Genomic DNA, 72,089 nt, shown 5'->3' with positions numbered 1-72,089 from the left:
GTAGATTCTGGGTTTCCAAAAACGACATGATACTCGAGCAAAAAACATGTTCTAAAATTCTACAACAGTCGCTCCATGGAGACTTGCCCCTTCCCGGAGACACACAGTGCTTTAGAGAATGCTGAAGCTCATGACAGTAAGGAGTTTGACGTCACGATGACAGCGGAAAAATTCATTCTGTCTTTGTCCCATAAAGTGGAAAGACTGCACAATTGATGTAATGAATATTAATGTTTACTGTCAGAAGTGCATTCCTGATGTAATATTCTGTTAATATATACGTTGCAGGAAGAAGCTATACAAGGACAAAGGCTTTGCTCAGGCTACCTTTTGTGACTTAAGCAGTGCCTTTGTAGCACACACACAACTACCAGACAAAATGTTTTTCTATGGCATCAGAGATAGCAGCCTTATATTATTAAAACTTTACCTAGAGAACTGTAAGCAACTTTTATGTGTTGGGAAAGAAATGTCCAGTACAGAACAAGTTAAGGTAGCTGTTTCAAGGGCTCCATACTTGGCTCTTTCTTGTTTTTAATAATGATTAATGACTTGCCATCATATATTACAGTGCTGTATGTCGATGATAATACCTTTATTCACACACAGTAGTATTAATTTTAGTAGTCTAAAAACATGTGTTGCAAAGACAGTTTATAAAGCATTCTTCTGATGTGAAGGAAATGAATTCTTGGTGAAAGACAACAAAACACAGAATATGGTTTCTAGTCTAAAACACAAGCTTCTATCTAATTACATAAGTTTTTGGTAGTGTATTTAGATGATAAATTACATTCGGGTCAACATGTACAGTACATTAATGGTAAGTTGTCCAGAGTAATTTATTTGTTAGGGCAACTTAGGGAGTATTTACCTGAAATATTTATAAGAACATGATATTTTTCATTTTTCCAAAAGTGTAATATCCCATGGTATTATTTAATGGGTAACTCTGGTTGTGTGCATGATTGCAGAAGAAAGCTATTAGGGTAATTACTTGTTCTTCATATAAGACACAATGTAAACCTTTGTTTTGTGAACAAAAAATCTGAACAGTAATAAACTTATATACATACTGTGTGTTAAATTATATAGAGAAGAAGTAACTGGAAGCACAACACAGATAAAATATGCATTGTTACAACACAAGAAGTAATCAATGTATTTATACTTCATACCATAGATGTGAAAATCACTTAACAGTTATGAATTCATGGGGTACAGCTTATTTAACAAGCTTCCACAAACTGTACAAGATTTACCAGAACAAGCATTCAAACAAACACAGCATGACGTGTGAGTAGCAAACCGATTCTACGGTATAAAGGAATTTATCAACTGTAACATAAAACTAATGGAATGTTGTCTACTCCTGGGGCCTTGTTTTGACTTAGGTCTTATCCAAAGAAAGCAGGTGTTGACAGTTGTGAAAATTACGAATTATTAGTATAATAAGTCACGGCTGCAAAATACTAACACACATTCTTTACAAATGAGTGGAAAAACCGGTAGAAGCCGGCCTCGAAGAAGATCAGTTTGGATTCCATAGAAATGTTGGAATACACGAGGCAATACTGACCCTACGAATTATCTTAGAAGATAGATTAAGAAAAGGCAAACATACGTTTCCAGCATTTGTGGACTTAGAGAAAGCTTTTGACAATGTTGACTGGAAAACTCTGTATCAAATTCTGAAGGCCTCAGGGGTGAAATACAGTGAGTGATAGGCTATTTAAAATTTTTACAGAAACAGATGACAGTGTAAGAGCCAAGGGGCATGAAAGGGAAGCAGTGGTTCGGTAGGGAGTGAGACAGGGTTGTAGCCTATCCCTGATGTTATTCAATCTGTATATTGAGCAAGCAGTAAAGGAAACAAAAGAAAAATTCAGAGTAGGAATTAAAATTCATGGAGAAGAAATAAAAACTTTGAGGTTCACTGATGACATTGTAATTCTGCCAGAGACACCAAAGGACTTGGAAAAGCAGTTGAATGGCGTGGACAGTGTCTTGAAAGGAGGATACAAGATGAACATCAACAAAAGCAAAATGAGGATAACGGAATGTAGTCGAATTAAGTTGGGTGATGCTGAGGGAATTAGATTAGGAAATGAGACACTTAAAGTAGTAAAGGAGTTTTGCTATTTGGGGAGAAAAATAACAGATGATGGTCGAAGTAGAGAGGATATAAAATGTAGACTGGCAATGGCAAGGAAAGGGTTTCTGAAGAAGAAAAATTTGTTAATATTGAGTATAGATTTAAGTGTCAGGAAGTCGTTTCTGAAAGTATTCGTATGGAGTGTAACCATGTATGGGAATGAAACATGGATGATAAATAGTTTAGGCAAGAAGAGAATAGAAGCTTTCGAAATGTGGTGCTACAGAAGAATGCTGAACATTAGATGGGTAAATCATGTAACTAATGAGGAGTACTGAACAGAATTGAGGAGAAGAGGAATTTGTGGCACAACTTGACTAGAAGGAGGGATCGGTTGGAAGGGCATGTTCTGAGGCATCAAGGGATCACCAATTTAGTATTGGAGGGCAGTGTGGAGGGTAAAAGTTGTAAAGAGAGACCAAGAGATGAATACACTAAGCAGATTCAGAAGGATGTAGGTTGCAGTAGTTACTTGGAGATGAAGAAGCTTGCACAGGTTAGAGTAGCATGGAGAGCTTCATCAAACCAGTCTCTGGACTGAAGACCACAACAACAACATAAAAATATTATAATACAGTTGATAATTTAAAAGAAACAACAGGCTAGTTATTAACATTACAGAGTGTTGTCTGTTGCTGTAATGGGCTAATGTCAATAAAATTATTATTACTACTAGTAGTAGTAGTAGTGGTAGTAGTAGTAGTAGTAGTAGTAGTATCAAGTATCTTTTACTTTGTGGATTTGAGAGATAGTTTAGATTATGTTTTTAGCATCAAAATTTCAGTCCATGGAGATGAAATCGATGACAAGAATAAGCATGGTACTCAAGCACAACAAAGCAAAGGGAGCTCGGATGCTCATGTTACAGTTCCCGTATCCTTTCTGCTCTCACTCTTAATCTAACTACCAATTAGCTGATGGAGAACACAGGTAATATTTTGCACTGAAGACCACAGTGTTGAGTGTCAACACTAGCAATACCACCACCATGAGAAACTTCACGCATGGAGCCTCATCTGGGTGTGCCCATTCAGCTCTGCTGTAAATAATTTTGAAATTTTTGGAACTGCACGACATAAGATAAAGGTTCAAGCTGCTGGCTGTGCATCAGTTGTACACCTGTTCCACCATATGTCATATTTACACTTCTGTTTATTTGCTGTGCATCCAGTCATAATAAACATATCTAATCACCAGTAATGGATACAGCTAGCATCCATTTATTTTTTTTATGGCCTATGGTAGAATGCTGATTCATTTAACTGAGCAGAACTTGTCAACAACTTCTCAGTTTGGCTTTTGTAAGAGATATTCGACCAAGAAAACAATATAAGACCTCAAAAATGAAGTGCTGGCTGACCTAAACAAGAAAAATTATCCATCTCATATATTCCATGACCGTGGGAAAGCCTTTGGTTGCGTGAATCAAAAAATTCTACTCAGTAACCTGAGACCTCATAGTATTAATAGAAAACCTCTCGCATCAATGGAATCGTATCGCCATAACACGAAGCATGTCTGAAAAGTTTGGTGAATGGTCTCAGAAAAGTAAATCAAACAGGGGTTACAAACAAAATACCTTTTACTGGCCTTTGGAGTAATCAACACTAGCTACAACACACTTCTGACATTGATTGTAAACCTGTTGGAAACTATTGGCAAACGCTTCTTGTGGAATTGCTCTAAGCACTGTTGAATATCCACAATGTGTACGAATGCTCGAAACAATAGTGCTTACACTGTCTTTGGTTATCTTCAACTCTTCTGCCCTCATTCTCAAAGACAATCATCTCCAAGCATCCGTCGCACTCATACAGTATTGTCTGGTATTGTGTACCTGTTGACCCAAACATCCTCGACACTGTCCTTTCTGTCTCTAAAGCATTTAAAACAGTCAAACAATCCACGAGCCTCCATTGCCATTTTCTGTAATCTGAACCAAAACTTTGTGCTAAAGTGTTGCTCCACTTTGCAAAGACACGAGTCTGACAGGTGTTTGCATATCATTGGCGACTGTCTTTGAGAATTAGATCAGAAGAACTGAAGGTAAGCAAAGACAGTGTAATCACCATCATTCAGAAACATTTTCAGGTGTTTGTTGGCATGCAGCAACCTGTGACCACAGTGGTTTGAGTGATTCCATGAGAAGTGGTTGCTGAGGGTTTTCAAAAAGTCTTACAACTGATGTCAGAAGTGTGCTGAAGCTAATAATGATGAACTTGAAGGCCAGTAAAGGTATTTCGTTTGCAACTCTGGCTGCCTTAATTTTCTAAGACTGTCCACTGAACTTTCCAGATGCAAATTTTAGAAAAAGTGTATTTTGTTGATGGACTACTTCGGCCATGAAAATAACCAATGAATGGGGAAACATGATATGTGGAATGCCACAGGGACTAGTACTAGGACCACTCTTGTTTCCAACCCACAGAAATGATGTTGCAGTCACTTTAATGGCATTTCCAAAAACTGTAATGTTTGCTAATGACACAAGCATACTAATCAAGGGTACAAACCGAACCCAGGCAGACACAGCTCAGATAACAATTGAAATTGCCTACAACTGGTTGACAGTCTTAGCATAAAAAATTCTCGGTATGCTTGCCACATCGGCTTTGGATAAAATTCTAAGCTTTTGATGATAATACCCTCCAACATCATCATCATCAGGGACTAAAACTGACTGTCATTAACTGGCAAATTTCCCTCTTTTATACGCACAGGACAGCATCCAGTTGGCTGGATTATGTCACGATGGTTCATACAGAGATAGCGCCCTCTATGTCCAAAGATTTTGCTAGTGTTCTCTATCAAGTGTTGCTCACAGTGCCATCCATCGTAAGTATTCTTATATTTAAAGTGACGTTGATGCTCCACGGAATGATTAGCAACTATCCGTACAGACTTGGTCCGCATGACTCCTGCCACACATGCAAGGAATGTCATAAATTCCTGGCACTCTCAGGCCAAGTTGTCTTTAAGTGGTCACAGCATTTCTTTAATTTTTCTATGTGGCTGGAAGACTGGTCTGAATCCTTGCCCATTTAGGATTCTACCTATCTTGCTGGTTGTTGCACCCCAGAATGGAAGCCGTGCTGTGTGTTGGTCCTCTTGGCAATGCATCTTGGTTTTCTCATTAGCATTGATCTAATGTAATGGACAGAATACCCGTCTGCAGATGGTTGATTTCGAAACCGAGATGATCCGTGTCCGAAACAGTTCTGGCCCTGTGTACTAAGGTGTTGAGCTTAGTTCTCCTCTGAGCCGGATAGGTAGAGTCCTAAACAGACGAAGAATCAAACCGGTCTTCTGGCCAACAAGAAAAATTAAAGAAATGTTGTGACTTGTTAAAGATAATCTCGTCTCAAGAGAGTCAGGAATTAATAACATCCTCGTGAGTGTGACAAGAGTTACGTGGGCCGGTGTATACGGACAGTTGCCGATCATCGCGTCAAGCACCAGCGTCACATGAAGCCCAGGAATTTGGATAAATCAGCAGTGGAAGAACACAGTGTGTTGAATAGACACAAGTTTTTGTTTGAATAAATGAGACTCCTTCCTCCCACATCAAACTATTGGGACTCTGTGATCAGAGAAGCAGTTGAATTTAGACTTAGTGTGAACAGCTTAAAAAGAGACACTGGCTGTGAACTTAGCAATACATGGAAGTGTGTGCTTGACAAGGAAAAAACGCAGAGGAATACTTCTTGCGGTTCACCACCTGATGTGATGGCTCTACAAGCAGTGCTAAATAGAGAGTGCAAGCAGAACCTGTGGACGTAGAGGCTACCGTTTTTATATGTGCCATCATGACGTAATCCAGCCAGTCGGATGATGTCGTGTGGCTATAAAAGAGGGAACCTTGCCAGTTCACGTTGGTCAGTTTCTGTACCTAATGATGATGACAAAGGGTATTATCATCAAAAACATGGAATTTTATCTGAATTTGACGTGGCAAGTGTACCGAGAACTTTTTATGCGGGGAAGCTGTTGCGAAAAACTGCGTGGTCAGTTTAAGTCTTAATCTCATAAGGACTAATAGTACGTGATTTCAGACAAGCAGTAACAAAATTTTAGAACTAGAAGCAGATGTTAATGGTGACACACTGAATGAAGCCCATTCCTTGGTATCCAACTGGATAACAGGTTAAAATGGAGTTAACACGTGGATAAGCTAATTGAGAAGCTCTGTTCAGTGTGTTGTGCCCTTAGAAGCATTTGCCACTGTGTTGGCTTATTCTGCATCTTTCCTCTCCATGCTGCCTTACAGGATTGTCTTCTGCAGCAGTGCACCTAAAGTAAGTAAGTAAGTAAGTAAGTAAGTAAGTAAGTAAGGTGTTTAGCCTGCCCGGTTGGCCATGCGGTCTAACGCACGACTTGCCGGGTGGGAAGGAGCGCCTGGTTCCCGGCACGAATCCGCCCGGCGAATTTTTTATCGAGGTCCAGTGAACAGGCCAGTCTGTGGATGGTTTTTAGGCGGTTTTCCATCTGCCTCGGCGAATGCGGGCCGTTTCCCCTTATTCCATTTCAGTTACACTATGTCGGCGATTGCTGTGCAAACAAGTTCTCCACGTACGCGTACACCACCATTACTCTACCACGTAAACACAGGGGTTACACTCGTCTGGTATGAGACGTTCCCTGCGAGGTCCACCGGGGGCCGAACCGCACAATAACCCTGGGTTCGGTGTGGGGCGGCGGAGGGGTGAAGTGGACTGCGGTAGTCGTCGTGGGGTTGTGGGCCACTATGGCTGCAGCAGGGACGGAGCCTCTCCGTCGTTTCTAGGTCTCCGGTTAACGTACAATACAATACAATACGAGTAAGGTGTTTGCTCAGCAGAAGTGAGCGGTAGGAATATTGTGTAAAGTAGATAACTGTGCATCTTGCTGACACCTTTTGAAGGATCTTGGAATTCTTACACTCACTTCCCAATACATTCACATGTCAAGCGGCCTGGTTTCTGAACACAAAGGGAAATCTTGAAGAATTGTCTGTTTTCTAAACAGTGTAGCTCAAAGAATAGGAATTGTAAGACTGTGTAATGCTTACCATCTTTTAACAAATCTTTTGGGGAATATATGATTCATGAACCACAGCTTTTGGTCTCACACTTATTTCTGAATTGTATTTTGTGTTGCAAGTGAAATAAAGCATGTTAATTATTTATGTACAGCATAGGTACAGCATACCTAAAAAAACCAAAGTAGAAGCCTGATTTTTTGTGGAAGATCCTTACACTATTGTGTTCAAACCAGATTCTTAAAAAGATGTTATTGTCATAAATTATGGTTCAAAAATGTTTTTGCTGAAGATTATAAAAACTTTCAGTAATTAACTCTTAGCTTTTCTTCAAAAAAGTCTTTAATTTTCAAATTTAAGTCATGAGAACAGTGTGTTTTTTAGTTAAGAATGTTTTAAGACAGTACACAAAATTTCAGGCCCCTATCTTTAATAGTTTTTAGCTGATGGGTACCAGAACATCAAACAAGTGAGTTTCCAGATAATTCATGTTAGGTCAAAGTTTGTTTCTTTACCTACTCTGCACAAAACTAATGTATCCCAGGTGCATATTCATCTTTCTGTTGTTGTCCTCCTTCCCTTTTTTTTTCAGACTACTTCTTATTCCACCCTCCCAGGGGACACCGCCTTATAGTAGGCACCTTCAGTGCCGGGCGGGAGGGTTTGCGTGCTTCGGTGAAGTCGAGAGCTATGCCGGCGGTAGCATAGCTACTGGCAGGGTCTCCCAAGCTGGACTGGTCTCGACAGAGGAGCCAGACAAAGTGTGTCCCACAACATAGGGCAGGGAGGGCTCTAGAGGCGTAGTGAAGCCAGCTTCCCTAGAGGAGTAAACCTCATACAAATCCTGGTCCTCCAGGTTGGGGGTTGGGCATGGGGCTAATAACCCCATACCGTAAAAAAAGAATATTACGGAAATTCAACAGAAGCCTCGGAAACTGGATGGAAAGCATGTATCACGACCCCGGCAAAGGAAACAGATAAAGGATCTAACAGTAGCATCATGGAATGTGATGAAAGGTATGATCCATTCAGTTAGGCGAAAAGGGAGACCTAGAAGAAGATGGATCGATGAGGTAATAATGGATATCAGCAATATGGGAGTCCGGGGGTGGAAAAGAGCAGCAAATAACCGAGAAGTGTGGAGGAAGATTGTTGAAGAAGCCAAGGCTCACCAAGGGCTGTAGAGCTACTGAAGAAGAAGACTTCTTATTCCAGCTTCTTTAATGGGTTCTAACACTGATTTTTCTCCTTTAAAGAGTCTCCTGCTGTCAATACAAATTAAATTTATTTTCATAATTAGTTCACCAGGCATTCCCATGAATTCCATAAATTAAATTAAGTGTTGAAACTGCACAATCACTGGAATGTAGCAGAGCAGCCAGCAAGTCACAAGTCAAAGTATTTAGTCCTGCCAGAACAGTTTTTGATATCCGTTCCCATGTACAGTGGCTAAAACTCTCATTTGGGTTTTGAGTCCTAGCATGTAATTACTTCTTTAATAAATTCTCTCACCAATACATTAGAGACTAAAAAGTCATAAAAACAAATAAGAGAGATGGAAAGCTGTTTGTGTGTCATGAGGGCATCGTCATGTGTGCAGGCACTTTTAAATTCCTCTGATTTTGATGCTTTCTTTGGTACCGTTTCCTTGAAGTAATCTTTTTCTTGCTCAGAAAACCACAGAGTGGACTTTTTAAGAAAAAATAATAAAAATCAATTTTTTGATATTTATTCACATACTAGTCCCCTTAATGTTTATTGTTGCTGATAATAAAAATCAGTGTCATCTGAACTATAATATAAGGAGTCACAATACAAGACTCAAAAATAATTTTCATGTAGACTTTGCTACATTGTCCAGAGTTGAGAATGGAACTGTGTACTCTGGTGCTAAGATATTCAACAAGCTCACTATCAATTGAGAAGAAAATTGAAAACATACCTCATTAGACACTCATTGTGCAAATTACCTGAATATTTAAATATTGGGACTAAAAGTTTCTGTTAGCGACAAGGCAAGCAGTGGTGTTCCTTATTAAGCTACATGATCAATAATAATGTACTATAAATATTCATGATAAAATATCCTCTTTGAAAAATATCAAGTAAATGTTAAGCTACTAATAGCAGATAGAACTGAGGAGACAGGAGCTTTTTCAAAGTAAAGCTTTTTCACTGATTCACTCAACTAAATTTGGGTGGCGTGAGAGTGAATGTTGTAAACTAAATGTTGTGTCTGGAGGTTAGTGGTGTACAGCAGTGAATCATGCATAGTTAAAAAGAAATAAGAAAAATATTTAGAATGTTATGAAATATTGCTATGTAGAAGAATGCTTAAAATGAAGTGGACTGATATATTAAGAATGAAGAAGTAATAAAAACAAGGGGAAGAAAGATGATTTGGAAGTGATCAGAAAGAGGAAAAAATCTTGGCTGGGACATATACTGCATAGGATTGCCTGCAACAAAGAATTACAGAGGGGAAATGGGGAAGGAATGAAAAGAAGAATTAGGAACAGAACTGGAATGATGGATGTCACCAGAAGAGGATGAACATACAAGCAAATGAAAGAAGCTATTCAGAACAGTATGCAGTGGAAACATGTCATAAGGCAGATACACTGAAGAAGAAGAAGAAGAAGAAGAAAGCACTGGTCCCACTAGTCTACAAGACCGGAAGTAGAATTGACTCATAATAGTACCATCCAATATCCATGATATCAATTTATTGTAGAATCTTAGAACATTTCTGAGCTCAAACATAATGAGGTATTTTGAACAGAATGACCTCCTCAATGCCACCCAGCATGGTTCATGTGAAACATACTGAAAGCTTTGGGTCAAGGCAGTCAGCTAGATGTGGTATTTCTTGATTCCCGAAAAGCATTTTACTCACTGTCACACCTATCCTTATCATCAAAAGTATGATGATATGGGATATCAAGTGAAATTTTTGACTGGATTGAGGACTTTTTGGTAGGGAGGATGCAGCGTGTTATCTTGGCTGGAGAGTCAGATATAGAAGTGACTTTGGATGTGCCCCAGGGTCGGGACCCTTGATGTTTGTGTTGCATATTAATGACCTTGGAGACAACATTAATAGCACACTCAGACTTTCTGCAGATGATGCAGTTATCTATAATGAAGCTCTACCAAAAAGAAGCTGCATAAATATTCAGTCAGATCTTGGTGTAAGATTTCAAAGATTGGCAACTTGCTCTAAATGTTCAGAAATGTAAAACTGTGCACTTCACAAAACAAAAAAGTGTATTATCCTATGACTGTCATATAATGAGTCAATGTTGGAATCAGCCAACTCATACAAATACCTGTGTGTAACACTTTGCAGAGCTATGACATACACTCAGTCATGGCTAAATTAGATGGTAGACTTTGGTTTATAGGTAGAATAGGGGAAGTATGATCAGTCTACAAAGGAGATTGCTTACAAATTACTCGTGTGACCCATCTTACAATGTTACTCAAGTATGTGGGACCCATATTAAATAGGACTAACTGGCGGATATTCAACATGTACAGAGAAGGGCAGCACGAATAGTCACATGTTTATTTAATCCATGAGAGAGTGTAACAGAGGTACTAAAGAAACTCAACTGGCAGATTCTTGAAGACAGGTGTTAATCATCCCAAGAAAGTCTGTTATCAAAGTTTCAAGAACTGGCTTTAAATGATGACTCTAGGAATATACTGCAATCTTTTTTGTATTGCTCACATAGGGATCATGAGGATAAAATTAGAATAATTACTGTGTCATTCAAACAATCATTCTTCCCATGCTCCATATGTGAATGGAACAGGAAGAAGCTCTAATAACTTATACAATGGGATGTACGATCTGCTACTCATTTTATGGTGGTTTGCAGAGTTTAGTTATAGTTGTAGATGTAGATATGAAATGGAATGATCACATAGGCTCAGTAATGGGTAAAACAGGTGGTAGACTTTGGTTTACTGGGAGAGTACTCGGGAAGTGTTATGGGTCTACAAAAGAGGTTGCTTGAAAATCACTCGTGCACCCAGTTCTAGAGTTTTGTTCAAGTATGTGGGATGTATATGAAGTAGGACTAACAGGGGATATTGAACATGTACAGACAAGGGCAGCAGGAATTGCCACAGGTTTGTTTGATCCATGGGAGTGTATAACAAAGATACTGTAGGAACTGAACCGGAAAACTCTTGTAGATAGAAATAAACTATTCTGAGAAAGTTTATTAACATATTGCAACACCCTAAATTTCACTCATGTAGGGATTGTGGAGACAGGATCAGAATAATTACTGCAAGCACAAAGGCATTCAAACAATCATTCTTCCTGGTCTCCATACATGAATGGAACAGGGAGAAACCCTAATAACTGGTACAATGGGACGAACCCTCTGCCATGCACCTCACAATGGTTTGCAGAGAATAGATGTAGGATATTCTTTTTAAAGACATCAAACTGCAGTACTTCCAATCTAAATACAAAGCCTGCAGGGAAGCACTTAAGACATTAAAAGCACAGATGTATGCCGAACGGATGAGGCAATCAAGTAATGTTACCAAAACAGTGTGGAGTGTAGTAAACAAGGAAAGAGGAGGGCGTGACAATGCAATGTGCAATAACATAATAATAAGTGACAATTGCTGAGTGACCGAAAGGAAGTATGTGAGAGATTCATAGACCAGTTTAGTAAGGTGAGTAGGGAGGATGTGATTGAGTCACCACACGTGCTAAATCCCAGTAATGTCAGTAATAAATTCTTCCTGAGGTGTGTTTCAGAATTGGAAATACTGGAAACCATTTCCAACTTAAACGCAAATACATCCAGTGTCTGGGATGACATCCCAGTGAAATTTCAAAGAATGCAGTAATGAATAAAGACACTACAACATTTAATAAACAGCTCTTTCAGTCAGGGGTCATTCCCTGACCTGTTAAATTTCACTGAAATAAGACCGGTGCATAAAAATGGAATTACTACAGATATACAAAATTATAGGCCTATTTCATTGACATCAATACTTAGTAAGCTGTTGGAAAGGCTACTTCTTGATCAACTTCATTTTTCTATAAGTACAATCTATTACAAAACTGTCAGCATGCTTCCAGGAAGGGCCGATCTACAGTAACAGCTGTAGCTACATTTTTGCAAGCGGTATTGAATAAACTTGATGGTGGAAACAAAGTTATTGGCACCTTTTTAGACCTATCCGAGGCTTTTGACTCTGCAAATCATTCTTTTCTTCTACATAAATTAGAAAATCATGGAGTCAGAGGAGTAGCATTATATCTGTTAAGATCCTACCTTGCTGACAGGAGACAATGTGTAAAGCTGTGTCATACAACTGGGAGACGTACACAAACAGTAAAATCATCCTATAAAAGTCTTAACTGTGGAGTTCCTCAGGGAAGCATTATCGGGCCTTTTTTTGTTTTTGTGTACATCATTGATATAATAATTCCACAAAATTCAAACCTATTAAATTACGCTGATGATACCTCCTTCATAAGTTGGGGCTCTACAAAACAGTAACAGTGCAAAATAATGCAGAGAACATTAGCCTCATCACAGAACATCTCACCAAAAATAAATTGCTAGTAAATAAGGACAGGACAATTCTGATGGAGTTTCTGCTAATTTATAAGTCAAGACAAGTGGATGCAGAACCAGAGCTATCAGTTGAAACAATTGATAAACATAACTTGCTGTGTATTATAGAAGACGAACATCATACATGGAAGGAGCACAACAGCTACATGTGTGTGAAAAAAAAAAAAAAAAAAAAGAAGAAGCACTTCCTGTAACAGCTACCTGCTAAAATGCCTTTCCAGCATAACAGCACACCCTATTTTAAGACAAATCTATTTGTGAATTATACACTCCCACCTGCAGTATTGTGTCGAGATTTGGGGTGGGGCACCAACGGTATACATGGATAGGGCTTTTAGAGCCCAGGAAAGAGCAATTAGGATAAATGCCAATATTAGTAAGTGTCAGTCCTGTAGAGAATATTTCATTAAGTATAACATACTAACAGTGTATTTATTGTATGTTCTCAGAACTATACTGTTTGTAAAAGAAAATATATAGTGTAATCAATAGTGAAATCCACAATTACAATACAAGAAAAAGAGAGGATTACCACATAAAATTTAATAAAAGAGCAACAGATCATAGTCCATTTTCTGTTGGAAGAATTTTTATAACAGATTGTCACATAATAACAAACTGTTAAAAGGAAACATATTTAAGACAAAATTAAAGCAACTGTTAATTGATAAATGTTTGAACTCCATCAAGGATTTTAAATGTTGTTGTGTATAATTTATCTTTAGTTCTAAACTTTTTAAAATGTTCTTGTGTTTGTAAACAGGCTATGTCCATGACTGTTAAGTTATTATGGACAAACAAAGCGTTTGTTATTTATTATTATTATTATTTCTTTCCTTTCTCAGACGTTATGTCTGGTTAAAAATGGAAAGTGACGTGGACCTTGATCAAGCATGACTTTCTTTTAACTGTACGGTATATGTTACATTGCAGTTAGGAACTTTCGGGTAATTGAACATGTATCAATAATTACAGATTTCTGCAGTTGTATATATACGTTTGGATGTAGCTGTATTGCGTTGATGTACTGGTGGATATTGTGTGGTATGACTCCTGTAGTTGATAGTATAATTGGTATAATGTCAACTTTATCCTGATGCCACATGTCCTTGACTTCCTCAGCCAGTTGGATGTATTTTTCAATTTTTTCTCCTGTTTTCTTCTGTATATTTGTTGTATTGGGTATGGATATTTCGATTATTTGTGTTAATTTCTTCTTTTTATTGGTGAGTATGATGTCAGGTTTGGTATGTGGTGTTGTTTTATCTGCTATAATGGTTCTGTTCCAGTATAATTTGTATTCATCATTCTCCAGTACATTTTGTGGTGCATTCTTGTATGTGGGAACGTGTTGTTTTATAAGTTTATGTTTATGGCAAGTTGTTGATGTATTATTTTTGCTACATTGTCATGTCTTCTGGGGTATTCTGTACATCCGCTTGTGATGTGATCTACTGTTTCTATTTGTTGTTTGCAAAGTCTGCATTTATCTGTTGTGGTATTGGGATCTTTAATAATACGCTTGCTGTAATATCTGATGTTTATTGTTTGATCCTGTATTGCAGTCATGAATCCTTCCATCTCACTGTATATATTGCCTTTTCTTAGCCACGTGTTGGATGCCTATTGATCGATGTATGGCTGTGTTAGATGATACGGGTGCTTGCCGTGTAGTGTTTTCTTTTTCCAATTTACTTTCTTCGTATCTGTTGATGTTATGTGATCTAAAGGGTTGTAGAAGTGGTTATGAAATTGCAGTGGTGTAGACGATGTATTTATATGAGTGATTGCTTTGTGTATTTTGCTAGTTTCTGCTCGTTCTATAAAGAATTTTCTTAAATTGTCTACCTGTCCATAATGTAGATTTTTTATGTCGATAAATCCTCTTCCTCCTTCCTTTCTGCTTAATGTGAATCTTTCGGTTGCTGAATGTATGTGATGTATTCTATATTTGTAGCATTGTGATCATGTAAGTGTATTGAGTGCTTCTAGGTCTGTGTTACTCCATTTCACTGCTCCAAATGAGTAGGCCAATATTGGTACAGCATAAGTATTTATAGCTTTTGTCTCATTTCTTGCTGTCAATTCTGTTTTCAGTATTTTTGTTAGTCTTTGTCTATATTTTTCTTTTAGTTCTTCTTTAATATTTGTATTATCTATTCCTATTTTTTGTCTGTATCCTAGATATTTATAGGCATCTGTTTTTTCCATCACTTCTATGCAGTCACTGTGCTTATCCAATATGTAATCTTCTTGTTTAGTGTGTTTTCCCTTGACTATACTATTTTTCTTACATTTGTCTGTTCCAAAATCCATATTTATATCATTGCTGAATACTTCTGTTATCTTTAGTAATTGGTTGAGTTGTTGATGTGTTGCTGCCAGTAGTTTTAGATCATCAATGTACAGCAAATGTGTGATTTTGTGTGGGTATGTTCCAGTAATATTGTATCCATAATTTGTACTATTTAGCATGTTGGATAGTGGGTTCAGAGCAAGGCAGAACCAGAAAGGACTTAATGAGTCTCCTTGGTATATTCCACGCTTAATCTGTATTGGCTGTGATGTGATATTATTTGAATTTGTTTGGATATTAAGTGTGGTTTTCCAATTTTTCATTACTATGTTTAGGAACTGTATCAATTTAGGATCTACTTTGTATATTTCCAATATTTGTAGTAACCATGAGTGGGGTACACTATCAAATGCATTTTGGTAATCAATGTATGCATAGTGTAGCGACCTTTGTTTAGTTTTAGCTTGATATGTCACCTCTGCATCTATTATCAGTTGCTCTTTACATCCTCGTGCTCCTTTGCAACAATCTTTTTGTTCTTCATTTATAATTTTGTTCTGTGTTGTATGTGTCATTAATTTCTGTGTGACTGAATTATTATTATTATTATTATTATTATTATATGTAGATGCAGAATAGCACTGGCAGTAGAGTGATAGTTTACTGTGAATACAGCATACAGCTTACATTTCTATGATGTGTTTGTCTCCTGTTAATGTATACCTTGATTCATGTCACATGCCTCAGGGTTCAGGCATATGAAGGATGAATGAAAGAACAGTACAATGTATGTTGTTTGTCCTATGTACCTTTTACCACACTGACGATAAATTTCATAAATACTCACCTTCTGTGCAAGTAGGCTATCTTTCACAGATTCCAGAAGCACCGCTGTTTTGAGTCGTGCTTGTTTATTAATCTGGCAAATTTTGGAGACACGTTTCCCACATACAGAAGAAAGTGTATAGACTTTATATCTTTTTTCTCTCCCTCTGTCTTTGTTTGATCTGATATTTTATCTTCCAGAGCTCTCCTAATCTGAAGTTTTGTATATCCATTTCCCCTGAGTATCCATTCCAGGTGCACCAGTTCACCCTGTAGGCTGTCAATGTCAGACCCTACATAGGGACCATGTACTAAAATTTTCAGTACACTCATAGTTTGTGAAGGACGGTGGCAACTGGACACTCACAAGTAAGAATCAGTACGGGTCAGTTGTGATACACACAACACCCTGAAATCGTATCCTTACATCGATATAATAATCGAGAGAGGGTGGACAGATATTTTATAAACTTTGTTGGCAGTACTGGATGAGAGCCGAGAGCCTATTTCATTCAGATGTAACTGTCCACAGACTGAAACCAGCTACAGGGCTGTCAAACTTTCTGACTAACTACACACATAATAATAATAATAATAATAATAATGTGTGTCCATACTTCCAAGTGCAGATTGAAGTGGTGTTTTCTTAACAGTGCCTTCCATATGTCAGTAAAGAAGAATTCTTGGGCAGAATTCAAAATGTCAACATATAATTGTATAAGGGACATTCAAATGAAACCCAGTCACAAGAGAAAAGTAATCGTAACGATTTTATTAACTAAAAAATGTAGTTATAGACAGTACACATACTCAAAAATAGTCGCCAGAACTGTTGGCACATTTGTTTGGATATTAAGTGTGGTTTTCCAATTTTTCATTTCTATGTTTAGGAACTGTATCAATTTAGGATCTACTTTGTATATTTCCAATATTTGTAGTAACCATGAGTGGGGTACACTATCAAATGCATTTTGGTAATCAATGTATGCATAGTGTAGCGACCTTTGTTTAGTTTTAGCTTGATATGTCACCTCTGCATCTATTATCAGTTGCTATTTACATCCTCGTGCTCCTTTGCAACAATCTTTTTGTTCTTCATTTATAATTTTGTTCTGTGTTGTATGTGTCATTAATTTCTGTGTGACTGAATTATTATTATTATTATTATTATTATATGTAGATGCAGAATAGCACTGGCAGTAGAGTGATAGTTTACTGTGAATACAGCATACAGCTTACATTTCTATGATGTGTTTGTCTCCTGTTAATGTATACCTTGATTCATGTCACATGCCTCAGGGTTCAGGCATATGAAGGATGAATGAAAGAACAGTACAATGTATGTTGTTTGTCCTATGTACCTTTTACCACACTGACGATAAATTTCATAAATACTCACCTTCTGTGCAAGTAGGCTATCTTTCACAGATTCCAGAAGCACCGCTGTTTTGAGTCGTGCTTGTTTATTAATCTGGCAAATTTTGGAGACACGTTTCCCACATACAGAAGAAAGTGTATAGACTTTATATCTTTTTTCTCTCCCTCTGTCTTTGTTTGATCTGATATTTTATCTTCCAGAGCTCTCCTAATCTGAAGTTTTGTATATCCATTTCCCCTGAGTATCCATTCCAGGTGCACCAGTTCACCCTGTAGGCTGTCAATGTCAGACCCTACATAGGGACCATGTACTAAAATTTTCAGTACACTCATAGTTTGTGAAGGACGGTGGCAACTGGACACTCACAAGTAAGAATCAGTACGGGTCAGTTGTGATACACACAACACCCTGAAATCGTATCCTTACATCGATATAATAATCGAGAGAGGGTGGACAGATATTTTATAAACTTTGTTGGCAGTACTGGATGAGAGCCGAGAGCCTATTTCATTCAGATGTAACTGTCCACAGACTGAAACCAGCTACAGGGCTGTCAAACTTTCTGACTAACTACACACATAATAATAATAATAATAATAATAATGTGTGTCCATACTTCCAAGTGCAGATTGAAGTGGTGTTTTCTTAACAGTGCCTTCCATATGTCAGTAAAGAAGAATTCTTGGGCAGAATTCAAAATGTCAACATATAATTGTATAAGGGACATTCAAATGAAACCCAGTCACAAGAGAAAAGTAATCGTAACGATTTTATTAACTAAAAAATGTAGTTATAGACAGTACACATACTCAAAAATAGTCGCCAGAACTGTTGGCACATTTGTTTGGATATTAAGTGTGGTTTTCCAATTTTTCATTTCTATGTTTAGGAACTGTATCAATTTAGGATCTACTTTGTATATTTCCAATATTTGTAGTAACCATGAGTGGGGTACACTATCAAATGCATTTTGGTAATCAATGTATGCATAGTGTAGCGACCTTTGTTTAGTTTTAGCTTGATATGTCACCTCTGCATCTATTATCAGTTGCTATTTACATCCTCGTGCTCCTTTGCAACAATCTTTTTGTTCTTCATTTATAATTTTGTTCTGTGTTGTATGTGTCATTAATTTCTGTGTGACTGAATTATTATTATTATTATTATTATTATATGTAGATGCAGAATAGCACTGGCAGTAGAGTGATAGTTTACTGTGAATACAGCATACAGCTTACATTTCTATGATGTGTTTGTCTCCTGTTAATGTATACCTTGATTCATGTCACATGCCTCAGGGTTCAGGCATATGAAGGATGAATGAAAGAACAGTACAATGTATGTTGTTTGTCCTATGTACCTTTTACCACACTGACGATAAATTTCATAAATACTCACCTTCTGTGCAAGTAGGCTATCTTTCACAGATTCCAGAAGCACCGCTGTTTTGAGTCGTGCTTGTTTATTAATCTGGCAAATTTTGGAGACACGTTTCCCACATACAGAAGAAAGTGTATAGACTTTATATCTTTTTTCTCTCCCTCTGTCTTTGTTTGATCTGATATTTTATCTTCCAGAGCTCTCCTAATCTGAAGTTTTGTATATCCATTTCCCCTGAGTATCCATTCCAGGTGCACCAGTTCACCCTGTAGGCTGTCAATGTCAGACCCTACATAGGGACCATGTACTAAAATTTTCAGTACACTCATAGTTTGTGAAGGACGGTGGCAACTGGACACTCACAAGTATGAATCAGTACGGGTCAGTTGTGATACACACAACACCCTGAAATCGTATCCTTACATCGATATAATAATCGAGAGAGGGTGGACAGATATTTTATAAACTTTGTTGGCAGTACTGGATGAGAGCTGAGAGCCTATTTCATTCAGATCTAAGTGTCCACAGACTGAAACCAGCTACAGGGCTGTCAAACCTTCTGACTAACTACACACATAATAATAATAATAATAATAATAATAATAATAATAACCCCCGTGGAGGCCCGGGAAAAGAATAGGCCTCCGGTATGTTCTGCCAGTCGTAAAAGGCGACGAAAAGAACAAACCACTAATAGGGCTAACCCCCCTTTAGTGTGATTAGTTGGTTCAGGACAGAACTAAAGAAGCCTCGGACAAGCGCCGTCATGGTCGGGGACGACGCTTGAACCCTATGCCCGCCCACAATGGTAACGACACTGCTAGCCAACTGGAAAATGATTTAAATCCAAATAGAGGTGTTTTGCAGGATATGCTTCCTGCAACCACCCTAGAAGGAAAACAAAGACAGAGGATGAGATGGTCAGATGAAGTTAATCGACACCTCATGTTCTGTTATTACCAAGCAACAAACCTAGGAACCAACACAACTGGATACAGATCACAAGTACACACAACATTTATTACCAGATACCCAGAATTAAAATTTTTAACAGAACAACGACTAGCTGATCAGATCCGTGTAATAATCAAAAATAACAGGATACCCCAGTCAGAATTAGAAAACATCAAACAACAAGTACAACAAATACTAGAACAAAATAATGTGCAATCAGAAGAAGAAGAAGAAAATACAGTAATGGACTCAAACATCCCAGAGCAAACAAACAAAGAACAACACACATCAATTAAACAATCAGAGGAAAACGACATCTTAAGACAGCCACCAGAACAAGCACAAATAGAACACGAAGTGACACACATGTTAGATATAGAAGAGAAATTTCAGCTGACATATATAGAATACAAAGACACAAATACAGACATTAGACCATTCTTGCATAGACCACCAAATAACCCACAAGTCGAAACAACAATAACAACTATCAACACAATCATAGACAACAAAATAAATGAAAATACAACAATGGAAGAGTTACAACTACTGGTTTATGTAGGAGCACTCACTACACTAAATATACACACTAGGCAGAGATCAGAACCAACCAACACACAGAAGAAACCCACAAAACCAGCATGGCAACACAGGCTACAGATCAGAATAGAAAAACTGAGAAAAGACATCGGACAGCTAACACAATTTATAAGAAATGAAATATCAGACAAAAAACGAAAAAGGTTAGGTAAAATCTCACAACAAGAAGCAATGGAGCAATTAGATGAAAAGAAGCAGAAGTTACAAGCATTGGCCAAACGACTTAGAAGATACAAAAAAAGTGAAAATAGAAGGAAACAAAACCAAACATTCAACACAAACCAAAAGAAATTTTACCAGACAATAGATAACACACACATTAAAATAGACAATCCACCAAACATAACAGACATGGAACACTTCTGGAGCAACATATGGTCAAACCCGGTACAACATAACAGGCATGCACGGTGGATACAAGCAGAAACAGACTCATACAAGATGATACCACAAATGCCTGAAGTGATAATTTTGCAACATGAAGTCACCCAAGCAAATAATTCTACTCACAATTGGAAAGCCGCTGGAAATGATACAATAGCAAATTTCTGGTTAAAGAAGTTCACCTCAACACATTCACATCTAACTAAATTGTTTAACAGTTACATTGCAGACCCATACACATTCCCTGATACACTTACACATGGAATAACCTATCTGAAACCTAAAGATCAAGCAGACACAGCAAACCCAGCTAAATATCGCCCCATAACATGCCTACCAACAATCTACAAAATATTAACTTCATTCATTACACAGAAATTAATGACACATACAACACAGAACAAAATTATAAATGAACAAAAAGGCTGTTGCAAAGGAGCACGAGGATGTAAAGAGCAACTGATAATAGATGCAGAGGTGACATATCAAGCTAAAACTAAACAAAGGTCGCTACACTACGCATACATTGATTACCAAAAAGCTTTTGATAGTGTACCCCACTCATGGTTACTACAGATATTGGAAATATACAAAGTAGATCCTAAATTGATACAGTTCCTAAACATAGTAATGAAAAATTGGAAAACCACACTTAATATCCAAACAAATTCAGATAATATCACATCACAGCCAATACAGATTAAGCGTGGAATATACCAAGGAGACTCATTAAGTCCTTTCTGGTTCTGCCTTGCTCTGAACCCACTATCCAACATGCTAAACAATACAAATTATGGATACAATATTACTGGAACATACCCACACAAAATCACACATTTGCTATACATGGATGATCTAAAACTACTGGCAGCAACCAATCAACAACTCAACCAATTACTAAAGATAACAGAAGGATTCAGCAATGATATAAGTATGGCTTTTGGAACAGACAAATGTAAGAAAAATAGCATAGTCAAGGGAAAACACACTAAACAAGAAGATTACATATTGGATAACAGCGACTGCATAGAAGCGATGGAAAAAACGGATGCCTATAAATATCTAGGATACAGGCAAAAAATAGGAATAGATAATACAAATATTAAAGAAGAACTAACAGAAAAATATAGACAAAGACTAACAAAAATACTGAAAACAGAACTGACAGCAAGAAACAAGACAAAAGGTATAAATACTTATGCCATACCAATATTGACCTACTCATTTGGAGTAGTGAAATGGAGTAACACAGACCTAGAAGCACTCAATACACTTACACGATCACAATGCCACAAATATAGAATACATCACATACATTCAGCAACAGAAAGATTCACATTAAGCAGAAAGGAAGGAGGAAGGGGATTTATCGACATAAAAAACCTACATTATGGACAGGTAGACAATTTAAGAAAATTCTTTCTAGAACGAGCAGAAACTAGCAAAATACACAAGGCAATCACTCATATAAATACATCGGCTACACCACTGCAATTTCATAACCACTTCTACAACCCTTTAGATCACATAACATCAACAGATACGAAGAAAGCAAATTGGAAAAAGAAAACACTTCATGGCAAGCACCCATATCATCTAACACAGCCACACATCGATCAAGACGCATCCAACACATGGCTAAGAAAAGGCAATATATACAATGAGACAGAAGGATTCATGATTGCAATACAGGATCAAACAATAAACACCAGGTATTTCAGCAAGCATATTATTAAAGATCCCAATACCACAACAGATAAATGCAGACTTTGTAAACAACAAATAGAAACAGTAGATCACATCACAAACGGATGTACAATACTAGCAAATACAGAATACCCCAGAAGACATGACAATGTCGCAAAAATAATACATCAACAGCTTGCCTTACAACATAAACTTATAAAACAACACGTTCCTACATACAAGTATGCACCACAAAATGTACTGGAGAATGATGAATACAAATTATACTGGAACAGAACCATTATAACAGATAAAACAACGCCACATAACAAACCTGACATCATACTCACCAATAAAAAGAAGAAATTAACACAACTAATCGAAATATCCATACCCAATACAACAAATATACAAAAGAAAACAGGAGAAAAAATTGAAAAATACATCCAACTGGCTGAGGAAGTCAAGGACATGTGGCATCAGGATAAAGTCGACATCATACCAATTATACTATCAACTACAGGAGTCATACCACACAATATCCACCAATACATCAATGCAATACAGCTACATCCAAACATATATATACAATTACAGAAATCCGTAATTATTGATACATGTTCAATTACCCGAAAGTTCCTAAATGCAATATAACATATACCGTACAGCAAAAAGGAAGTGACGCTTGATAAAGGTCCGCGTTGCTCCATTCCTCACCAGACTTAATGTCTGAGAAAGTAAAGATAATAATAATAATACCCGTGGAGGCCCGGGAAAAGAATAGGCCTCAGGTATGTTCTGCCAGTCGTAAAAGGCGACGAAAAGAACAAACCACTAATAGGGCTAACCCCCCTTTAGTGTGATTAGTTGGTTCAGGACAGAACTAAAGAAGCCTCGGACAAGCGCCGTCATGGTCGGGGACGACGCTTGAACCCTATGCCCGCCCACAATGGTAACGACACTGCTAGCCAACTGGAAAATGATTTAAATCCAAATAGAGGTGTTTTGCAGGATATGCTTCCTGCAACCACCCTAGAAGGAAAACAAAGACAGAGGATGAGATGGTCAGATGAAGTTAATCGACACCTCATGTTCTGTTATTACCAAGCAACAAACCTAGGAACCAACACAACAGGATACAGATCACAAGTATACACAACATTTATTACCAGATACCCAGAATTAAAATTTTTAACAGAACAACGACTAGCTGATCAGATCCGTGTAATAATCAAAAATAACAGGATACCCCAGTCAGAATTAGAAAACATCAAACAACAAGTACAACAAATACTGGAACAAAATAATGTGCAATCAGAAGAAGAAGAAAATACAGTAATGGACTCAAACATCCCAGAGCAAACAAACAAAGAACAACACGCACCAATTAAACAATCAGAGGAAAACGAAATCTTAAGACAGCCACCAGAACAAGCACAAATAGAACACGAAGTGACACACATGTTAGATATAGAAGAAAAATTTCAGCTGACCTATATAGAATACAAAGACACAAATACAGACATTAGACCATTCTTGCATAGACCACCAAATAACCCACAAGTCGAAACAACAATAAAAACTATCAACACAATCATACACAACAAAATAAATGAAAACACAACTATGGAAGAGTTACAACTACTGGTTTATGTAGGAGCACTCACTACACTAAATATACACACTAGGCAGAGATCAGAACCAACCAACACACAGAAGAAACCCACAAAACCAGCATGGCAACACAGGCTACAGATCAGAATAGAAAAACTGAGAAAAGACATCGGACAGGTAACACAATTTATAAGAAATGAAATCTCGGAAAAAAACGAAAAAGGTTAGGTAAAATCTCACAACAAGAAGCGACAGAGCAATTAGACGAAAAGAAGCAGAAATTACAAGCATTAGCCAAACGACTCAGAAGATACAAAAAAAGTGAAAATAGAAGGAAACAAAACCAAACATTCAACACAAACCAAAAGAAATTTTACCAGACAGTAGATAACACACACATTAAAATAAACAATCCACCAAACATAACAGACATGGAACACTTCTTGAGCAACATATGGTCTAACCCGGTACAACATAACAGGCATGCACGGTGGATACAAGCAGAAACAGACACATACAAGATGATACCACAAATGCCTGAAGTGATAATTTTGCAACATGAAGTCACCCAAGCAATTAATTCTACTCACAATTGGAAAGCCGCTGGAAATGATAAAATAGCAAATTTCTGGTTAAAGAAGTTTACCTCAACACATTCACATCTAACTAAATTGTTTAACAGTTACATTGCAGACCCATACACATTCCCTGATACACTTACACATGGAATAACTTATCTGAAACCTAAAGATCAAGCAGACACAGCAAACCCAGCTAAATATCGCCCCATAACATGCCTACCAACAATATACAAAATATTAACTTCAATCATTAAACAGAAATTAATGACACATACAACACAGAACAAAATTATAAATGAAGAACAAAAAGGCTGTTGCAAAGGAGCACGAGGATGTAAAGAGCAACTGATAATAGATGCAGAGGTGACATATCAAGCTAAAACTAAACAAAGGTCGCTACACTACGCATACATTGATTACCAAAAAGCTTTTGATAGTGTACCCCACTCATGGTTACTACAAATATTGGAAATATACAAAGTAGATCCTAAATTGATACAGTTCCTAAACATAGTAATGAAAAATTGGAAAACCACACTTAATATCCAAACAAATTCAGATAATATCACATCACAGCCAATACAGATTAAGCGTGGAATATACCAAGGAGACTCATTAAGTCCTTTCTGGTTCTGCCTTGCTCTGAACCCACTATCCAACATGCTAAATAATACAAATTATGGATACAATATTACTGGAACATATCCACACAAAATTACACATTTGCTATACATGGATGATCTAAAACTACTGGCAGCAACAAATCAACAACTCAACCAATTACTAAAGATAACAGAAGTATTCAGCAATGATATAAGTATGGCTTTTGGAACAGACAAATGTAAGAAAAATAGCATAGTCAAGGGAAAACACACTAAACAAGAAGATTACATATTGGATAACCACAGCGACTGCATAGAAGCAATGGAAAAAACGGATGCCTATAAATATCTAGGATACAGACAAAAAATAGGAATAGATAATACAAATATTAAAGAAGAACTAAAAGAAAAATATAGACAAAGACTAACAAAAATACTGAAAACAGAATTGACAGCAAGAAACAAGACCAAAGCTATAAATACTTATGCCATACCAATATTGACCTACTCATTTGGAGTAGTGAAATGGAGTAACACAGACCTAGAAGCACTCAATACACTTACACGATCACAATGCCATAAATATAGAATACATCACATACATTCAGCAACAGAAAGATTCACATTAAGCAGAAAGGAAGGAGGAAGAGGATTTATCGACATAAAAAACCTACATTATGGACAGGTAGACAATTTAAGAAAATTCTTCATAGAACGAGCAGAAACTAGCAAAATACACAAAGCAATCACTCATATAAATACATCGGCTACACCACTACAGTTTCATAACCACCTCTACAACCCTTTAGACCACATAACATCAACAGATACGAAGAAAGTAAATTGGAAAAAGAAAACACTTCATGGCAAGCACCCGTATCATCTAACACAGCCACACATCGATCAAGACGCATCCAACACATGGCTAAGAAAAGGCAATATATACAGTGAGACAGAAGGATTCATGATTGCAATACAGGATCAAACAATAAACACCAGGTATTACAGCAAGCATATTATTAAAGATCCCAATACCACAACAGATAAATGCAGACTTTGTAAACAACAAATAGAAACAGTAGATCACATCACAAGCGGATGTACAATACTAGCAAATACAGAATACCCCAGAAGACATGACAATGTCGCAAAAATAATACATCAACAGCTTGCCTTACAACATAAACTTTTAAAACAACAAGTTCCTACATACAAGTATGCACCACAAAATGTACTGGAGAATGATGAATACAAATTATACTGGAACAGAACCATTATAACAGATAAAACAACGCCACATAACAAACCTGACATCATACTCACCAATAAAAAGAAGAAATTAACACAACTAATCGAAATATCCATACCCAATACAACAAATATACAAAAGAAAACAGGAGAAAAAATTGAAAAATACATCCAACTGGCTGAGGAAGTCAAAGACATGTGGCATCAGGATAAAGTCGACATCATACCAATTATAGTATCAACTACAGGAGTCATACCACACAATATCCACCAGTACATCAATGCAATACAGCTACATCCAAACACATATATACAACTACAGAAATCCGTAATTATTGATACATGTTCAATTACCCGAAAGTTCCTAAATGCAATATAACACATACCGTACAGTTAATAGGAAGTGACGCTTGATCAAGGTCCACGTCACTTTCCATTCTCAACCAGACTTAACGTCTGAGAAAGTAAAGAAATAATAATAATAATAAAAAAATAATAATAATAATAATAATGTGTGTCCAATGGCAGCAATACTTCCAAGCGCAGATTCAAATGGTGTTTTCTTAACAGTGCCTTCTATATGTCAGTAAAGAAGAATTCTTGGGCAGAATTCAAAATGTTAACATATAATTGTATAAGGGACATTCAAATGAAACCCAGTCACAAGAGAAAAGTAATCGTAATGATTTTATTAACTAAAAAATGTAGTTATAGACAGTACACGTACTCAAAAATAGTCGCCAGAACTGTTGGCACATTTATCCCATTGTGACACTAGCCAGTTGATTCGATCCTTGAAGAAGCTAGTAGGCTGCTGTCGGATCCAGGCCTGGACCCAGTCACACACTTCATCGTCCGTTGCAAATCGATGTCTGCAAATAGCTTGTTTTAGAGGTCCAAACAAACGAAAGTCACATGTGACTCAAAGACAGCACCATTGGAGTATTGTGCTGTTCGGCGATCAGTTGGTGGGGAACCCACAGCACACAAGTTTTTGGAAGTTCGAGTGTTGATGCATTATGGTGTGGGCGGTGCCTGCACTAATATGCAGTAAGCAATGGATCTCATCAACAGTGATTCTGCGGTTGTCCGAGACTAAAGCATTCACTTCCACAACCATTTCCAGTGTGATGACACGACGAGCCTGTCCGGGACGAGCACCGTCTTCCAGTGACTCACTCCCCTCGAGGAATTGTTTGGGCCATTCCACAACACTTGAAAGACTCAGACTGTACTCACCATTCACAGCGTCCATCCACCGATACATTTCACGGCCTCCGACTCCCTCCGCCAGCCAAAAATTGAATCACTCCTCGTTGTTCCTGCTTACTCACCTGCATGTTCAGTAGTGGACGATAGCTTGTCTGACCACCTTCTCTTCGGCATGAAAGCACACTGGCGCTATGCAACATGAAACGGTGTGCACGCGTCAGTCTCTCTACCAATAGATGTCGCCACCATACCCACAGTTACATGGTGCCACTTTATGTGTAAGGCAAATGTAGACTCACTGGCCAGGTTTCATTTGAATGAACCTCATATATTTGTAAGAGGTGTGTACAGCTTTTCTTTCAATGCTGCAATGCACAGCTTAGTGTTTACAGTGAATATCATATGTATGTCACATATGTAGCTATGGCAAAACCAAGGGATGAGATGTATTTTATTTATTTATTTACTTTTTTTTTTTTTTTTTTTTTTTGGAGGAGTAGACAATATACGCTTCTACTGAAATAAATAATACATTGTTATTTTGATTTTGTTTATGAATATTTATGATTATCTTTCATTCTGTCATACATATTATTTCCAGTCTTTTGAAGTAATTTAATGACCTGCAAAAGACAAAGTCTATCATCTCGTTTGTTATGTACTGTTCTGAAACAAAAATTCAAATTTTGTGTATACATATTCCTGTTCACTCAGTACAATAGTTTCAAACACTGTAAGACAGAAATTTGTTAATTTAATGCAGTTTTTGTGTAAGGTACACAAAATTTTCAAAGATAAGGAGGGCTATGCGAGAGGCGTTCAATGAATTCGAAAGTAAAGTTCTATGTACTGACTTGGCAGAAAATCCTAAGAAATTTTGGTCTTATCTCAAAGCAGTAGGTGGATCAAAACAAAATGTCCAGACACTGTGTGACCAAAATGGTACTGAAACAGAGGATGACAGACTAAAGGCCAAAATACTAAATGTCTTTTTCGAAAGCTGTTTCACAGAGGAAGACTGCACTGTAGTTCCTTCTCTAGATTGTCGCACAGATGACAAAATGGTAGATACCGAAATAGACGACAGAGGGATACAGAAACAATTAAAATCGCTCAAAAGAGGAAAGGCCGCTGGACCTGATGGGATACCAGTTCGATTTTACACAGAGTACGCGAAGGAACTTGCCCCCCTTCTTGCAGCGGTGTACCGTAGGTCTCTAGAAGAGCGTAGCGTTCCAAAGGATTGGAAAAGGCCACAGGTCATCCCCGTTTTCAAGAAGGGACGTCGAACAGATGTGCAGAACTATAGACCTATATCTCTAACGTCGATCAGTTGTAGAATTTTGAAACACGTATTGTGTTCGAGTATAATGACTTTTCTGGAGACTAGAAATTTACTCTGTAGGAATCAGCACGGGTTTCGAAAAAGATGATCGTGTGAAACCCAGCTCGCGCTATTCGTCCACGAGTCTCAGAGGGCCATAGACACGGGTTCCCAGGTAGATGCCGTGTTTCTTGACTTCCGCAAGGCGTTCGATACAGTTCCCCACAGTCGTTTAATGAACAAAGTAAGAGCATATGGACTATCAGACCAATTGTGTGATTGGATTGAAGAGTTCCTAGATAACAGAACGCAGCATGTCATTCTCAATGGAGAGAAGTCTTCCGAAGTAGGAGTGATTTCAGGTGTGCCGCAGGGGAGTGTCGTAGGACCGTTGCTATTCACAATATACATAAATGACCAGGTGGATGACATTGGAAGTTCACTGAGGCTTTTTGCAGGTGATGCTGTGGTGTATCGAGAGGTTGTAACAATGGAAAATTGTACTGAAATGCAGGAGGATCTGCAGCGAATTGACGCATGGTGCAGGGAATGGCAATTGAATCTCAATGTAGACAAGTGTAATGTGCTGCAAATACACAGAAAGATAGATCCCTTATCATTTAGCTGCAAAATAGCAGGTCAGCAAATGGAAGCAGTTAATTCCATAAATTATCTGGGAGTACGCATTAGGAGTGATTTAAAATGGAATGATCATATAAAGTTGATCGTCGGTAAAGCAGATGCCAGACTGAGATTCATTGGAAGAATCCTAAGGAAATGCAATCCGAAAACAAAGGAAGTAGGTTACAGTACGCTTGTTCACCCACTGCTTGAATACTGCTCAGCAGTGTGGGATCCGTACCAGATAGGGTCGATAGAAGAGATAGAGAAGATCCAACGGAGAGCAGCGCGCTTCGTTACAGGATCATTTAGTAATAGCGAAAGCGTTACGGAGATGATAGATAAACTCCAGTGGAAGACTCTGCAGGAGAGACGCTCAGTAGCTCGGTACGGGCTTTTGTTAAAGTTTCGAGAACATACCTTCTCCGAAGAGTCAAGCAGTATATTGCTCCCTCCTACGTATATCTCGCGAAGAGACCATGAGGATAAAATCAGAGATTAGAGGCCACACAGAAGCATACCGACAATCCTTCTTTCCACGAACAATACGAGACTGGAATAGAAGGGAGAACCGATAGAGGTACTCAGGGTACCCTCCACCACACACCGTCAGGTGGCTTGCGGAGTATGGATGTAGATGTAGATGTAGATGTAGAAAGTGTTATGAAGTGTCATAGTCAATCATTCAAAACGTAAACATTTCAGAAATTAACAACCTGTAACTAAAGTTTATCAATATTTCTTTGTATGAATTAATAAAATAGTGACTCGGAAACATTTGTAAATGGAGACAACTAATGTAGTGAAATACTATACTTTGAATATCTCATTTTTAAAAAAGCATGTGGAACATTATTTCAGATTAATTCCACACTTGCGTACAATGTAGAATGATCACCACAAAAATTCCTCTGAGCTTAATATCTCCCACACTTGTCCTGGAAGTGACCTCAGGAGCAACTGGTGAATGACAAGGTAAGTGTGCCTCGGTCGTCTTTCTGTTGATGCCATTTGAAAGTCCATTAAATGAAGGCACCAACAGAGTAATGAAACAAACTGAAAATTTGTTTTTGGCTTGCTATATCAACTGAGCTGTGTGCTGTAATACCAGCCACCAATATGCATCCAACGCTGACGTGCTGACGTACAGGTCTTAGGTCATGTGCCTACTCACTTTCAAGTTTTTCAGTTTCACTTGTTTAATATAGTACATTACATTTATTCATTCATTCATTTATTATCAAGAAGTAAAGTTCCTAAGATGTCAACGAAAGGCACATATGATGCACATCAAATCTTTAGGTTGCATGCCATGCTGTTCACATTAAACAAATGGAAATGCTGAGAAAACATATGGACTACGTACACCGCCTGTATGTTCAGATCAATTCCACACCTGGGTATATTCCTCTTGAGTCTAATATCTCCCATACTCGTTCTGGAAGTGACCTCAGAAGCAAGTGGTGGATGACAAGGTATGTGTGTCTGTCATCTTTCTGTTGATGTCATTTGAATGTTCACTAAATAAAGACTCCAACAGAACAATAAAAAGTAAACTGAAAATCGCTTTTTGGTGACTGTACCAACTGAGCTGTGTGATTTAACATCACCCACCAACATGGCTCCAACACTGATATCAAGGTCATAGCTCGTGTGCGTACTCACTTTACAGTTTCTCAGTTTTATCTATTTTATCAATTTAATACATCATCTTTATTTATTTATTACCATGAAGTAAAGTTTCCAAGATGCCAGATGTTAAGAATCAAAGGCAAACATGTTCACATCAAGTCTTCATTCAGATTGAATGTTGTGCTGTTCACATTAAACAAATGGAAATGCTGGGGAAACATATGGAACACAAGACTTACCTGTTTAAGCTAATGCTAGAAGAATTAAGTAATGCAAAAAAAAAAAAAAAGAAAAAAGTAACTGCCATAGAAACAGTAAGCAAGAACTGTTGCTGGAAGTAGATTAGAAACATAGCTTATTAATTACTGTAGTGATATGGTAAATAATTTTTGGAGTCTCACTAGGAATCGCACATAGCAGATGGCTTTCCAATAAGATATAAGGAAAACTGTCATTCCCACTTTCCAAAGTAAAAGGTTAGCTTTAGTTTTCAATAGAAATCCATCCATTATCAGTCAGAATACCTCAATCTTTCGAAAGCTAGGATCTTAGAATTCACTGCACAAAATGTAACAGTTTATTCGTTCAAAAACATGATTTTTTAAAAAGAAATACAGTCCAACCAAGTTATTTGTTTAATTGTTTTAAATATTTAAACCATTTGTATATTAGGCTTTATAATCTATTCACATCACAGAAAATTTCGCTTTACTATCAGTACATATGCCTAACTCATAATTTGCATAACATATATTCACATTTGGCTAAATAATTTCATACAGGAATGTGTTTGAGGTGAACAGATTCCTGGAAGCTAAAGTTATCTAATTACCTGTAACATTTATTTAGTAGTATAAGTAGGTAAAAAGATGAGGGCTAGTAGGAATCCTTGGGTAACAGAAGAAATATTGAATTTAATTGATGAAAGGAGAAAATATAAAAATGCAGCAAATGAAGCTGGCAAAACGGAATACAAATGTCTCAAAAATGAGATCGACAGGAAGTGCAAAATGGCTAAGCAGGTACCGCTAGAGGACAAATGTAAGGATGTAGAGGCTTACCTCACTAGGGGTAAGATAGATATTACCTACAGAAAAATCAAAGAGACCATTGGAGAAAAGAGAACCACTTGTATCATTATCAAGAGCTCAGATGGAAACCCAATTCTAAGCAAAGAAGGGAAAGCAGAAAGGTGGAAGGAGTATATAGAGGGCCTATACAAGGGCGAAGTAGTTGAGGACAATATTATGGATATGGAAGAGGATGTAGATGAAGATGAAATGGAAGATAGGATACTGCATGAAGAGTTTGACAGAGCACTGAAAGACCTGAGTCGAAACAAGGCCCCGGAAGTAGACAGCATTCCATTAGAACTACTGATAGCCTTGGGAGAGCCAGTACTGACAAAACTCTACCATCTGGTGAGCGAGATGTATGAAACAGGCGGAATTCCCTCAGACTTCAAGAAGAATATAATAATTACAATCCCAAAGAAAGCAGGTGTTGACGGATGTAAAAATTACTGAACTATCAGTTTAATAAGTCACAGCTGCAAAATACTAACGCAAATTCTTTACAGACAAATGGAAAAACTAGTAGAAGCCGACCTTGGGGAAGATCAGTTTGGATTCCGTAGAAATATTGGAACATGTGAGGCAATACTGACCCTACGACTTATCTTAGAAGCTAGATTAAGGAAAGGCAAACCTACATTTCTAGCATTTGTAGACTTAGAGAAAGCTTTTGACAATGTTGACTGAAATACTCTCTTTCAAATTCTGAGGGTGGCAGGGGTAAAATACAAGCAGCGAAAGGCTATTTACAATTTGTACAGAAACCAGATGGCAGTTATAAGAGTCGAAGGACATGAAAGGGAAGCAGTGGTTAGGAAGGAAGTGAGACAGGGTTGTAGCCTCTCCCCAATGTTATTCGATCTGTATATTGAGCAATCAGTAAAGGAAACAGAAGAAAAATTCGGAGTAGGTATTAAAGTCCATGGAGAAGAAATAAAAGCATTGAGGTTTGCCGATGACATTGTGATTCTGTCAGAGATAGCAAAGGACTTGGAAGGGCAGTTGAAAGGAATGAACAGTGTCTTGAAAGGAGGATATAAGATGAACATCAACGAAAGCAAAATGAGGATAATGGAATGTAGTCAAATTAAGTCGGGTGATGCTGAGGGAATTAAATTAGGAAATGTGACACTTAAAGTAGTAAAGGAGTTTTGCTATTTGGGGAGCACAATAATGGATGATGGTCAAAGTAGAGAGGATGTAAAATGTAGACTGGCGTTTCTGAAGAAGAGAAATTTGTTAACATTGAGTATAGATTTAAGTGTCAGGAAGTCGTTTATGAAAGTATTTGTTTGGAGTGTAGCCATGTATGGAAGTGAAACATGGACAATAAATAGTTTGGACAAGAAGAGAATAGAAGCTTTCAAAATGTAGTGCTACAGAAGAATGCTGAAGATTAGATGGGTAGATCAGATAACTAATCAGGAGGTATTGAATAGAATTGGGGAGAAGAGGAGTTTGTGGCACAACTTGACTAGAAGAAGGGATCGGTTGGTAGGACACATTCTGAGGCATCAAGGGATCACCAATTTAGTATTGGAGGGCAGTGTGGAGGGTAAAAATCATAGAGGGAGACCAAGAGATGAATACACTAAACAGATTCAGAAGGATGTAGGTTGCAGTAGGTACTGGTAGATGAAGAAGCTTGCACAGGACAGAGTAGCATGGAGAGCTGCATCAAACCAGTCTCAGGACTGATGACCACAACAACAACAACAACAACAACAACATTTATTTAGTTCCAAACTAAATCTGTTATTACAAGAGAGAGAAACACAAGAAAAGTCAGACAGTCATTGTAGTCATTACACACAAGTTTTCAAACATGCAATGACGATCATTTGTTTCATACATCCACAAACATCCTGTATACAGCTGCTGAAACAAGTTGGAAAACTTACAATAGCTTCCAAATGTATTTACTCCATAAACACATTGGTCATTGGCAACTGGTCACCATTGGGAAGCAGTGATACCTCCATTAATTTCACACCATGAATGAACATATTCTCTGTTTTCATCCTATCCTGCCACTAGAACAAGGAGATTCAAATTGCAGAAACATAAAAATATTCTATGACCTTCAAGGTAAGTTAAAGATAGTGGCAGACAAGATTTTTATAACTTATACAGAGAATGTCTACAATGTAAATAATGTAAATATTTACTGCAAACGTGTAATTTTTGTATCAAAGTCGACATATTGCACATCATACCAATAAGTAATGAGCATGACCCATAGAATGTGTAAACAAGTGGTAGCTGAGAGAGTATTTTTAATACGAAGCAAGAATCTACAAAATAATTTTAATCACTTTATTTTTTAAAAATTGACAGTTAATAGATGAAGATACACATTTTTAATACTCGACATAATGGATGTGGAAATGACATGAGCTATAAATCACAGGCCTTAATCACAACTGTTCTTTGTAAATACCAGGTTCTTAACTGCAACAAAATCTTCTACTTGTGTTATTTATTAACTTATGTAGTTTATTATATGTTTTATTGTTCTGGTTGTCGCACTATTCATTTATTAAATATATTTCTATATAATGAACGGTAGTAAATTAACTGTTTCACTTCTTTCACTCGATTGAGTTACACTGAAGACTTATGATGGCCACAAAGAAGACAGGAATTGAGGCCATAATACACAAATGTTGTAGTCTACTACTCAAAAAATATCATTTACGTGCATCAAACTGTTGTTGTTTTTCTAATTTTAACTTGAAATAAATTATCTAATTTCACCTTCTTGAAAGTTATCAGTCATCAGACAAAAAATTGTGTTAAATACTTGCATTTAACAGCATATCACTGTCTATACTTCAGTGTGGAATAGATTAATGTGTAACAGTGTGACATGTAGGAAAATGACAATATCTATAAATTTAATGCAGATTGTTTTGTACCACATAAAATAAAAAGTTATAACTGGTACACTCTTATAGTAAACATACGTTCAAGGAAATGGGGAAGTACTTAAAAACTGGAGGGATGATAAATTCATGACACTCTTTAGATCTTACTGTTTAGTCTTCAGTGTCCTGGAAATGGTAATACTGTCAGCAAAGGACCTGTGATACAGGCAATATGATCATGTACAACACATTCTGGGAAGCCACAGACTCGTTCAGAAGACTGATTGAGACTGTCAGTTAACAGTGTCTTTCTTGCTAGCCACAATCCCACACTTGTACCTTCGGTCAGCACAGTTACTCCAGTCGAGAGACGAGCGAGTAATGCTTTAATACTATTGCGAGCGGCTAGCCACTAAAACACCTCTGGACCTGTCCTGTAATGATATCGGAGACACTAAATTCGATTCCCTGCCCCAAAAACATACGATAAGTGAAAATCCGCAGTCGAGGAATGTTGTCGTTTGTATAATTTTTTGTCGCGATACAGGGGAACAATGAAACTCTTAATAACTGGAGCGAAGGTCAGTCCACCTTCAGTCCACCTTCTTCGTCTCGTGAGGTGGCAGTGTCCTCGGGTAGATGAGGATCAGAGCGAACTGGATTGCCGACAGGATGAGGACGACCACATTCTGGAAGATCATGAAGCCACTGTCGATGATGAACCCGTAGAGCAGCCAGAGAGAGGAGACGACGGTCCCGGTCAGCAGCATGGGCAGCGGGATGCTGGCACTGCTCTTGGTCCTGATTATCTCGCCCACCGAGAACAGTGGCAGAGAGACCATGAAGAAAAAGAGCCCGGTCAGGATGATCCCGAAGCGGTGCTCCACCAGCTCGGGGTCCTCGAGGCGCGCGTAGGCCACGAGGCCGCCGGCGAGCGCGGCGCCTTTCGCCAGTGACCGGTAGAAGCCGGGCCGGTCGTCACTGTAGAACCAGTAGCACAACAGGTACGCCTGGCTGAGCACCATACCCACCCAGTTGGCACGCAGCATAGCCGGGTCGTCCATGATGCGGGCGAACTCGAGCATGACGAAACCGAGCGCCCCACCCATGACGAACATTGTCGCGGGTGTGGGTCGAGTGGTGCCGTTGCGGTGAAACTCCCAGCACATGAGTGAGCCGGACAGCATCTGGGCGATTTGTGCATAGCTGGCCAGTGCGCCCACCAGGTCCTTGTAGTCCGACAGCGGCATCGTGGTAGCTGTGGGCAGACACAGTTTGCTGTTAACAATGAGAACTGCAATTGTCTCTCTCTCTCTCTCTCTCTCTCTCTCTCTCTCTCTCTCTCTCTCTCTCTCCCCTCTCTCCCCCTCTCTCCCCCTCTCTCCCCCCCCCCCTCTCCCCCCCACCTCTTCCTCCTTCTTACTGCTATAACGGGTCCATTGTTTTTCATGATTTCACGAATTTAAGCTTAACTCTATGACTGAATGCCATTACTGTAACCCCAGTTATCACTTAAAGCAGGGCTTAACAACTGGCCGGTTTTGAGCGCGAGTACTCGCGTCTGCTCAGGCACGTGCTCGCGAGCAGGTGCAAGGTCGCGGAGTTGGGCGGGAGGGGAGGGAGGGGAAATGTGCGCGCATGTTTGAATGCGATCTCACGTTCTTAGCAGATTTAACTAGCCATCTCAATGCTTTGAACATTTTACTACAAGGCAAAGATCTGCTAATTACTCATTTCATAGATCGAATATGAGCTTTTAAAATGAAATTGACACTTTGGGTGAGTCAGCTGGAAACAGGAAACCTAGCTCATTTTCCTAAATTATCATCCATGCAAGATGTCCACAAAGACTGTGAACATTACTCACATAGTTTAGTTGTATCAGCGCTTTCAAGATCTGACAGCACTAGACAGTGATTTTGATCTGTTCTCTCCATATTCAGCGAATATTTAAGAGATTCGTCCTGAGCTGCAGCAAGAAATTATTGACCTGCAGTGTAACAGAGAATACAGAGACAAATTTCAGAACAAGAAAAACATTTTGGAATTCTACAGACACTTCCCTCAGGATAGATTTCCTCGTTTGCACAAACTGGCGGCTACAATAATATCGATGTTCGGTTCCACGTATGTTTGTGAACAACTGTTCTCTGCAATGAAATGTAACAAGACGCACCTGAGAAACGCATTGTCTGATCGAAATTTAAACTGCACGCTGCGCCTAAAATGCACAAGAACAGTTACTCCGAACATAGAAGCAATTGTAAAGGGCAAAAAGTACAAGTTAACCGAGAATCCCACACTTCAGTAACACCTTTTATTGTGTAACAGTTCACAAATTAATGCGAATGTAGAGGCATACACTAAGCTAATAAAAGCATGTGGCACGTGTAGATTCTCCTTTATTTGTTTCATTTGTCGCAGTAATAATTCGTGAGTGATATCCCTGCAGGTGGCCGCGGATTTACATTGACTGGCGGCAGCTGTTGTGTGCCCCACGCGACTCTGGTCCGGTAGTGGGGGTAGCGTGCTCGCGCTGCTCCGTGCTCGCGCCTTGCTGCTCACAGCTTGCTCCGCGAGCACGTATGTTGTGAAGCCCTGGTTTAAAGCAATGGGGGGAAGTATAGTGTGCCACCTGTCTGCGAGTGACATCAACTCTTTTTCTGTGTCTTAACGTATTTCGTGTTTGTGTATTGTATTAGGCTGGCACATACGTTCGTAGCGTTTTTCCATAATTTTAATAAACACATCAGATACTCATCAATTATATATTCTCCTTCACTATTTAGAGCAGTCTGGCACTGCTGGGATACCTTTAAGATTCTGAGAATGTAGAACCACGGAGTTTTGAGGCGGAGAGCTTGTCGAGATGTGTTCAGAGCGCATTTTCATCTGGAAAGGAAGTTCCTTGAAGGTTGTTCGATAGAGAGGGAGCCTGCCGGAGTGGCCGAGCGGTTCTAGGCGCTACAGTCTGGAAGCGCGTGACCGCTAGGTCGCAGGTTCGAATCCTGCCTCGGGCATGGATGTGTGTGATGTCCTTAGGCTAGTTAGGTTTAAGTAGTTATAAGTGCTAAGGGACTGATGACCTGAGATGTTAAGTCCAATAGTGCTCACAAGGGAACCTCCCCACCGCACCCCTCTCAGATTTAGTTATAAGTTGGCACAGTGGATAGGTCTTGAAAAACTGAACGCAGATCAATCGAGAAAACAGGAAGAAGTTGTACGGAACTATGAAAAAAATAAGCAAAATATACAAACTGAGTAGTCCATGAAAACATAGGCAACATCAAGGGTAATGTGTGCTCAGGAGAGCCGTGGTCCCGTGGTTAGCGTGAGCATTTGCGGAACCAGAGGTCCTTGGTTCAAGTCTTCCCTCGAATGAAAAGTTTTAATTTTTTATTTTCAGATAATTATTATCTGTCCGTCCGTCCGTCTGATGCGATCAGTTTTTTGGGAGTGATTATCACATCGACAAGAAAACCTAAATCGGGCAAGGTAGAAGAATCTTTTTACCGATTCGCGAAGTGTACAAGTTTGGTGGGTCGACAACATATTCCTGTCATGTGACGCACATGCCGCCACCAGTGTCGTATAGAATATATCAGACATGTTTTCCTGTGGAGGAATCGGTTGACCTATGACCTTGCGATCAAATGTTTCGGTTCCCATTGGAGAGGCACGTGCTTTCGTCTACTAATCGCACGGTTTTGCGGTGCGGGCGCAAAACACAGACACTAAACTTATTACAATGAACAGAGACGTCAATGAACGAACGGACAGATCATAACTTTGAGAAAATAAAGAAAGTAAAATTTTCATTCGAGAGAAGACTTGAACCAAGGACCTCTCGTTCAGCAGCTGTTTACGCTAACCACGGGACCACGGCTCTCCTGAACTAATAACATTATTCTTGTATTGCTTATGTTGCACATGGACTACTCAGTTTGTATATTTTGCCTTTTTTTCATAGTTGCACACAACTTCTTCCTGTTTTCTCGATTGATCTTTGTTCAGTTTTTCAAGGCCTATCCACTGTGCCAACTTATAACTAAATCTGAGGGGGGTGCGATGGGGAGGTTCCCTTGTCAGAGCCATTTGAACCTTTATATATATATATATATATATATATATATATATATATATATATATATATATAGAGAGAGAGAGAGAGAGAGAGAGAGGGCAAAATGTGAGGGCGGAAGATCAGGTGAGGAGTAAGGTGCGTGCTGAATGGCTTTCCAGCCCTCCTGTATGGTGTTTTTTGTCACTCTAGCACAAGTCGGGCAGACATTATCGTGGAGCAGCATCACTTCTCGCAGTCTTACTGGTCGCTGCTTTTAGACTGCGTCGAAGAGACGTCTCAGTTGTTGACAACAAATGTCAATAGTAATGGTTACATCTCAGGGAATCAATTCTTAGTACACGACATCATCGCATTCCACCAGATGCAGACCATTATCTTTGTACAGGGAGTTGCTGCTTTGTTTGGACTTAATCATCCCATTCTTTCCCTTATGTTAGCATAAAAGCAGAATTTCTCAACACTGACGGAGGAGAGGAGTGACCGGGGTTGTTCACGAGCCGATTGATGACGAGCAAGTGGAGACGCACGTGATTTCGGCTCAGACCGTGAGCTACTCACACACCCGATTTTTGAACCTTCCCTATCGCATGAAAATATCGCACGATACAGGAATCATCACAGTTCATCACATGTGCCAATTCTCGAGTGTACTGACACGGATCATTGTGAATGAATACATTTAAATGATACCCGTGAAACCCCGAACGTCTTTCTGGACGTGGAGAGTCACTAATGTCAAAACGATTCTCCTCAAAACGGGAAAACCATTTTCTTGCCGTGCTCTGTCCAGTGGCGTTATCCCTATTCCTAGCACAAATGTTTTTGGCAGCCTCCACAGCTGTCACCCCTCTCTTGAGCTCACACAGAAGATTATATTGGAAATTTCCGGATTTCTTGACCTGGCACTCCGTTTTCTAGCGACCACAGCTGCACTCACTATCTCCAAATGACAAGACGACAATATGTATGCTCAAACAGCGACAGTGACCTAGAAATAAAGAGTGATGATGATGAGGTCCCGTACACAAAGGGGACGAAGCAGGACACCGCACCGCCGACTAGGCAAGGTCGTAGCGGAGGTGGTTTGCCATTGCCTTCCTCCGACCGTAATGGGGATGAATGATGATGATGAAGACGACACAACAACACCCAGTCATTTCGAGGCAGGAAATCGAACCTGGGGCCCCATGCACGGGAAGCGAAAACGCTACTGCAAGACCGCGAGCTGCGGACAAATAAAGAGTAACAATCGATAAATAAACTCATAGCAACCCGAATACCAACATGCAAAACAAAAACTCTATGAACTTATGCACCAGCCTAACATTTTCTGGGGCGAATGAGACATTGCAGGGAAAGCTTTAGAGAGATGTTTTAAATATGGCAGAAGTGCATCACATCGGGTAGGGAGTTATTGTAGATGGCAAAAATGTGAATTTGCAAACTTATAAAATAAAGGTTTCAGAGAATGATTGTTTACTGAAAATTTAGGTATACTAGGTTGAATGGTGACAATCCAGATGTCAACTGATTCGTAGGTGTGCATATGGTCGCAGAGTATAAGTGTACATCCGACAGATAGGTCATGGGGGTTGCGCCCCATACCCCCTCCCAAAACAAAGTATTACACGGCTGGTGTTGTCTGTTGTTCAACCAATGCCTAGACGGTCAATACCGCGGTTCGATCTCGTCCGCATTGTTACTGTGTGCCAGGAAGGGCTCTCAACAAGGGAAGTGCCCAGGCGTCTCGGAGTGAACCAAAGCGATGTTGTTCGGACATGGAGGAGATACAGAGAGACAGGAACTGTCGATGACATGCCTCGCTCAGGCCGCCCAAGGGCTACTACTGCAGTGGATGACCGCTACCTACGGATTACAGCTCGAAGGAACCCTGACAGCAACGCCACCATGTTGAATAACGCCTTTAGTGCAGCCACAGGACGTCGTGTTACGACTCAAACTGTGTGGAATAGGCTGCGTGATGTGCAACTTCACTCCCGACGTCAATGGTTAGGTCCATCTTTGCAACCACAACACCATGCAGTGCAGTACAGATGGGTCCAACAACATGCCGCATGGACCGCTCAGGATTGGCATCACGGTCTCTTCACTGATGTGTGTCTCGTTTGCCTTCAACCAGACAGTCGTCAGAGACATGTTTGGAGGCAACTCGGTCAGGCTGAACGCCTTAGGCACGTCGAGCGAGTGCAGCAAGGTGGAGGTTCCCTGCTGTTTTGGGGTGGCATTATGTGGGGCCGACGTACGCCGCTGGTGGTCATGAAAGACGCCGTAACGGCTCTACGATACGCGAATGCCATCCTCCGACCGGTAGTGCAAATATATCGGCAGCAGATTGGCGAGGCACCCGTCTTCATGGACGACAATTCGCGGCCCCATCGTGCACATCTTGTGTGTCCTTCAGGATAACGACATTGCTCGACTAGAGTGGCCAGCATGTTCTCCATACATGAACCCTATCATACATGCCTGTGATGGATTGAAAAGGTCTGTTTATGGACGACGTGACCCACCAACCACTCTGAGGCACTATGCCGAATCGCCGTTGAGGAGTGGTACAATCTGGACCAACGGTGCATTGATGAACTTGTGGATAGTATGCCACGACGAATACAGGCGTGCATCAATGCAAGAGGATGCGATAAAATTACTACATTTCACCGAGTTACTTACTTAATCGTGAATTACATCGAAAAGAACTGAAGATAAAGAAAATAATTAAGAACAAGAATTTAAAAAAAAATTTCATGTGGGATAATAATTATTCTCGTAATTTTATGCGAGTAGAAAAGCTTAGAGGACCTTTAAATTGCATTGCAGTAAAGCGCATGGTGAACTCAAACTATTATTTTGCTATTAGTTATTGAAGCTAACGGGAGAAGCACAAGAAAGTTGGGGTTTCGGGTGGGGAGAAACTAAAAAGTAACAGAAAAACGGGAAAATGAAGTGCATAACAACAAATACGAAACAGCAGCATGAAACGTGGAGAAATTGACGCGCTAAATTTTAAAATTAAGTCCACAAAAAATGACGAATATTGGAATCGATAACTAGAATTAACCTATACAGGTAAATTCCAGTCACTGATTCCAATCATTCCATGATTCATGTGTAAATTATTTTTGCAAGAGTCGTGTACGCTGAAACGTAATAGCGTTTCCACATTTGTCATTGCTCTCTCAAACTACTGCGGTGAAATAACAGAAATTGGAATTGGTAACTAGGATTAACCTTCTAGAATGGAGCTTCTGATGATTATGATTGGGTTGCATGGCGCTCAACTGCACGGTCATCAGTGCCCAGTTCAGCTTCTGTATAGGACAATTCTACACAGTTCAAAAAATGTTTATCACCTTGGCTCCGAGAGTTCCGGAACCTGTACAGAAAACTGGAATAGAGATCAACGTAAACATCACTCCCGCCCTTTTTATTGCTCATGAAAACCACACATTGTATGTTCTACACCATACAGCGAAAGGTGGTGGTCCAGATTGCTGTACACACTGGTACATCTAATACCCAGTAGAACATCCTCTTGCATTGATGCATACCTGTATTCGTCGTGACATACTATCCACAAGTTCATCAAGGCACCGTTGGTCCAGATTGTCCCACTCCTCAACGGAAATTCGGTTCAGATCTCTCAGAGTGGTTCGTGGGTCACACCGTCCATAAACAGACCTTTTCAATCCATCACAGGCATGTATGATAGGGTTCATGTATGGAGAACATGCTGGCCACTCTAGTCGAGCAATGTCGTTATCCTGAAGGACACACAAGATGTGCACGATGGGGCCGCGAATTGTCGTCCATGAAGACGGGTGCCTCGCCAATCTGCTGCCGATATATTTGCACTACCGGTCGGAGGATGGCATTCGCGTATCGTAGAGCCGTTACGGCGTCTTTCATGACCACCAGCGGCGTACGTCGGCTCCACATAATGCCACCCCAAAACAGCTGGGAACCTCCACCTTGCTGCACTCGCCCGACGTGCCTAAGGCGTTCAGCCTGACCGGGTTGCCTCCAAACACGTCTCTGACGACTGTCTGGTTGAAGGCAAACGAGACACACATCAGTGAAGAGACCGTGATGCCAATCCTGAGCGGTCCATGCGGCATGTTGTTGGACCCATCTGTACTGCACTGCATGGTGTCGTGGTTGCAAAGATGGACCTAACCATGGACGTCGGGAGTGAAGTTGCACATCACGCAGCCTATTCCACACAGTTTGAGTCGTAACACGACGTCCTGTGGCTGCACGAAAAGCGTTATTCAACATGGTGCCGTTGCTGTCAGGGTGCCTCTGAGCCATAATCCGTAGGTAGCGGTCATCCACTGCAGTAGTAGCTCTTGGGCGGCCTGAGCGACGCATGTCGTCGACAGTTCCTGTCTCTCTGTATCTCCTCCAAGTCCGAACAACATCGCTTTGGTTCACTCCGAGACGCCTGGGCACTTCCCTTGTTGAGAGCTCTTCCTGGCACAAAGTAACAATGCGGACACGATCGAACCGCGGTATAGACCGCCTAAGAATGGTTGAACTACAGACAACACGAGCTGTGTACCTCCTTTCTGGTGGAATGATTCGAACTGATCAGTTTTCGAACCCTCTCCGTCTAATAGCTGCTGCTCACGCATGGTTGTTTACATCTTCGGGCGGGTTTAGTGACACATCTGAACTGTCAAAGGGACGGTGTCTGTGATGCAATATCCACATTCAAAGTCTATCTTCAGGAATTCTGGAAACCGAGGTGATCCAAAACTTTTTTTGATGTGTATAATAACCGATTCGAATATTAGTAACTTCTTTGCAGTAGTTCAGAAAAAAACTGCAAGTTCATAAATCCTATTAGCATACATTTTAGTGCATACACCTGCTGTAAAAAAAACGACCTAATTAATGAACCATCGAATGGCTGGTATCGGTAACTAGAACTGTCCTATATAGGAGGTCGATTCTAGTCACCAATTCCAATTTTTTAATGGTTCGTTATTTTGGACTTTTGGCAGTAAATCTTTGGACTATGTTTTTGTAGGATTACTAGATTTCTAATTGATCTCAAACCTATCACAAAAAAGTAACAAGTATTGTAGGTACATCTTCCAAATTTTTCTCTTTTTTATAGTAGCGAAGAGAGTAATACCGATGTAGAAATCCTGTAACACTTTAGTGCACACACTTGTTGTTAAAACGTTGCAAATAACGAACCGTGGGATGACTGGAATCAGTAACTAGAATTAATCTACATGCATCAGCTCTGGTGTGGCCGAGCGATTCTAGGCGCTTCAGTCTGGAACCGCGCGACCGCTACGGTCGCAGGTTCGAATCCTGCCCTGGGCATGGATGTGTGTGACGTCCTTAGGTTAGTTAGGTTTAAGTAGTTCTAAATTCTAGGGGACTGATGACGTCAGGTTTTAAGTCCCATAGTGCTCAGAGACATTTGAACCATACGTCAACTCTAGTTACTGATTCCAGTATTAGTCATTTTTCAGTTCAGAGAGTTCAGAGAGTAATTATAAATGCAGAAGCCCTATTACATTTCAGTGCACACACCTGCTGGAAAAAGGAGCTAACTTATGTACCATGGATTGACTGGAAGCAGTAACTAGAATTGACCTATACAGCCTAATTGTAATTGCCGATTCCAATATTTGTTACACACTACTTTTTGTGAATTTTCGTTACTTGTATATTAGTCCCGTTAGATTTAATAATTATTATAAAAATTAACGAAGTTTCACAATATTATGACTGCATTATGCGCTATACTGTAATGGTTAAACGTTCTCTGTGCTATTGTTACTCTCATAAATCATAATAATCATTTATTCCAGATACGTGTACTAACCCTTCCTTGCTCTTATTTATTTTCGTTACCTTCAGTTCTTTTCCACATAATTTGTGGCTAAGTTACTAATCACTTGAAATGTAATAGTAATTTTATCATATGCTACAATCGTTTGCTTACGAATAAGATCAGTCGCTTTCAAAGATTGCCTCTATGTAGCGTCTCTGCCTTAGGCATGACGTCATTGCTCGTAGCCAGACACTAGAATTGATGAGAAAGTGCTTTAGTGTTGTTAGTGTTTCGTGCAGTAGCCAGATTTGTGGAGCCACTCGATTTGACAGGGGCTGCAACATTCTGCGTAATGCCACATCAGTTGGAGATCAGTGGCAACTGGACTGTGGAGTTCCTACCCGTGCATAGGCTGCTGTTAACACTGCAACACAAACAGCTGAGTTTGGAGTGGTGGCATGACTAACAAGCGAACCTCCCCATCTCCCCCCCCCCCCCCCCCCAAATTTAGTGGTAAGATGGCCCAGTGGGTAGTCCACCAAAAACTAAACACAGATCAACCATGAAATTTATGCACCTTGCCACAGTTTGCGTGGCTTCCCCATTCGGAGGTTCGAGTTCTCCCTCGGGCATGGGTGTGTGTGTTGTCCATAGCGTAAGTTAGTTTAAGCTAGATTAAGTAGTGTGTAAGCCTAGTGACCGATGACCTCGGTAGTTTGGTCCCATAAGAACTTACCAGAAATTGCTAATTTCCAAATAAATCGTTTTCTTCGAGGTAATTCATAATGTCCGAACACAGTATACGAGGTGCGGCTAGAAAAAAAACCGGACTGATGCTGGAAAAAACATTTATTTACAATTATTTACAATTTCATGTTATCTCCTTCAATGTACTCTCGTCCTCGGTCTCTACACCGCTCCATACGAATTTTCCACTGTTCGTAGCAATGCTGCAGATCATTTTCGGTAAGTCCATACATTACTTCCGTCGCTTTTTCTTTTACTGCTTCAACAGTCTCAAATCTAGTTCCTTTCAAAGCTGACTTGACTTTAGGGGAAAGAAAAAAGTCACAGGGGGCCAAATCAGGTGAGTAGGGTGGATGATCTAAGACGGGAATGTTGTGTTTTGCCAAAAACGTCTTCACTGACAACGCACTGTGAGCTGGGGCATTGTCTTGGTGAAGGATCCGTGACTTTTTTCTCCACAAATCGTTCCGTTTTCTCCGTACTCGCTCACGTAGGGTAGCCAGGACGCTAATGTAGTAATGCTGATTCACTGTTTGTCCCTCTGGTACCCAATCAATGTGCACAATCCCTTTGATGTCAAAAAAAAAAACAATCATCATTGACTTGAATTTCGATTTTGACATTCGTGCTTTTTTTTCTCGTGGAGAACCAGGAGTTTTCCAATGCATCGATTGGCGTTTAGTTTCGGGATCGTAAGTAAAAAACCACGATTCATCGCAAGTAATAACATTTTGTAAGAAGGTGGCATCACTTTCAATGTTTTCCAGGATGTCAGAACAAATCATTCTTCGGCGTTCCTTCTGTTCAATTGTGAGACACTTTGGAACCATTTTTGAACACACTTTGTTCATGTTGAAACTTTCATGAATAATCTGCCTAACACTTTCCTTGTCAACTCCTGTTAATTCAGACACTGCTCTGATTGTTAAACGGCGATCTTGTCGAACAAGTTTACCGATTTTTTCAATGTTTGCATCAGTTTTTGCTGACAATGGTCTGCCAGTGCGAGTGTCATCACTGGTGTCTTCGCGGCCATCTTTAAATCGTTTAAACCACTCAAACACTTGTGTTCGCGATAAACAATCATCGCCGTACACTTGTTGTAACATTACAAACGTTTCACTTGCAGATTTTCCTAGTTTGAAACAAAATTTGATGTTAACACGCTGTTCTTTCTGTACACTCAACATTTTCCGACGCACAGACAAAACGTCAACTACTTAAAACAGACGCCACGGGCAGACTGAGTGCAGGAGGCAGATGAAACTCGAGCAGTAGGCGGAGCGAGAGTCACGTGACTGGCCACGCGACTTTCAGCCTTATTGCATTCGTTTTATTGTTTCACCAGTACTAGTCCGGTTTTTTTCTAGCCACACCTCGTATGTTCCAAAACGACGTTAGTGATATGAACCTGTAATAGAGCGGGATTACTCCTATTTCCCCTTTTGGGTATTAGTGTGACTTGAGCGATTTTCCAGTCCTTAGGTACAGAACTTTTAGGTGAATCGTGAATGTGTTCTAGAATCTCGTGTGCATGTTCTGTGCGCCAAATATGAGCGTTACGACGAATTACCTTTCCAGGCACATGAAGTGAGGCTTTATTACTACAATGAAGTTTTTGTGGAAAACCGTCTTCCTCCAGTTGCCGCTGCAAATCATTCGAAAGTCGGAAGGAATGTCACTGTTCCGAGTAGTCGTCGTATGTGACGGCCGCAGCCGCTTGCAGTTCTCCATCCGGATTCCTTCTCGCTCCCGACCAACGATTCTCGCACACGCTCCACCTTCTCTGGTGGAGGTCCCGGCCGGGCTGATCTTTTCGCACCACGTAAGCAGTGAGTTTCATGGAACGTGTTGTACCACCCACGGACTTACTTGTTTCACAAAATTTCGGGCACTCTCCACAGCAGATACATGTTGTTGTTGTGGTCTTCAGTCCAGATACTGGTTTGATGCAGCTCTCCATGCTAATCTACCCTGTGCAAGCTTCATCTCCCATTACCTACTGCAACCTGCATCCTTCTGAATCTGTTTAGTGTATTCATCTCTTGGTCTCCGATTTTTACCCTCCGCGCTGCACTCCAATAGTAAATTGGTGATCCCTTGATGCCTCAGAATGTGTCCTACCAACCGATCCCTTCTTCTAGGCAAATTCTGCCACAAATTTCTCTTCTCTTCAATTCTATTCAATACCTCCTCATTAGTTATGTGATCTACCCATCTAATCTTCAGCATTCTTCTGTAGCACCACATTTCGAAAGCTTCTATTCTCTTCTTGTGCAAACCATTTATCGTCCACGTTTCGCTTCCATACATGGCTACACTCCACACAAATACTTTCAGAAACGACTTCCTGACACTTAAATCAATACTCGATATTAACAAATTTCTCTTCTTCAGAAACGCTTTCCTTGCCATTGCCAGTCTACATTTTATATCCTCTCTACTTCGACCATCATCACTTATTTTGCTCCCCAAATAGCAAAACTCCTTTACTACTTAAAGTGTCTCATTTCCTAATCTAATTCCCTCAGCATCACCCGACTTAATTCGACAACATTCCATTATCCTCGTTTTGCTTTTGTTGATGTTCATCTTATACCCTCCTTTCAAGACACTGCCCATTCCGTTCACCTGCTCTTCCAAGTCCTTTGCTCTCTCTGACAGAATTACCAATGTCATCGGCGAACCTCAAAGTTTTCATTTCTTCTCCATGGATTTTAATACCGACTCCGAATTTTTCTTTTGTCTCCTTTACTGCTTGCTCAATATACAGATTGAATAACATTGGGGAGAGGCTACACACCGTGCATATTTTGCGATTTTTCACCTTGTAACATTATGTGATTGCCTTATCATTTTAAATCATTCATTAATCGAGCAGTCGCTCGGCAACAGCTACAGTTAGCAAATAATGTTGCGAAAATGTAAAAGGTGAACGACCTGTGATGTAACTTGTTATTGTCGAAGCGCCGTCAGAGATGCTGTGAGTTATTGACTTTGAAAACCGCGGGGCGAAAAACGGACAGAAGAAGAACATTTTTACACATTTTGTTTGGATGTACGAGATATTCTCGATGAACAGTTACTCATTCTTTTGTTGTCTCCTGTAATTTGTGTCGGACGCGCATGTCTTGCCGCCGTATTATTATTGTCAAAATTAATATTGTTCTAGTGTAAAGTAAATGTGTAATACTAAAAGTGCCTAGCAGTAGATTTATTGTGTGACGTGTATGTGAAAACGTCAAAGGAATTGTTTTCATTAAGAGAAGTGCCAGTCAAAACGGCATCCATGTTAATTTCTTCATTGCAGTGTAAGTTCGTCTATTAATTCCCATAAATTCAGAGTTAAATGGAACTGGTGTATGGACTATTCATTTACTACAGAATCTATGTCTCACTTCTTCATGAAATTATTTAATTTTCTATATGTTTCTGCCAAATAGAGAGTTCACAGTCACGAATTCTTTCGTCGAGTTCGGACGGAGGTTGCATGCGGCGAAATATTTTCTCCGCGCCATATTCTACTGGTAAATGCATGATAAACTACGGTCCCTTAGGAAATTCATGTTGAGCTATCCAAAATAATTATATTTTGAATAGGCATTTACTCTCCTCTGCAATGCAACTTCCGACTGATCAGACGATCCAACAAGAAACAGCCGCAGACGGTCGGCGTTCGCAAATATGTTTCCACCGCTGATTATAGCTATATGTTACAGCACAAAAGTAACATATTGTTATAATTAGAGACTACGAACGGGAACATTTATAACTGTATGTTTATGTATACACTTTACGTAAACATATCGTTATAACCTGTTGAACACGCCCGAATTAATATGATGAAGACGTACTTCCTTTACAAAGAATTCCTGGTGAAATTAAAGTTGGTTATGAATTACGCTTAGTTTTTGGGTATCAAAGTAATATAACTTTCTCCGTCCGAACAGACCTCGAAACGCCCAACGGCAACGACGGACCACCGTTCCTTCCTCGGCCGACAGGCGTCACTGGATGCGGATACGGAGGGGCAACTGCACAGCGCACCGCTCTGCCGGCAGCTGTCAGTTTACGTGACCGGAACCGCTACTTCGCAGTCAAGAACGAGGGGCGTTTGAAAATTTCGTGCAAAAATAAAAACTACTTACGTGTTTGGGGTATACCTTTTTTATTTTTCGACATAGTCTCCTTTTAGACTTATACACTTCGTCCAACGCCGTTCTAATTTGTTGATCCCTTCCGAATAATAGGAATTGTCCAAGTCTGCAAAATAGCTATTAGCTGCTGCAATCATCTCCTTGTTTGAATAAAATCTTTGTTCCGCCAGCCATTTCTTCAAATTGGGAACAAGTAGTAGTCCGAGGGAGCCAAGTCTGGAGAATAGGGGGGTATGTGAAACGAGTTGGAATCCTATTTCCAATTATTTAGCGACCACAACTGCTGAGGTGTGTGCTGGTGTCGTGATGGAAAATCACTTTTTGCGGTCCAATCGCCGCGTTTTTCTTGCAGCTCGGTTTTCAAACACTCCAATAACGATGAATAATATGCAACTGTAATACACTACTGGCCAACAAAATTGCTACACCACGAAGATGACGTGCTACAGACGCGAAATTTAACCGACAGGAAGAAGATGCTGTGACATGCAAATGATTAGCTTCTCAGAGCATTCACACAAGGTTGGCGCCGGTGGCGACACCTACAACGTGCTGACATGAGGAAAGTTCCAACCGATTTGTCATACACAAACAGCAGTTGATCGGCGTTGCGTGGTAAAACGTTGTTGTCATGCCTCGTGTAAGGAGGAGTAATGCGTACCATCACGTTTCCGACTTTGATAAAGGTCGCATTGTAGCCTATACCGATTGCGGTTTATCGTATCGCGACATTGCTGCTCGCGTTGGTCGAGATCCAGTGACTGTTAGCAGAATCGGTGGGTTCAGGAGGGTAATACGAACGCCGTGCTGGATCCCAAGGGCCTCGAATGACTAGTAGTCGAGATGACAGGCATCTTATCCGCACGGCTGTAACGGATCGTGCAGCCACGTCTTGATCCCCGAGTCAACAGGTGGGGACGTTTGCAAGACGACAACCATCTGCACGAACAGTTCGACGACGTTTGCAGCAGCACGGACTATGAGCTCGGAGACCGGGGCTGCGATTACGTGTTTTTTTTCGGATGAATCCAGGTTCTGTTTACAGCATCGTGATGGTCGCATCCGTGTTTGGCGACATCACGTTGATCGCACATTGGAAGCGTGTATTCGTCATCGCCATACTGGCGTATCACCCGGCCTGATGGTATGGGGTGCCATTGGTTACACGTCTCGGTCTCCTCTTGTTCGCATTGACTGCACTTTGAACAGTGGACGTTACGTTTCAGATGCGTTACGACCCGTGGCTCTACCCTGCATTCGATCCCTGCGAAACCCCACATTTCAGCAGGATAATGCACGACCGCATGTTGCAGGTCCTGTACGGGCCTTTCTGGATGCAGAAAATGTTCGACTGCTGCCCTGGCCGGCACATTCTCCAGATCTCTCACCAACTGAAAACGTCTGGTCAATGGTGGCCGAGCAACTGGCTCGTCACAATACGCCAGTCACCACTCTTGATGAACTGTGGTATCGTGTTGAAGCTGCATGGGCAGCTGTAACTGTACACGCCATCCAAGCTCTGTTTGACTCAATGCCCAGGCGTATCAAGGCCGTTATTTGGGCCAGAGGTGGTTGTTCTGGGTATTCATTTCTCAGGATCCATGGACCCAATTTGCGCGAAAATGTAATCACATGTCAGTTCTAGTCTAATATATTTTTCCAATGAGTACCTGTTTATCATCCGCATTTCTACTTGGTGTAGCAATTTTAACGGCCGGTAGTGTAATTATTGAAATAAAATACTTCCAACAAATACTACGTTTTATTTATTTGTTATATCACCTTAGTTATGAAGCAGACCACACACATACATTTTATCACCATTTATGTATTAAAAAAACAAGTTTTGTTAGACATAAATTAATATTTGCTCAGAAACTGTAGTGCGTATAATAATTTGGCCAGGGATTGTATGATGGCTTTCTGTAAAAGGTCAGGTCGTCCGGTGTTTACTGACAATTTATTGTTATTAAAGCAGAACGACATTCTTCAATAAGTATCCGTACGTTACAAGACAATCTTAAGGAACCAGCCCTGTAAACTGCAGTTTAATACCTCCCAGGTCCTTAAGAAACTAAAGAATGACAAATGTAGTCATGGGCCTTTCTGGGTAATACATACGCTCTCTATTCTAAAAATATTCGCACTAATGCGATATCGTACTCAGAAGTGTCAGTTTCTGGCCGCTTGGCGCTCTGCTACCGCAGTGGATAACAAAAGCAAGACGGAGGGTCCCGACTGTTACGTAAGACGGCGATATCGTTACGTAAACCATTGTTTTCAGAACAGATCTTGGCGCGCGTTTTCCAGGAATGGAGGAAGTAAGACTGAGAAATACAAGACCCTATTGAAGTAGTTCTAGAAGAACGAAGAAATTTACGATTCGAAAATAGTTGATATCTCCCCTGGAGTCCTTTTTCGTTCCCCTCCACTGTCTTCCCCACTCCTTTCTCGCGTGCGCCCTGCCTCCCCCCCCCCCCCCCGTTTTTCTGTGCCCTCACCCTCCATGACTCCCCCATCTTTCTTTTTTTCCCTCTCCTCCCCCCTCCCCCCTCCTCATCTGTGCGGGTCCTCGCCCCTCCCCTCTCATACCCATATGCCTTCGTATAGTGCAGTGTTTCCCGTGAGTGTTCAGTGTTATGCGTCCCCTTTTTAAAGTGTTGCGAATAGAAACCAGACTGTCGCCGTGTTTTTAAGTGTGCCTGTCCATTTCCTAAGGGTCTTTAATCAGCATCACTGACCTCTTTGTTTTTTATGTTTTCTGTACCAGTTTTAAACAGTCACCGTTTTTTCACCTCTTTTTATTGTTATATCTCCTCCTCATTATGTTTTCTAACTTTATCTGTAGGCTGCGTACTATGCTGCTGCCAGCCCGCTCCCCCCCCCCCTCTCCCCCTCTGGGGTGATGGTGGTGGTGGTGGTGGTGGGGGGGGGGGGAGAATCGAAACAATAAAGAACAAAAAACAGTTGATAGTAAGCAGACGCATTTAACAACCGCTTTTTAACTGTCCTTTCTCCAATAGGTGGCAGTGGTGATCTAAGTGAAGCTGCAGATAATCAGAAACTCAACCTCCCCAAAATTTCAAATGATATAAATATATCGTTCATAACTGTCAATGAAATAAAAAAACTAAAGTAAAAGATCTTCAGTAATGAAGTAAGTGTAGTATTTGCTCACAATTGCAACACATCTCTTTGTGAAGGAGTTGTTCTAGAGAGGATGAAACATGCCATTCTGACACCTCTTTACAAGTCCGGCAATGCTACAGATGTCACGAATTATTTTTCTGTCTCCCTGTTAACAACATTTTCAAAGGTTCTTGAAAAAGCAGTGCATAACAGGATTGTGGCCCACCTAGATAACCATTGTATTCATCAGGTTATCTTCCATTCAGAAAGCTGTTGCACGCAGCGACTATTATATTGACTTGCAAATTATAGATTGCAGCGATCGGTCACCCTTTTTAAATTTTATTGTGCAGATATAGATTTCGGCTAGAAGCTAGCCATTCTTAATGCACTATTATTTTCGCTCAATGCATGTAATGCCTGTAACAGTAGTAATCAATGAACTGTGGATGAAGCCCGACCAACAGGCATTACATGCATTGAGCGAAAATAATAGTGCATTGAGAATGGCTAGCCTCTAGCCGAAATCTAGATCCGCTCAATAAAATTTAGAAAAGGGCGACTGATCGCTGCAATTTACAAACCATAATATTGTTAACCATAGACAGTTTGGTTTTCAAAAAGGGGCTTCGACCGAGCAAGCCGTATATTCACTCACAAGCGATATCTTGCAGTCTATTAACAGTAAGAAGTCACCAGTTGATGTCTTCTGTGACCTTTCCAGGGCTTTTGATTGTGTAAACCAACTTAGAGAAGGCCTGTCATTATGAAATCAAAGGGCCTATAGCTAATTGGCTAAAATCATATCTCGAAGACAGAAAGCAAAAGGTGGTCCTACACGGCTGCAATAGTGGATTTCTTAATACAGTGGCTTCCAAATGGGGCAAAATATAGCATCAGATTCCCCCAGGGATCTATCCTTCGGCCCTTGATGTTTTTAATGTATGTTAATGATCTACCCCTGCGCATTAGTAAAAAATGTGAATTCACAATGTTTGATGATGATACAAGCATTGTGGTAGATAGTACTTCCGCTAATGATCTAGAACCAGATGTTGATGACACACTCAGAGAAGTTACAGCTTGGTCTACAATTACTCCTCTTTCAGTTAATATAGGAAAAACTAATTTTACTCATTCCACACCAAAAATAAAAATCCAGAAAACATAGTCATTGCACACTACAACCAGGTACTAGAACAGGTGCACTCAACTAAATTCCTAGGGATTTATATTGTCAATTGGCTCAACTGAGAAGATCATGTGTCCCTGACTCTAAAATGCCTGTCATCAGCAACTTTTGCCTTAAGAATCATCGCTCATCTTGGGGACATCACCATTTTAAAATCATCTTATTTTGGGTACTTTCATTCATTAACGAGTCATGGCATAATCTTCTGTGGTAATTCACCACTTAAAAAAAAATTCCTAACAGTTTAGAAGAGAGCAGTCAGAATTATGTGTGGGGTTTCTCCACGAACCTCATGCAGAAAACTCTTCACACAGTTAGGAATACTAACAACAACATGTGAGTACACATACTCTTTGATGAATTTTGTCATTAAAAACTATGCTCAGTATGAAACAAATTGTTGATACCACAATTATAACACTAGAGATAATCTCCATTTTGAACTAAAAAGTTTGTCACTTTTACAGAAGGGCGTAAAGTACGCTGCTATTAAGACTTTTAATGCACTGCCTAATTATATTAAACGTGGAAGAGAAAATGGAATGCTATTCAGACATACGTTAAAGAAATACCACTGTACTCCTTAGATGAATTTTCGAGAAATAATTAAGAGTTCCCATGCACACTGTTAGTGCACTTCTTGAATAAGAAGATATATTTTGTTATTCAGTTATTAGATAAAAAATACAATACTATATTAAGTTAGACAATGAATGACAATACTAGATAAATAAGAAAAATTGTTACTATTATTTATCTTATTGTGCTATGTATCATCGAGCAAAACGGAAGTGATTTCTGGCGTTCCACAAGGTAGTGTTATAGGCCCTTTGCTGCTACTTATCTATATAAATGATTTCGGAGACAATCTGAGCAGCCGTCTTAGGTTGTTTGTCGCCTAGTAAAGCCATCAGGAGATCAATACAAATTGCAAAACGATTTAGAAAAGAAACCTGTATGGTGCGGAAATTGGGGATTGACCCTAAATAATGATAAGTGTGAAATCATCCCCATGAGTAGTAAAAGAAATCCGTTAAACTTCGGTTTCACGATAAATCAGTCAAGTATAAAGGCCATAAATTCAACTAAATACCTAGGAATTACAATTACGAAAAACTTAAATTGAAAGGAACGCATAGAAAACGTTGTGAGGAAGGCTAACCAAAGACTGCGTTTTATTAGCAGGACACTTAGAAAATGTAACAGATCTATTAACGAGACTGCCTGCACTACGCTTGTCCGTCCTCTTTTAGAATACTGCTGCACGGTGTGGGATCCTTACCAGATAGGACTGATGGAGTACACCGAAAAAGTTCAAACAAGGACAGCACGGTTTGTATTACCGCGAAATAGGGGAGAGAGTGTCACTGAAATGATACAGGATTTGGGCTGGACGTCATTAAAAGAAGGGCATTTTTCGTTGCGACGGAATCTTCTCACGAAATTCCAGTCACCAGCTTTCTCCTCCGAATGCAAAAATATTTTGTTGACACCGACCTACATAGGGAGAAACGATAACCACGATAAAATAAGGGAAATCAAATGGTTCAAATGGCTCTGAGCACTATGGGACTCAACTGCTGTGGTCATAAGTCCCCTAGAACTTAGAACTACTTAAACCTAACTAACCTAAGGACAGCACACAACACCCAGCCATCACGAGGCAGAGAAAATCCCTGACCCCGCCGGGAATCGAACCCAGGAACCCGGGCGTGGGAAGCGAGAATGCTACCGCACGACCACGAGATGCGGGCTAAGGGAAATCAGAGCTCGTACGGAAAGATGTATGTAAAATGTTTTTTTATCCCAGTCTTCGATCACAATATCAATTGTTTAGACGATGACGGGTTTCAGTCCGTAATGACCATTCTCAGATCTTTGTTACACCATGAGGACGGTCATTACGGACTGAAACCCGTCATCGTCTAAACAATTGATATTGTGATCAAAGACTGGAATTAAAAACATTTGACAGTATAGGATAACGACCATGTCGCAGTTGGTGAAAGATATGTGTGTTCGTTCTTTCCGCGCGCTATAGGTGATTGGAATAATAGAGAATTGTGAAGGTGGTTCGATGAACCCTCTGCCAGGCACTTAAATGTGATTTGCAGAGTAGATGTAGATGTTATTATTACTCTGTAGTGTTAATTCTGTTTGTATAATTGTTCCACATCCAAGCAAATTCCTCGCACGTACAGATCCATGGAATACGCATACCAAATAAAATAGCAAGCACTCCGTCTTCAGGCCACAAGTGGCCCATCGGGACCATCCGACCGCCGTGTCATCCTCAGGTGAGGATGCGGATAGGAGGGGCGTGTGGCCAGCACACCGCTCTCCCGGTCGTTATGATGGTTTTCTTTGACCGGAGCCGCTACTATTCGGTCGAGTAGCTCCTCATTTGGCATCACGAGGCTGAGTGCACCCCGAAAAATGGCAACAGCACATGGCGGCTGGATGGTCACCCATCCAAGGGCCGGCCACGCCCGACAGCGCTTAACTTCGGTGATCTCACGGGAACCGGTGTATCCACTGCGGCAAAATAAAATGGAGGTATAACGGCAACAGTGTAATGTGTACGGAATTCGGTGAGCAACACGTACAACAATTTATCGTATTCGCGATAAAGTTGAAGCCGACGGTACTGTTCAGGATGTGAATAAGCAAAGGTCTGGCCGACGGAAAACATTAACATGTCCAGATTCCGGCGCCGTTGTGTTGCAAAATTTTACTAGGTCACCTCTGAAATCTATGAAGCAGGGTGCACGTGAATGCGGGGTAAGCCGATCAAGTGTACAACGAATTCTGGAGGCTCCAAGGTCGCTGCACGCTACGGACGAGGACGACTCCGTTGGGAGCGTGGAACACTGACAGTGGTTTGAAGGCGTGCTTTGCGAGGATGAGCGGTTTGTAGGAGTGGTTATCAGTTGCGGCCGGTGGGCTTCGGATCTCGTCAAACAGTCGCACGCAACGTCTTGTCTCTTCAGAGTATTTCTTAAACGGGGAAAATATAGCATTTGGTGTATTAGCAAAGCGACATGATTTAAAACTTTATCCAACACAACTTTTTACTCTGATACCAAAATATAAAAATTTACTTGGTTAGACAGAGCAGCAATCAGTCGTGGAATTAAGTTGCTTTAATATGACATTTATAGTCACAATGCAGATCAGATTTCGACCTGTGTCAGGTCATTATCAATGCAGTGCGGAATTGTAGCAGTTGTTCGTGCTCAAGTGAATGCTTACACAGTTCAACTGTGTAAGCATTCACTTGAGCACGAACAACTGATTGACCGCATGCAGTTCAACTGTGTAAGCATTCACTTTAGCACGAACAACTGATTGACCGCATGCAGTTCAACTGTGTAAGCATTCACTTGAGCACGAACAACTGATTGACCGCATGCAGTTCAACTGTGTAAGCATTCACTTCAGCACGAACAACTGCTACAATTCCGCACTGCATTGATAATGACCTGACACAGGTCGAAATCTGATCTGCATTGTGACTATAAATATCATATTAAAGCAACTAAATTCCACGACTGATTGCTGCTCTATCTAACCACAGTTGTTGAGTGCACGCAACCCATGGAGGGCAACCTGATAAAAATTTACGCAAAAATAAATAGTTTATAATATTTTCTGTAGGCAAGACAGTAATTTATGGGCAAAAATCAAAACAACATTCTTACGTTAGTTAAAAAGTTTGTAAACTGTAAGTAGGCTGTTTATGTTTTCTTATTGGCAACGTTACGTAGCGCTCTGTATGAAAATCACTGGCTGTGCTGTGTGCAGTCTGTGGCTAGTTTGCATTGTTGTCTGCCATTGTAGTGTTGGGAGTTGGATGTGAACAGCGCGTAGCGTTGCGCAGTTGGAGGTGAGCCGCCAGCAGTGGTGGATGTGGGGAGAGAGATGGCGGAGTTTTGAAATTTGTAAGACTGGATGTCATGAACTGCGATATACGCCATATGAAACGTCCCCTTTTGAAAAATTATATACGACTGTGCTTAAACTGACACACAATGTTTTTAGCGCAACGCAATCTGACTTTAAATAATCCCTACAAAAGAATGGCCCTGACTAACAATAACCTATACCTTTCATGAATCACTTACCTCACAAAAATCTTCGTAACTCGAACTACTGCAATATAGCGAGCGCCACTACTGCCAGCTAAATAAAGGATTCTAACTACTGAAGGCACTAACTACTGATAGGCATAGTTAGCAAATGAAAGATTTTGATAGAGAACAAACAATGTATTTACCTTAATAGTGTTGAAAACTCATAATATACATAGCAGTTCATGACATCCAGTCTTACAAATTTCAAAACTCCGCCATCTCTCTCCCCACATCCACCACTGCTGGCGGCTCACCTCCAACTGCGCAACGCTACGCGCTGTTCACATCCAGCTGCCCAACACTACAATGGCAGACAACAATGCAAACTAGCCACAGACTGCACACAGCACAGCCAGTGATTTTCATACAGAGCGCTACGTGGCGTTACCAATAAGAAAACATAAACAGCCTACTTACAAAACAAAGTCCATTCTACTCTCTTTCCCTTCCGCAAAGTGGTCAATTAAGCTCATTAAAATTATGCACATTCAAAAGTGTTTTTTCTACAGAGCACATAGCTTTCAGCCGGCCGTTGTGACCGAGCGGTTCTAGGCGCTTCAGTCTGGAATCGCGCGACCGCTACGGTCGCAGGTTCGAATTCTTCCTCGGGCATGGATGTGTGTGATGTCCTTAGGTTAGTTAGGTTTAAGTAGTTCTAAGTTCTAGGGGACTGATGACCTCAGAAGTCCCATAGTGCTCAGAGCCATTTGAACCACATAGCTTTCGCACTCAGACTCTCTTCTTTCATTGTACTTTAGTGAAAGAGTTTATTCTTTTCTATATGGACCAATATCTCTCACTTTCCACTGTTGTCATTGGTATTACGCAAATACACTGAAGAGCCGAAGAAGCTGGTACATCTGCCTAATATCATGTAGGGCTCCCGCGAGCACGCAAAACTGGAGCAACACGACGTGGTATGGAGACGACTAGTCTCTGAAGTACTCTTGGAGGGAACTGACACCATCAATCCTGTAGGGCTGTCCATAAATCCGTAAGAGTACGAAGGGGTGTGGAGATCTCTCCCATCTGGTACGTTGAAGGGAAACCAAAATAGGCTCAAAAATGGCTCTGAGCACTATGGGACTCAACTGCTGAGGTCATTAGTCCCCTAGAACTTAGAACTACTTAAACCTACCTAACCTAAGGACATCACACACATCCATGCTCGAGGCAGGATTCGAACCTGCGACCGTAGCGGTCATGCGGTTCCAGACTGCAGCGCCTAGAACCGCACGGCCACTTCGGCCACCAAAATAGGCTCAATAATGTTCATGTCTCGGGAGTTTGGTGGCCAGCGGAAGTGTTTAAACTCAGAAGAGTGTTCCTGTAGCCACTCTGGAGTAATTCTGGATGTGCGGGATGTCGCATTGTCCTGCTGGAATTGCCCAACTCCTTCGGAATGCCCAATGGACACGAATGGATGCAGGTGATCAGACAAGACGCTTACGTATGTGTGGCCTGTCACACTCGTATCTAGACGTATCAAGGGTCCCATATCACTGAAACAGCACACGCCCCCCCCCTCCCCACCATTACAGAGCATCCACCAGCTTCAACAGTCCCTAGCTGAAATGCAGAGTCATCAACAGTCCAACGTCGGTGTTGGCGGACCCAGGCGAGGCGTGCAGTCATCGGCTCCGAAAGCCCATATCGTTGATGTTTCGTTGAATGGTTCACACACTGACACTTGTTAATGGCCTAGCACTGAAATCTGCAGCAATTTGCAAAGGGTTGCACTCCTGTCGCGTTGAACGATTCTCTTTAGTCGTCGTCGGTCCCGTTCTTGCAGGATCATTTTCCGGTCGCAGCGGTGTCGGAGATTTGTCGATTTACCGGTTTCCTGATATTCAAGATACACTCTTGAAATGAGTGTACGATGAACTCCCCACTTCATCGCTGCCTCGGAAGTGCTCTGTCCCTTCACTCGTTCGCGGCCTACAACACTACGTTCAGATTCACTTAAATCTTGATAACCTGTCATTGTAGCAGCAGTAACCGATGTAACAACTGCGACAGACACTTGTTGTCTTATACAGGGTGGTCCATTGATAGGGACAAATATCTCACGAAATAAGCATCAAACGAAAAATCTACAAAGAACGAAACTCGTCTAGCTTGATGGGAGAAACCAGATGGCGCTATGGTTGGCCCGCTAGATGGCGCTGTCATAGGTCAAACGGATATCAACTGCGTTTCTTTAAACAGGAAACCTCATTTTTTATTGCACTTTCGTGTAGTACGTAAAGCAATATGAATGTTTTAGTTGGACCACTTTCTTCGCTTTGTGATAGATGGCGCTGTAATAAACGTATAAGTACGTGGTATCACGTAACATTCCGCCAGTGCGGACGGTATTTGCTTCGTGATACCAACTGCGGAAAAGGTCTATACCGTGTTGATGTATGGCTATTGTGATCCCTCCTGGACGACATCATCCAAGTGTCCGGACCGTTCGCCGGATAGTTACGTTATTTAAGGAAACAGGAAGTGTTCAGCCACATGTGAAACGTCAACCACGACCTGCAACAAATGATGATGCCCAAGTAGGTGTTTCAGCTGCTGTCGCGGCTAATCCGCACATCAGTAGCAGACAAATTGCGCGAGAATCGGGAATCTCGAAAACGTCGGTGTTGAGAATGCTACATCAACATCCATTGCACCCGTACCATATCTCTATGCACCAAGAATTCCATGGCGACGACTTTGAACGTCGTGTACAGTTCTGCCACTGGGAACAAGAGAAATTACGGGACGATGACAGATTTTTTGCACGCGTTCTATTTAGCGACGAAGCGTCATTCACCAACAGCGGTAACGTAAACCGGCATAATATGCACTATTGGGCAACGGAAAATCCACGATGGCTGCGACAAATGGAACATCAGCGACCTCGGGGAGTAAATGTATGGTGCGGAATTATGGGAGGAAGGATAATTGGTCCCCATTTTATCGATGGCAATCTAAACGGTGCAATGTATGCAGATTTCCTGCGTAATGTTCTACCGATGTTACTACAAGATGTTTCACTGCATGACAGAATGGCGATGTGCTTCCAACATGTTGGATGTCGGGCAAATAACTCGCGTGCGGTTGAAGCAGTATTGAATAGCACATTTCATGACAGGTGGATTGGTCGTCGAAGCACCATACCGTGGCCCGCACGTTCACCGGATCTGACGTCCCCGGATTTCTTTCTGTGGGGAAAGTTGAAGGATATTTGCTATCGTGATCCACCGACAACGCCTGACAACATGCGTCAGCGCATTGTCAATGCATGTGCGAACATTACAGAAGGCGAACTACTCGCTGTTGAGAGGAATGTCGTTACACGTATTGCCAAATGCATTGAGGTTGACGCACGTCATTTTCAGCATTTATTGCTTTAATGTGGTATTTACAGGTAATCACGCTGTAACAGCATGCGTTCTCAGAAATGAAAAGTTCACAAAGGTACATGTATCAAATTGGAACAACCGAAAGAAAATGTTCAAACGTACCTACGTTCTGTATTTTAATTTAAAAACCCTACCTGTTACCAACTGTTCATTTAAAATTGTGAGCCATATGTTTGTGACTATTACAGCGCCACCTATCACAAAGCGAAAAAAGTGGTCCAACTAAAACATTCCTATTTCTTTACGTACTACGCGAGTATGTAATACGAAATGGGGATTCCTATTAAAAAAAAAAAAAACGCAGTTGGAATCCATTTGACCTATGGCAGCGCCATCTAGCAGGCCAACCATAGCGCCATCTGTTTTCCCCCTTCAAGCTAGACGAGTTTCCTTCTTTGTAGTTTTTTCGTTTGACGCTTATTTCGTGAGATATTTGGCCCGTCACGATCAATGGACCACCCTGTATATCACGTCACAGACATTTTGACGCGTGAAAGACCAGCTTCTGCTTAAAATTGGGCGCAAATTCCGCAGGACTAGAATCATCCATTGTTTCGTAATGAGAGCACCTAGCGATTCCCAACAAGCACAATTTCAAACCTTTGGCAAACTTTTTCTCGCTAACATGTTTAACGCCGAATACGGAAGAGATTAACTCATCAAACGTTTGAAGTGCAAATCTTGTGCTCAAATGACGCAAGCATTTCATAAATTTGTCGCCTTTCTCACGTTCCTGGTAGCGATGGGAAGAACTGACTTCTTAAATGTGATACGGTTATTTAAGTTGTGAATAGGCGGCGTTCCTTGTTATTTGTTGAAGCTGTCTGTCTACCGTTCCAGCCTCGAACGCCGCGCGGGAAAAACGAGCACTTAAATTTTTCTGCGCGAGCCCTGATTTGTCTTATTTTATCGTGATTATCATTTCTCCCTATGTAGATGCGTGTCAACAGAATGTTTTCGCAATCGAATGAGAAAACTGGTGATCGAAATTTCATGAGGAGATCCTGTCGCAACGAAAAACGCTTTTGTTTTAATGATTGCCACTCCAATTCATGTATGATGTCTGTGGCACTATCTCCTCTATTTCGCGATAATACAAAATGAGCCGCCCTTCTTTGTACTTTTTCCATGACATCCGTCAGTCCCACCTGATGCGGATCCCACACAGCACAGCAGTACTCCAGAATAGGGCGGACAAGCTTAGTGTAAGCAGTCTGTTTGGTAGACCTTTTGCCGGCCGGAGTGGTCGAGCGGTTCTAGGCGCTTCAGTCTGGAACAACGCGACCGCTACGGTCCCAGGTTCGAATCCTGCCTCAGGCATGGATGTGTGCGATGTCCTTAGGTTAGTTACGTTTAAGTAGTTTTAAGTTCTAGGGGACTGATGACGTCAGAAGTTAAGTCCCATAGTGCTCAGAGCCTTTTGTACCTTCTAAGCCAGGGCTTCACAACATACGTGCTCGCGGAGCAAGCTGTGAGCAGCAAGGCGCGAGCACGGAGCAGCGCGAGCACGCTACCCCCACTACCGGGCCAGAGCGGAGAGTGGGGAGAGTCACGTGGGGTACACAACAGCTGCCGCCAGTCGATGTAAATCCGCGGCCACCTGCAGGGATATCACTCACGAATTATTACTGTGACAAATGAAACAAATAAAGGAGAATGTACACGTGCCACATAATTTTATTAGCTTAGTCTATGCCTCTACCATCTGTAGACACTGAAACTAAAGAATTCCACGACAATCCTATATTTTCAACACTTTCTTCAACACTACTTAAAATATCACCTCCGGTTGTAGTGTTCTTGATGGCTACTACATCGAGGAGCTCCTCCCTCACCTGAAGATCTCTATTAACACCTCTAATAAATATGGCAAGCTGCGCTGTTCCAGTGATATCAAAACTTTCGTCCAGAGCTAGAGAATACGCCATAAAATCTTTACAGATATTTGCAAGCTGGCTCTGGACGTCGTCTGCCATGTCCTGTATGCGATGCATAATGGTCATGTTAGATAATGGCACAATCCGAAACTGTTCAACTTGAGATGGACACTACCAAACATTCTTTTATTAAATCGCCATCAGTTAAGGGGCGCAGGGATTTTGCTAAAAGCAAAGCAATTTTGTAACCCACTCTGAGAGCTGCCTCAGTTGAGTTTTCTTCGTCGTCCAGATCTTCTTCGGATAGCTTCCTTTTAAGTTTAAAAACTTCCTGTGCACGATCTGGTCCATCACATTTTCCACGTCCGTAGTCTTTCGCGTGGTACGACATATAATGTCGCTGCAAATTAAATTTCGTAAAAGAATTCAGCGTTTTGTGACGTACTAAACATTTTGCAACACCATCTTTTTCAGTAAACAGATAAAATTCCTCCCAATGGGGGTTGAACTGCGAAAGCACGGTTGGGGTTACACAACGGCGACATCACATGATTCTTAACTAGCGAAGTGACTGTTAAGAGCTGATCGTAGTACTTTAAACGTTACACAGTCGGCGCGAATTCAATAGGCACGCTGCGGCCCTATTCAAACGTGCGCGCGCATTTCCCCTCCCTCCCATCACACCCTACTCCCCGACCTTGCACCTGCTCGCGAGCACATGCCTGAGCACACGCGAGTACTCGCTCTCAAAACCGGCCAGTTGTTAAGCCCTGGTCTAAGTGTTCTGCCAATGAATCGCAATATTTGGTTTGCTCTACCCACGACATTATCTATGTGATCGTTCCAATTTATGTTATTTGTAATTGTGATCCCCTACTATTTAGTTGAATTTACAGCACTCAGATTTGTGTGACTTATCGCGTAATCCAAATTTAGCAAATTTCTTTTTGTACTCATGTGAATAACTTCACACTTTTCTTTACTCAGGGTCAATTGCCACTTTTCGCGCCGTACAGATATCTTATCTAAATCATTTTGCAAGTCGTTTTGATCATCTGATGACTTTACAAAACGGTAAATGGCGGCATCATCTGCAAACAATCTTAAGACGGCTACTCAGATTGTCTCCTATGTCGTTAATATAGACCAGGAAAATAGAGGGCCCATAACACTTCCTTGGGGAACGCCGGATATTACTTCTGTTTTACTCGATGACTTTCCGTCTATTACTACGAACTGGGACCTTTCTGACAGGAAATTACGAATCCACTCGCACAACTGTGGCGATATTCCATAGGCACGCAGTTTGGTTAGAAGTCGCTTGTGAGGGACGGTGTCTAAACCCTTGTGGAAATCTAAAAATATGGAATCAATTTGACATCCCCTGGCGATAGCTTGTGATCGCTTCCGGTAAACCGAGCTTAGCTTTCAGTGGTTTTCCTTACCGTGGTGGCAACGAAGCGTTGATACACAGCAGATAGATGATGGCCCTATCACACGGCGACCGCAGCCATCTCTGTAGTCTGCGCACTGGGTCAAACGTGCACGTCGCAACTGCTTTCTTGCCGAAGCGCCCGGTGCAGTCCGGCTGCGCACTGCGCATGCGCGGGCAGCGACGGCTCAACACCTCGCTCAGGGTCAGCTTCCGCCAAGGCTAGCGCGCCGTCCAGTTATCTCATAACGACGTCACTCGACGCGGCGCAATTGCCAGTCACGCGTTGAAACTGTTGCGATTCCAGATTTCTACATCTACATTTATACTCCGCAAGCCACCCAACGGTGTGTGGCGAAGGGCACTTTACGTGCCACTGTCATTACCTCCCTTTCCTGTTCCACTCGCGTATGGTTCGCGGGAAGAACGACTGCCGGAAAGCCTCTGTGCGCGCTCTAATCTCTCTAATTTTACATTCGTGATCTCCTCGGGAGGTATAAATAGGGGGAAGCAATATATTCGATACCTCATCCAGAAACGCACCCTCTCGAAACCTGGCGAGCAAGCTACACCGCGATGCAGAGCGCCTCTCTTGCAGAGTCTACCACTCGAGTTTGCTAAACATCTCCGTAACGGTATCACGCTTACCAAATAACCCTGTGACGAAACGCGCCGCTCTTCTTTGGATCTTCTCTATCTCCTCCGTCAACCCGATCTCGTACGGATCCCACACTGATGAGCAATACTCAAGTATAGGTCGATCGAGTGTTTTGTAAGTCACCTCCTTTGTTGATGGACTACATTTTCTAAGGACCCTCCCAATGACTCTCAACCTGGTACCCGCCTTACCAACAATTAATTTTATATGATCATTCCACTTCAAATCGTTCCGCACGCATTCTCCCAGATATTTTACAGAAGTGACTGCTACCAGTGTTTGTTCCGCAACCATATAATCATACAATAAAGGATCCTTCTTTCTACGTATTCGCAATACATTACACTTGTCTATGTTAAGGGTCAGTTGCCACTCCCTGCACCAAATGCCTATCCGCTGCAGATCTTCCTGCATTTCGCTGCAATTTTCTAATGCTGCAACTTCTCTGTATACTACAGCATCATCCGCGAAAAGCCGCATGGGACTTCCGACACTGTGTACTAGGTCATTTATACAGGGTGTTACAAAAAGGTACGGCCAAACTTTCAGGAAACATTCCTAACACACAAAGAAAGAAAATACACTCCTGGAAATTGAAATAAGAACACCGTGAATTCACTGTCCCAGGAAGGGGAAACTTTATTGACACATTCCTGGGGTCAGATACATGATCACACTGACAGAACCACAGGCACATAGACACAGGCAACAGAGCATGCACAATGTCGCCACTAGTACAGTGTATATCCACCTTTCGCAGCAATGCAGGCTGCTATTCTCCCATGGAGACAATCGTAGAGATGCTGGATATTGTCCTGTGGAACGGCTTGCCATGCCATTTCCACCTGGCGCCTCAGTTGGACCAGCGTTCGTGCTGGACGTGCAGACCGCGTGAGACGACGCTTCATCCAGTCCCAAACATGCTCAATGGGGGACAGATCCGGACATCTTGCTGGCCGGGGTAGTTGACTTACACCTTCTAGAGCACGTTGGGTGGCACGGGATACATGCGGACGTGCATTGTCCTGTTGGAACAGCAAGTTCCCTCGCCGGTCTAGGAATGGTAGAGCGATGGGTTCGATGACGGTTTGGATGTACCGTGCACTATTCAGTGTCCCCTCGACGATCACCAGTGGTGTACGGCCAGTGTAGGAGATCGCTCCCCACACCATGATGCCGGGTGTTGGCCCTGTGTGCCTCGGTCGTATGCAGTCCTGATTGTGGCGCTCACCTGCACGGCGCCAAACACGCATACGACCATCATTGGCACCGAGGCAGAAGCGACTCTCATCGCTGAAGACGACACGTCTCTATTCGTCCCTCCATTCACGCCTGTCGCGACACCACTGGAGGCGGGCTGCACGATGTTGGGGCGTGAGCGGAAGACGGCCTAACGGTGTGCGGGACCGTAGCCCAGCTTCATGGAGACGGTTGCGAATGGTCCTCGCCGATACCCCAGGAGCAACAGTGTCCCTAATTTGCTGGGAAGTGGCGGTGCGGTCCCCTATGGCACTGCGTAGGATCCTACGGTCTTGGCGTGCATCCGTGCGTCGCTGCGGTCCGGTCCCAGGTCGACGGGCACGTGCACCATCCGCCGACCACTGGCGACAACATCGATGTACTGTGGAGACCTCACGCCCCACGTGTTGAGCAATTCGGCGGTACGTCCACCCGGCCTCCCGCATGCCCACTATACGCCCTCGCTCAAAGTCCGTCAACTGCACATACGGTTCACGTCCACGCTGTCGCGGCATGCTACCAGTGTTAAAGACTGCGATGGAGCTCCGTATGCCACGGCAAACTGGCTGACACTGACGGCGGCAGTGCACAAATGCTGCGCAGCTAGCGCCATTCGACGGCCAACACCGCGGTTCCTGGTGTGTCCGCTGTGCCGTGCGTGTGATCATTGCTTGTACAGCCCTCTCGCAGTGTCCGGAGCAAGTATGGTGGGTCTGACACACCGGTGTCAATGTGTTCTTTTTTCCATTTCCGGGAGTGTATGTTATGTGGACATGTGTCCGGAAACGCTTACTTTCCATGTTAGAGCTCATTTTATTACTTCTCTTCAAATCACATTAATCATGGAATGGAAACACACAGCAACAGAACGTACCAGCGTGACTTCAAACACTTTGTTACAGGAAATGTTCAAAATGTCCTCCGTTAGCGAGGATACGTGCATCCACCCTCCGTCGCATGGAATCCCTGATGCGCTGATGCAGTCCTGGAGAATGGCGTATTGTATCACAGCCGTCCACAATACGAGCACGAAGAGTCTCTACATTTGGCACCGGGGTTGCGTAGACAAGAGCTTCCAAATGCCCCCATAAATGAAAGTCAAGAAGGTTGAGGTCAGGAGAGCGTGGAGGCCACGGAATTGGTCCGCCTCTACAAATCCATCGGTCACCGAATCTGTTGTTGAGAAGCGTACGAACACTTCGACTGAAATGTGTAGGACCTCCATCGTGCATGAACCACATGTTGTGTCGTACTTGTAAAGGCACATGTTCTAGCAGCACAGGTAGACTATCCCGTATGAAATCATGATAACGTGCTCCATTGAGCGTAGGTGGAAGAAACTAAAATGACCTCTAACATGGAAATTAAGCGTTTCCGGACACATGTCCACATAACATTCTTTATTTGTGTGTGAGGAATGTTTCCTGAAAGTTTCGCCGTACCTTTTTGTAACACGCTGTATATATATAGTGAAAAGCAATGGTCCCATAACACTCGCCTGTGGCACGCCAGAGGTTACTTTAACGTCTGTAGACGTCTCTCCATTGATAACAACATGCTGTGTTCTGTTTGCTAAAAACTCTTCAACCCAGCCACACAGCTGGTCTGATATTCCGTAGGCTCTTACTTTGTTTATCCCTTCACATCTGCTTGCTGCATTTCAGCAGGTCTCACCCAAAAGCTCCGTACGGATGTACTGGACTGGCCCTTAACCTGTGTCACATTTATTACTACATGTAGCGTATCTCTTAAACAGGCTGATTGCGAGATGATGTTATAAACTTTCGGGGATGACGGAGAAGGGCGTTGTTGTTGTTGTGGTCTTCAGTCCTGAGACTGGTTTGATGCAGCTCTCCATGCTACCCTATCCCGTGCAAGCTTCTTCATCTCCCAGTACCTACTGCACCCTACATCCTTCTGAATGTGCTTACTGTATTCATTTCTTCCTGCAAATGAGGAAATAACATTCACATCTGCTTCTAGTTTAGAACGCTGCTAGTCACCTTATGGTCCATTAACGAAGGGAGTTGGTTGTTTTCTTTTTTTGGTCTTCAGCTCGAAGATTCGTTTGATGCAGCTCTCTTGCAACCTACTTCCCTCTGAATCTGCTTGCTGTATTCATCTCTTGGTCTCCCCCCAGCATTTTTATTCCCCATGCTTCCCTCCAGTACTAAATAGATGATCCCTTGATGACTCAGAACGTGTCCTACCAACCGATCCCTTCTTCTAGTCAAGTTGTGCCACAAATTCCTCTTCTCCCCAACTCTATTCAGTACCTCCTCATTAGTCCCGTGATCTAGCCATCTAATCTTCAGCATTCTTCTGTAGTGCGACATGTCAAAAGCTTCTATTCTCTTCTTGTCTAACCTGTTTATCGTCCATGTTTCACTTCCCATACAAGGCTGCACCTCACACAAATACTTTCAGAAAGGATTTGCTGACACTTAAATCTATACTCTCTTCGGAATTCTAAAGGTGACAGAGGTAAAAACATGGAGCGAAAGACTACTTACAATTTGGCCAGAAACACCATGGCACTTAAAGAGTCGAGGGGCATGAAAGGGAAGCAGTGGTTGAGATGGGAGCGAGACACGTTGGTAGCCTATCCCTGATGTTATTCAATCTGCAAAAGTGACTAGGGCCTCCCGTCGGGTGGACCATTCGCCGGGTGCAAGTCTTTCGATTTGACGCCACTTTGGCGACTTGCGCTTTGATGAGGATGAAATGATGATGATTAGGACAACACAATACCCAGTCCCTGAGCGGAAAAAAATCTATGACCCAGCCACGAATCGAACCTGGGCCCTTAGGACTGACATTCTGCCTCGCTTACTGTAACTAGCCTGTTAAGGTTTTTATGTTGGTAACGCCATGTAGCGCTCTATATGAAAATCACTGGCTGTGCTGTCAGCAGTCTGTGGCTGGTTTGCATTGTTGGAATTTGCTATTGTAGTGTTGGGCAGTTGGATGGCTGGAGGTGAGCCGCCAGCAGTGGTGGATGTGGGGAGAGAGATGGCGGAGTTTTGAGAGCGGATGATCTGGACGTGGAGACAGTAAATTTGTAAGACTGGATGTCATGAACTGCTATATGAAAATCTTTCATTTGCTAACTATGCCTATCAGTAGTTAGTGCCTTCAGTAGTTTGAATCTTTTATTTAGCTGGCAGTAGTGGCGCTCGCTGTATTGCAGTAGTTCGTGTAACGAAGATTTTTGTGAGGTAAGTGATTCGTGAAAGGTATGGGTTATTGTTAGTCAGGGCCATTCTTTTGTAGGGGTTATTGAAAGTCAGATTGCGTTGTGTGTCAGTTTAGTGTTGATCAGAATAAGTAAAGAGAGTAATGTCTGAGTACGTTCAGTTTTGCTCAGCTGTTTGAGAAGCAAATAACGTTAGAGGTTTTCCAGTACAGTAATTCATAAATTTTTCTAAGGGGACGTTTCATTACCACTTTTATTTTTTTTTTGTTCGTTCGTCGTTGATCGTTGTGTTTGGTAGTTGCAGACGTCACAGGACATCCGGTCAAGATCGTTTGTTGATCCTTCCACTCAGCTTTTTTTTTATTACAGAGGCCAAACAGTTCTGACCGAACACGCTGAGCTACCGTGCCGGCGCCACTTAGCTATCGGGGGCGGACATCTTTCTTCACCATCCCCAGTCTACATTTTATATCCTCTCCACTTCGGCCATTATCAGTTATTTTGCTGTCCTAATGGCAAAACTCATCTACTGTAAGTGTCTCGTTTCCTAATCTAATTCCCTCACTTTCACCTGATCTAATTCGACTACATTCCATTACCCTTGTCTAGGTTTTGTTGATGTTCATCTCACACGCATCTTTCAAGACACTGTCAATTCCGATCAACAGCTCTCCCAAGTTGTTTGCATGTCTGGGAGAATTACAGTGTTATCAATACATTTCAAACTTTTCATTTCTTCTCTCTGAACTTTATTTCCTACAACAAATTTTTCTTTTGTTTCCTTTACTGCTTGCTCAATATGCAGACTGAATAACATCAGGGATAGGCTACCAACGTCTCTCTCTCCCTTGTCAACCACTGCTTCCCTTTCATGCCCCTCGACTCTTTAAGTGCCATGTGGTTTCTGTCCAAATTGTAAGTAGCCTTTCGCTCCTTGTTTTTACCTCTGCCACCTTTAGAATTCCAAACAGAGTATTCCAGTCAACATTGTCAAAAGGTTACTGTACGAGGGGCGTTTGAACAGTCCGTGCCAAGTCCGAGAGATGGCGCACCGTCGTGTATCGAGGTCATGTTTAGTTAGTAGCATCTTTGGAAAGAACGCACACCAAGTTTCAGTCATATTGGTCTATTTTTTTGTGTTTGGCAGTCGAGTGAATCAAGAAAGTCCAGTGAATGTCAAAGAATTTCGTATGGTGATTAAACATTGCTTTATGAAAGGCAAAACGCCTCAGGAGACCAAAGAGAAGCTTGATACTTTACGGTGAATCTGCACCTTCGATTAGAACAGTTATACGTGGTTTAAAAATTTTCGAAGTGGCCATATGGGCACAAGTGATGGTGAACGTTCTGGACGCCCTGTGGAGGTTACAGCTCCAGAAATCATTGATAAAATCTGCGATATGGTGATGGACGACAGAAGAGTTAAGGTGCGTGAGATTGCTAGTGCTGTGGGCATCTGGAATGAACGGGTACGTAATATTTTGCATAAACATTTGGACATGAGAAAGCTATCCGCAAGATGGGTTGCGCGATTGCTCACGCTTCACCAAAAACGGAATAGTCTGAAGTGTTGCAAGGATGGTTTGCATCTCTTCAGGAAGAATCTGCAGGACTTTAAGCGTCGTTTCGTCACTGTGGATGAAACATGGATACATTACTACACTCCTGAGACCAAACAACAATCTAACCAATGGGTTACCAAAAAGGCGAAGACGATTCCTTCGGCCGGAAAGCTTATGGCTCAAATGGCTCTCAGCACTATGGAACTTAACATCTGTGGTCATCAGTCCCCCAGAACTTAGAACAACTTAAACCTAACTAACCTAAGGACATCACACAACACCCAGTCATCACGAGGCAGAGAAGAAAGGTTATGGCGACTATCTCGAAAAGGATAAAACAATTACAGGTGCATATTATTCATCGCCGCGCGGGATTAGCCGAGCGGTTTTGGGTGCTGCAGTCATGGAC

At 41.3% G+C, this 72,089-nt stretch overlaps 1 protein-coding gene across 1 annotated transcript; it reads right to left on the bottom strand.

Moving 5' to 3' along the window:
- Nucleotides 1-34,511: 34,511 nt before the first annotated feature.
- Nucleotides 34,512-65,175, bottom strand: LOC126213255 (sugar transporter SWEET1-like). The gene is made up of 2 exons (XM_049940906.1): nt 65,039-65,175; nt 34,512-36,322 (listed from the first exon to the last, which is right to left on the bottom strand). The coding sequence occupies exon 2, from the start codon at nt 36,312-36,314 to the stop codon at nt 35,658-35,660; it is 657 nt and encodes a 218-aa protein (XP_049796863.1). The 5' UTR covers nt 36,315-36,322; nt 65,039-65,175; the 3' UTR covers nt 34,512-35,657.
- Between the last annotated feature and the right edge of the window lie 6,914 nt (nt 65,176-72,089).

Source organism: Schistocerca nitens, chromosome 11 (genome assembly GCF_023898315.1).
Source record: "Schistocerca nitens isolate TAMUIC-IGC-003100 chromosome 11, iqSchNite1.1, whole genome shotgun sequence".
Lineage (NCBI taxonomy): Eukaryota > Metazoa > Arthropoda > Insecta > Orthoptera > Acrididae > Schistocerca > Schistocerca nitens.
The sequence above is the reverse complement of the archived record's forward strand: the minus strand, read 5'-3'. Positions and strand labels throughout refer to the sequence as shown.

What these genes read in the sequence shown, in the direction of transcription:
- LOC126213255 (XM_049940906.1), bottom strand. Translation starts at nt 36,314, where the DNA reads ATGCCGCTGTCGGACTACAAGGACCTGGTGGGCGCACTGGCCAGCTAT.